The 72,089-nt window shown below is 37.7% G+C and overlaps 1 protein-coding gene across 1 annotated transcript; it reads left to right on the forward strand.

The window, feature by feature from the left end:
* Positions 1 to 8,833: 8,833 nt before the first annotated feature.
* LOC103285403 (PZP alpha-2-macroglobulin like) lies at positions 8,834 to 57,927 on the forward strand. Its single transcript, XM_008140825.3, has 36 exons — positions 8,834 to 8,942; positions 13,962 to 14,145; positions 15,505 to 15,664; positions 15,801 to 15,853; positions 17,431 to 17,451; positions 17,723 to 17,891; positions 18,337 to 18,421; positions 21,745 to 21,856; positions 22,169 to 22,283; positions 22,660 to 22,769; positions 23,625 to 23,786; positions 24,855 to 25,082; positions 25,555 to 25,618; positions 28,543 to 28,685; positions 29,229 to 29,378; positions 36,075 to 36,236; positions 36,572 to 36,689; positions 40,316 to 40,466; positions 41,144 to 41,372; positions 42,472 to 42,598; positions 42,943 to 43,064; positions 43,549 to 43,600; positions 44,724 to 44,807; positions 45,506 to 45,682; positions 45,982 to 46,069; positions 48,077 to 48,233; positions 48,585 to 48,659; positions 49,074 to 49,254; positions 50,836 to 51,059; positions 52,767 to 52,985; positions 53,158 to 53,285; positions 54,394 to 54,484; positions 55,189 to 55,257; positions 56,010 to 56,112; positions 57,186 to 57,227; positions 57,811 to 57,927. The coding sequence occupies exons 1-36, from the start codon at positions 8,857 to 8,859 to the stop codon at positions 57,831 to 57,833; spliced, it is 4,464 nt and encodes a 1,487-aa protein (XP_008139047.2). The 5' UTR covers positions 8,834 to 8,856; the 3' UTR covers positions 57,834 to 57,927.
* The last annotated feature ends 14,162 nt before the right edge of the window (positions 57,928 to 72,089 follow it).

Consider the following 72,089-nt stretch of genomic DNA (forward strand, 5'->3'; position numbering starts at 1 on the left):
AATATCAACAGTACAATGATTGAAATTTCTTTTGAGAGCCAGATTTTTTAAACTTGAACTTCTTCTAATGCCACTTCTTCAAAATAGACCAGCCCAGGCCGTGGTATTTTGTAGAAGAGCCACACTCAAGGGGCCAAAGAGCCACATGTGGCTCGCAAGCCACAGTTTGCCAACCATGGGTCTAGTCTTTCATAGACTCCTTGTTTCTCTGTTTTCATGTTTTCTTTGTACTAATAAGCTCATTATTTATTTCAAATAATACTTTGAAATCCATTTATCAAGTTAATCATCCCCATTGTCATATTGGGTACTTAGTACAGCATTGAATGTGAATGAATTTGTAATGATTATTCATATCAGTAATTTACAGCATTTAGCCATCCCTACTTAGCCACATTTTATCTTTATTTACTCAATTCACATGAAGTGAATTATAATTCTGACTTAATTTCTGAATATGAACCAAACCACAAAAAATTAAAGATTAACTTTATGGACATACATAATAAGATAAGTTAAGAGCATAAAATAATGTATACATCGAAAAAGTATAAAGAGATGGACAAAAATTAAATCACAAGATAATGAAAGAACAAAACAATATTTCTTATTTGTTGATAGGAACCATTGAAAAATTTTAGCAAGAGAATATTTCAGATTCGCATTATGAGTTTATTTTCTAGGCAGTGATGGGAAAAAGAAAGCAAGTTTCTGCTGACCTCCAGATACACAGCCCATTTGCGCAGAACTGCACTCTCTTCTTCAGGCTACATCCAATTTTTTAGCACAAATATCTCTCTTCCAACATACCGTATTTTCCGGCGTATAAGACAACTGGGCGTATAAGATTTCCTGGGTTAAAAAGTCGTTTTATACGCTGGAAAATACGGTATATTTGAATATATTGATGGGATTAGATATATTGGACTACCGTATTTTCCGGCATACAAAACGACTTTTTAACCCAGGAAAATCTTATACGCCCCGTCGTCTTATATGCTGGAAAGTATGGTACACAATTCCACATTCTTAAAAATTGCTTAATTTCCTCTAATTTATAGACTCAAATCTCTTTAAAAACCAAATCTGTGTCTTTTTTTTTTTTTTTTGTCTTTTTCTAAAATATATTTTTATTGATTTCAGAGAGGGAGAGATAAAAACATCAATGATGAGAGAAAATCATTGATTGGCTGTCTCCTGCACAGACCCCAGAGGGGATCAAGCCCGCAACCTGGGCATGTGCCCTGATAGGGAATTAAACCATGACCTCCTGGTTCACAGGTTGACATTCAACCACTGAGCAACACTGGCTAGGCCCAAACCTGTGTCTTTTTTATTATTATTATCTTTATTGTTGAGATTATTATAGATGTCCCTCTTTTTTCCCACCATTGTTCCCCTCCACCCTGTTCCACCCTGCCCCAGGCCTTCGCCACCCTATTGTCTGTGTCCATAGATAATGCATATATGCATATAAGATCTTTATTTAATCTCTTCCCGCTCTCCTAACCCCCTTCTCTCTGAGAATCTTCAGTCTGTTCCATTTCCATGCCTCTGATTCTATTTTATTCACCAGTTTATTCTGTTCATTAGATTTCTTATTCATTTATTTTAATTTTTAGATTTGATTGTTATAGATACGTATTTATTGCCATTTTATTGTTCATAATTTTGACCTTCTTCTTCTTCTTTTTCCTATTCTTTTTTTTAATATATTTTATTTATTTTAGAGAGGAAGGGAGAGGGAAAGAGAGATAGAAACATCAATGATGAGAATCATTGATTGGCTGCCTCCTGCACACCCACTACTGGGGATCAAGCCCGCAACCCAGGCATGTGCCCTTGGCTGAAATCAAACCTGGGACCCTTCATTCCCCAGGCCAACACTCTATCCATTGAGCCAAACCAGCTAGGGCATTTTTCCTCTTCCTAAAGAATATCCTTCAAAAGTTCATATAATACTGGTTTGGTGGTGATGAACTCCTTTAGCTTTTTCTTGTCTGTGAAGCTCTTTATCTGACCTTCAATTTTAAAAGATAGCTTTGCTGGGTAGAGTAATCTTGGTTGTAGGCCCTTACTATTCATCACTGAATATTTTTTTTTTTGCCACTTCCTTCTGGCGTATATAGTTTCTGTTGAGAAATCAGCTGACAGTCATATGGGCATTCCCTTTTAGGTAACTAACTGTTTTTCTCTTGCTGCTTTTAAGATTCTCTCTTTGTCTTTTGCCCTTGGCATTTTCATTATGATGTGTCTTGGTGTAGTCCTCGGGCAGCCTCCACAGAGTTGATCTCTCTCCAATTAAAAAAAGGGGTTCACGTGGGTGCTGGACCAGCCCATTCCATACCTCCGCACTTATCAGTCTCAGTGTGCTTTCTTCTTTACTTCTCTAGTTGTAGGACTTCCATTCAGCCAGCTTTCTGGTGGTTCTGGATGTTGGTTGTTCTGTATTTTAGTTGTAATTTTGATGTGGTTGTAGGAGGCGGAGAGTCCCTTTGCCTCCATCTTCAAATCGTGTCTCCAAACCTGTGTCTTAATCATGTCTGCAGCCTGCTCATTCACATAGTGCTGGGAATGTGGTAGGCACTCAGTAAAACAAAGGAGTTGATTAAATGGATTAGTGCCTAAGTCAGCATATTCCCATAGGTACAGTAGATAGAGGATAAATGGAGTAATACAAAGGTATTAGCATACACTAGTACAGAAAATGAGCTACTAGGAAGAACATGTTCATTGAAATCTGACTTATTGCTTAATGTTTCACAAATACTGTATGGAAAAGATTTGCATAATTTTGCAAAGTCAGATAAATAAGGGGAAAATGAATTTTGGTTATTAATAAGATTTTAAGCAAAACATATTTAAAAGTACATTTTACACATTAATTGAGCTCTAAGAGGAAAATCATTGCCTCTAACTAGCTGTCAGCAGTTATCAAAAGGGTAAAACAGCCCAGCCAGCGTGGCTCAGTAGTTGAACATCAGATTTCCCAGAGAGGGCCCTGCCCATACCTTGATTTCTGACTTGTGGCTTCAGAACTATGAACCAGGAGATCACAGCTTGAATCCCAGTCAGGGTACATGCCTGGGTTGCGGGCTCAGTCCCCAGTAGGGGACATGCAGGAAGCAGCCGATCAATGATTCTCGCTCATCATTGATGTTTCTATTTATCTCTTCCTCTCCCTTCCTCTCTGAAATCAATAAAAATATATTTTTAAAATAAAAGAGTAAAACAAATTATCTCTGTTATGGGTTGAATTGTGTTCCACCAAAAGATATGTTGAAGTCCTAACCCTGGTACTTGTGGAATGTGACCTTATTTGGAAATAAGGTCTCTGCAGATGCACTTAAGATGTAAGTTAAGATGAGGTCATACTGAAGTAGGATAGGTCCTTTATCCAATATTATTGTTGTCCCATATAAGAGAAAAAGACATTCAAAGGCAGGCACATGCAAAAGAAAAACAGAGTCAGACACACAGGAAGAATGCCCTGTGGTGATGAAGGCAGAGACAGGAGCTCCAAGAATTGCTGGTAACAAAAGAAGCCAAGTTAAAGGCATAGAACTGATTTCCCCGAGCATAGCCCTGCCAATACCTTGATTTCTGACCTGTGGCCTCCAGAACTATAAAAAAAATATATTTTCCCTTGTTTTAAGCCACCCAGTTTGTTATGATAACTACTATAATATCCAATTAAAATAATATATTTTCATTCATTGGCCCAATTTACTTAGTTCATTCTTCTTTGCCTTTTAAATCAGAACAAATAAATGAGAAGGTCCCAAGTGACTGGGCGAAGGAAGGAGAAAGCAATGAAATTTTTTTCACTGTTTTATTCAACAATGAAAATGTCTTGTCTTATAACTAAAAACAAACAAACAAATATCATCTGAGGTATGGGTCCGTTTTTCACTTCTAACCCTCAGCCATCCTTATAGCTTTTCTCAAAAAAACAAATGAAATTCTTCTCGTTGTTCAAGTTCCCTAGGAAGAGTTTTCTTGTTCATTTCTCCTGTGGTTATAAGAAAAATGGAATAATTCATAATAAAAATTTAAAAATCCATGAGTCATTACTGTTGTTGGACTTCAATGCATGTTTGGGTGAAAAGGTTGATTTGTAGATTTTAATCCATTATGAACACGCCCTCAAGAAATGTGTGATTAGTCTTTAACCTTTTGTACTCGGATGTGGAGTGTGATTCGACACAGTTAGCATCGGTAGCAGCTCATATGTCGAATTGTATTGAATGTATCAATAATTTGAAATATAAAAAAATCCAAATAAATAAGTTTGTATGAAAAGAAACTCCAGTTTTTTATTCTACTGCCACGCTTTGTAAAATATGGGGTATTTAAAAAATTAAATCCCGAGTAGAATAAAGGAATCAAGAAAAAAGCAAGCGAGTGCAAAGGGTTAATATAAAGCAGAAGTATTATTGAAGACCATTCTTCTTAGGCATTTTAAAAATATAAGGGAATGTGAGAATATCTTTATGATTTTTATTTAATATTCTCAGTTATTTTTCTTTTAGAATTTAGGAAACAGGATTAACAAAATGACATTAAAATTAAGAATATTCAAGGCACCAAAGGCAAAAGTTCTTCAAGGATTCAAGTTATTGTTGAACAAAGTTTTGCCTGAGAAAATCTGTGCCAATGTAACGTGTACTTAATCTGATAAAAATGAAACTTGTCAAGTCCAGTAAATGACCGTTGATACTCAAAGTCTGTTAATACAAAAACCATGCAAAATACTTTCATCATCATTACACTTGAGTAACACTTGGCTGCAAATTATCTCTTCACTGGAACTGAGTAGCTGAAGGTAAAAATAAATTTCCTCTTCGTACCAGGCATTTTAAAAAAATGGAACACAAAAGGAAATGTCTTTGTCAAATATTTTGAGTAAAAGATCCCTTTTTTATGATTTTGATAGAAAGAGGAAGGGAGAAAGGGGGGAGGAAGAGAGAAAGAAAGAGAGATAGAGGTCATTTTGTTGCTCCACTTATTTATGCATTCATTGGTTGCTTCCTGTATGTGCCTTGATCAGAGATCAAACCCACAACCTTGGCATATCAGGACAACATTCTAACCAACAGAGCTATCCAGCCAGGGCTAACGATCACTTTTTCTATAAAATATTGTGTAGCTCATAGTAGGACTGAAAGATGGATAGTATTAACTGTGCTAGGTTCATATATGTGTGAAAATTTATATTGCCAGGCAAACTTAAAATGAACACACGTCAAAGATTTTTAATTTGACCTATTAATTAATAAAATAACCACTTCAAAGAGCATCCAAAAAAAAACTGTTAGGATAAAAATGATGGGTTAAGTGTAAAATTAAATAACATAAAATATGCCATAACATTTTTGGGGTTATCTGTTCCACTGGACAGAAATTATTTTTATTTGCATATGTTCCTGACAAAAATCAAAAGTAATGTCACTTAGTCTGGAAACTTTCATTTGAAGTAAATAATGAAATGAACTAAGTCTATTCTCAGACACTCCTTAAGTGGCCCTTGCCCCAAAGTTGTATTAATTAAAAGAATGTGCTCCGATTCTTTTGCCTCTTTTCTAAGTTTCTGATAATTTTTCTGACAGTCTTCTCTCAGAAAACTTATATACCCAAGAAAATTGAAAACATATTCACAAAAGTCTTCTCTCCAAAGATTATTCTTTATTTTTTTAAAACAGAAGATGGTAGTCTAATTAGGTTTGGACTAATTATTTCCATAGGTGCATAGGAAGGTTAATTAGCTATTTAGCTCCTTGAGTTTGTTTGCAAATCTTGAAACTTCAGTATTGAGCAACTATTAAGACCACATAACTCACTTCTGTCCAGAAGATTTTATATGGGATATTTGTTTACACTAAAAACCTTACAACTTATTTCATCTTTTCTTTCAAAAATGGAAAAATTCATCTTAAAATTCATTTGGAGTTGCAAGGAACCAAGAATGGCCAAAACAATATTGAAAAAGCAGGACAAAGGAAGAAGATTCACACTTCTTTATTTCAAAACTTCCTACAAAACTACAGCAATAGAGACAGTATGGCACTGGCAAAAGAGTAAACATATAGATCAATAGAATAAAATTGGGGGTCCATTGGTAAAACTTTTACTTTATCAAAATTTAAAAAGTTTGTGCATCAAAGAAAACTATCAATAGAGAAAAACAAGTCACATAAGGAAGGAATATTTGCAAACCATATATCTAATACATATCTCGCACCCAGAACATATAAAAAGCTCTTACAACTCAACAATAAGAAAACAAACAACTGAATTAAAATATGGTGAAGGAATTGAACAGAAACTTCTCTAAAGAAGATATACGAATGACTAATAAGCTTATAAAAATATGCTCAATATCATTAATGAAGGAAATGCAAACTCAAAACCACAATGAGACACCACTTCATACCTACTAAAATTAACATAATAAAACAAACAAAATAGCAGAGAATGGCAAGTGTTGGCAAAAGTGTGGAAAAAAATAGAAGCCCTAAATATCACAGGTGGCAATGTAAAAAATCTGCAGCTTCTGGGGAAAACCATTTAGCAGGTCCTCAAAATTTTATACAAGAGTTCCCATGTGAGTCTGGCTGGCATGGATCAATGGTTGAGCATTGACCTATTAACCAGGAGGTCAAGGTTCAATTTCCAGTCAGGGCACATGCCCAGGTTGCAGGCTCAATCCCCAATGTGGGCTAATTAATGATTCTTTCTCATCACTGATGTTTTGGCCTCCCTTTCCCTTCCTCTCTGAAATCAGTAATAAAAATCTATTTTAAAAAAGCGTTCCCATGTGACTGGGCAATTCCACTTCTATTTCTGTACCCAAGAAAATTGAAAATGTATTCACACAAAAAGTTTAATGCAACTGTTCATAGCAGAATTATTCATTATAGCAAAAATGTGAAAACAACCCAAATGTTTTATCAATTGATGAATAAACAAAATATGGCACATTCATACTATGAAATAATTGTCACCTATATAAAGAAATATTGATACATGCAACAACATAGGTGAACCTTGAAGATATAATGCTAAGTGAAAAAAAACAGACACAAATAATTAGATAGTGATGGTGGTTATATAACACTGTGAAAAATACTAAAAATAACCTAGCTGTACACTTTAAAATGGTGACTTTTATGTAGTATTAATTACATTTAAATAAAAAATTGCCAGCTATGGAAAAAGTTGTATTGTGTGGTGTATGTTTTTCAGATTCAACTAGAGGCCCAGTGCACGAATTTGTGCACAGGTGGATTCCGGCTGGCTCCGCCCCAATCGGGGTGGATTGGGGCTGGCTCTGTCGGAAGGAGATGGTGGGAGGTTGGCTTGCTTGCCCACCCCGATCAGGTCTGATCAGGACCAGGCCAGCTGGGGGAAGGGGCCGTGGGCAATTGTCTGGCAGGCCACACCCCTGATTGGGGTTGTGGGGGCTAATTGGGGATGGAGCTGGCCATAGGGAGGGGCTGTGGGTGGTGGGCTGGCCAGCCCCACCCCTAAATGGGGTAAAGGGTGCTGATCGGGGGCCAGTGGCCTGGGGTAGGGGCCATGGATGGTTGGCTGGCAGGCTCTGCCCCTGATCGGATGAGGTAGCCGATCTGGGGTGGGGCCAGGTGGGGAGAGAAGATGCAGGAGGGAGATTGGCGGGCCAGCCTTGCCCCCTATTGGGGTGGGGGGACAATCAGGGGCTGAGCCAGCCAAGGTGAGGGGCTGCAGGCTGATCAGGGTGGTGGGGGCCCATCGGGTGCATGGCCAGCTGGGGAGAGGGGCTGCAGGAGGTTGGCCACCCAGCTCCTCCCCTTACTGAGGTGGGGGGGTGCAATCAGGGATGGGGCAGCTGGGGGGAGGAGCTGTGGATTTATCATGGTGGGGCAGGCTGATGGGGTACAGGGCTGGCCCAGGGGAAGGGTGGGGGTGTTTGGCTATAGGACTGCTCTTGATGAGGGGAGAGTCCAATCAGGGACAGGCAGGCAGGCAGGGGGAGGGGCTGCGAGGTTGGCTATCCGGCCCCACCCCCTGATCAGGCCAGTTCACTGGCAACAGTGGGCATCATAGAGTCTGGTCATTATGGTCGTTATGGCCGTTACAGTCCGTGGCTTTTTATATAGAGAGACTAGCGTTCCCGTTGCAGGAAAAATCCTGCAATAGGATTTCCTGCTGCACTCTACCCCGCCTCCGTTCCTCTCTTGTCACCCGCCTCGCCTTCTCCTCCAGCCCGCCCGCATTTCCCTTGGCCCCCAGCCCTGACTTCGCTCCTCCCTTCTCCTTCCCCCCGCCCCCCCTAGCCTGCTTGCAGCTCTTGGCTTCTTTCGACACTGTCTTGATATGCAAATTAGCCACCATCTTTGTTGGGGTAATTTGCATACTCGTCCTGATTGGTTGGTGGGTGTGGTTTGGCTGGTGGGCGTGGCTTAGGTGTAGCAAACGTGCGGTCAATTTGCATATTTGTCTATTATTAGATTAGATGTTAAAAATAAAGGGAAAAAAACACTTCCTGCAGACCTATTGTATCACCATCCTAATTTTTTTCTTTCACTGTTCTATTTCGCACTATGAAAAGAAAAAAGAAAAAAAAAAAGAACCAGGCATTTAAAAAAAAAATAACTACTCTTTTTTTATCCCTTGGAAAACAAATAATCAGCCTTGAGAGTAATGAGGCAATCACTGAGAGCAACCACCCTTTCAGGGAATCTGTGTCCAACTCAGATCTATTTGGAATCTTCTGAGCGGGCCTTGCAAAATAGCAACCATATAAAGCCTGGTAAATTTGACCAGGCTGAAGGCAGGGAGTTAGGCACAATACATCCCTGCAATTTTCCCCTCAGCATGGGGAAAGACAGACTTCCTCATTCAGGTTTCACACTACTTCTCCTTGTCCTGTTTTCTACCAATGCCTCAAACTCTGCAGAACCGTAAGTCTCACTCAAAGTCTTTTCCTCAAGTCTGCTCTTTTAGTCTCTCCTTTATATCTTTGCTTTGTCTTTCCTATTAAACGCTACCTTTCCATTCCTTAAAATATCCTCTAATCATAAGAGACTAATCATAAATGGTCAATATAATTTTCCTTTGATTTATTCTGTACTCTTAAAATAATAGTCTTCTACACAATGTCATCACTAGGAGGCATGTTTTCATTATAAACTGAAACCTGAGACTCTACCTTCACAGACTCGTTCTTTTGGATAGAAAGCGTTAACTATAAAAATATTTAAAGTGTATAGTGGGTTGCAATTTAGCTCACATTGTAGATCACATGCATAGAAGAGAAAATATAGTTTCTTTATTTTTCAATAATTTATTGATTCTTCATCAAGAACCCTCAGTAAATGGTCAATGCATGGGGGAAGTAATTTTAACTGTCTTCAGTTATAAAGTTGGTGAAATCCAAAAACTGTAAGACTTCTCTTCCACATCTCAGTTCCTCTCCAAGGCAGTGTCCAGAAGAATGTGATGGCTATTACTTACTGGTGGAGAAGAAGAGTCAGGGCCCTTGGCCTCTGAGTTCTTTGTCTTCTTGGCCAATATCAATGGTTTATCCTTACCTGCTAACATGCATCATTTGAGTCTTTAGCCATGTAGTTTCTCTCAGTTTGGTCCCTTTATCAAGAAGTCCCAGAAGTTCTCTCTAGCTGACTCTGATTCACTTAGCTCTTTCTTATCACTTAGAACTCCCAACTTTTGACATCATTCTGCCTCCTGTTCTATGTCTGTTGTTCCAACACAGCCTGAGCTGCAGAAATAACCCATTTGAGACCTCTGGCCTCACTGGCCTCAATGGCCTCAACCAGCTGCCTTTACATTCCTTCTAGAGAACTATGAAATCCTTGGGTTCAATAACAACATATAGGCAACAGAAGGATCCTGGAAAGTTCAACTTCTAACCCTCCCTTGCCTACCCACACTGTACTATAGATAACTCTGATGTAGCTACATCCCAGATTGATACAGAGCAGTCTCCAGAGCACAAAATGGGGAGAGAGATGAAGGGATCTTCTGCCCTGAGTGTTACTTTTATCCACTTAACACAGTTGGTCCTCTCCAGGCCATAGTACAGAAGCAAAAAATCAAAACTCTGACAAACTCAAGTTCCTACCTTCTTCAGGCTTCTTCAATGCACAATTTCCCAGTAACCAGTAGGGGTGATTTACAACTGTGGATGGTACTGTCTTGCATTGCATTATTGCATTCCACTCACAGAGCTTTTGGAAATATGTGAGGGCTGTTCAGTTTTCTGAGTACAGGCTGAATAGAAGAAGCAAGTGACATTTATTGGGGTTGAAATGTTAAGCAATCTGTGTTTTTAGTCCAATGCAACAGAGAACTATTCTGCCCGTTGAAACCATTACTTTACATCTTTCCCACCATTTAACAAAGAACAAGCCTCATGGCCTAGTTGTCATAACAGAAGAGGTATTTTCTCCTCACTATGTAGCAAACTTCACCTTAACCCTCCATCATTAGCCCTACATGTGATAAATAAGAGCTATTGCCTAGAGAGATAGAGTTTACAGAGAAAAATGAAAAAGAGAAAGTTAAAAGAACAAATGGACATGGACAACAGTGTGGTGATGGTGGGGGCAGGGAGGTAGAGGTGGAAGAGGGTATGGCAGGGGGGATTTAAAAAAGAGGTCACCAGTTTAATATGTGCAAAATTTAATCACCCCTACCAAGGCAAATATTTAAAATGCAAACATGCATGATTAAGTAATACATTACAACGTTTTATTTGCTCAGTACAACGAAATCTCAGGGAATTACTCAACCTTGATGGGTTCCAATTTCAATATTTGTCGAAGGAATGCTAACCAAACCTTTGTGAAATAGTTGCTTGAAATATCAAATATGTATGGAACTAATTTTTTAAATTGTGATCTCAATTTGGGTAAGAATAAAAGTAGTATATGGAATAAAATTATAATAGACTGATAATGTCTTTCCTATTAATATCAAAAAAACTAGGGAGAAAAGTGGATGGGGTAAAAAATTATAATTTTTATAGAGCCTATAATTAATATTGTACTGCATACTAAAAATTGCTAAGAGGGTAGATCTTATGTTGTGTTCCCTTACAATAATAATAACAATAATGATAATAATAATTGAAGAGGAAGGAAACTTTTGGAAATGATGTACATGTTTATAGCAAAGATTGTTCCGGTGACTTCACAGTTATATTCTTAACTACATACTAATGAAATAGTACATACTAAATATGTTCAGCTTTTTGTGTGTCAATCATACCTCAATAAAGTATTTTTACAATATAGAGAGAAAGTAAAGCCTTTGGAAATGATGGATTAAAGTAGGTATAACTTTAGTCTTCAAGTCTTTTCTGTAAGCAGTCCAGAGAATAATATTACAATTCAATCTGGGGAGAAGGAGGAGATAAGCAATAGACCAATATATGGGTCACTCAGATAAAATTTATCTTCTGCTTCCTCACCATAGTTTGGAGTTACTAACAAATGATAAATTTGACTAGAAGTTTGGGGCAAATAATAAAATTTTCAGAGAAATATTTCAATCTGATCAGCCTAGAAAAAGCATGTCAAACTCGTGGCCCTCGGGCCACATGCAGCCCACAGTGAATATTTTTGTGGACCAGCCAATATAACAGTATATAAGAAACATTTTAATAAAAATTTCATAACTTAATTTTTACAATATCCTGTTATACATACTGTTTTATAACGAACTGTAACATTCACTAATGACTGATTACTATAATCGTGTTGCATTCATTTCCCTTATGCACCTTACACACAGGCGCACCATTTCCACTAATACTAACAGCAAATATTTTAGCAGCCGCTTGCCATGTCATTAGTCTTATACTGACTTGTTTGGTGTGGGCAACAGGAACTATTTCGCTTTCAGAGAAGAAGAAAAATGGGTTTATTTGCATTATGCTTATTAATTTGTGTAGTTATTCAGTGTCTGATAAGTTAATGTTCAAGAAAAAATATTAATTTTTATTAAAATGTTCTATTATTTTATGTTCATGATTACTCATTTATTTCAGCCCTTTGTATCCAGCATGTCTCTATCGAGATAAACCTATGTTACTATGAAAATTGAAACTCTTGGGTTTTTTGGCCCACATAAACTTAAACCTTGTGTATTTGGCCCATGTTAGCCTTTGAGTTTGACATGCTTGGCCTAGACCAGTGGTCAGCAAACTGCGGCTCGTGAGCCACATGCAACTCTTTGGCCCCTTGAGTTTTTAGCAAAGGCCAGCTTAGGAGTACCCTAATTAAGTTAATAACAATGTACCCACCTATGTAGTTTAAGTTTAAAAAATTTGGCTCTCAAAAGAAATTTCAATCGTTGTACTGTTGGTATTTGGCTCTGTTGACTAATGAGTTTGCCGACCACTGGCCTAGACGTTTGCCCCTAATTTGTTCTTCTTGAGTTGGATAGAAAGAGCTCGAGACACAATTAAGAATAGGAGAAAGATGTGTACAAATGGGCACTGCCACTGCCTGCTCCCATATGGTTGTTTTTACTGCTACTGATGCAGTAAGCCTGGTGGAAGGCTATTACATCTTTTTTTTTTAAGGCTATTATATCTTTAAAAGAGCAAATGTTCAGTAGATCAGAGACATCCAAATGCAAGGAAGGGATTAGATAGGAGGTACCATCTGAATGACCCTGGGTAGTTTACTTAACTGCTTTGAGCTTCTCTGCATTAAAACAAAACATTAGCACTTATGCAATATATAATTTGATGTTTTAATGATTTTAGAGTGGCTCTAAAGATTTGTGGCACATAATTTTGCCAAGAAAAATTTTAAAACATATACAGAAAGCCTGCTTCTTCAGAGCAGACCACATGGAGACTTCATTTGACTTCCAGCTTCAACAACTAATCTGTCTGTATTATTATCTATTCCTACTCTCCCACCTATTGACTTTGTAAAGTAATAAAATTGTGTTTCCTATGTCAAATGCCCCTGGTATTATATATATATATATATATATATATATATATATATATATATATATATATATCTTTATTGATTTCAGAGAGGAAGGGAGAGGGGTAGAGAGAGAGATAGAAACATCAATGATGAGAGAAAATCGTTGATCGGCTGCCTCCTGCACGCCCCCTACTGGGGATCAAGCCCACAACCTGGGCATGTGCCCTTGGTCAGAATCGAACCGGGGACCCTTCAGTCCACAGGCCGACGCTCTATCCACTGAGCCAAACTGGCTAGGGTGCCCCTGGTATTTTTTTAAGGATAAGTGCTCATGTTGGTGGTAGAAGGGAAAGGGCAATAAAACAATATAAAAATAATTCTGTTTTTCTTAATTGCAATGGTACTCTATAAATAAATGACTTAAACTTACAAGCATGGAATCATTAAAATTTTGAGGATTTACATTTTTATGTATTATTTTATATAATAGATACATGTTCCCTGAAGTTCTTTCAGTTGAATTTGTGTAAATCCAGTCATAGTATTCATGCACAAGTGATGTTTACTTAGACAAATTTTAATGTAAACTGTTTTATAAAGTGAGTAATCACCCACAATTTATTATATATGTGTATTTTTATGAGTATATATTCAAGAATTTATATATTAAGGCTCATTAAAACAAAAAATGCCTATAAAATTGAAATATCTTCAAAGTCAACTTCCGAGGCACTACTGGTGAGTATTATTCTTTTCTTTTCATTTTCTTTTTTAATTAATAATTTTTTTATTGATTATGGTATCACATAATTGTCCTTATCCCCCATTCCCACTCCAAGCCCCTCCCCATGTACACCCCCTCCCCCTGTCATTCTTATGCTAATAAGATGGAGGAGACAGTATAGAACTGATTATAGCAATAAGTACATATTGTTATGGAAAACACAATGATGGTTGAAAATACTTGCTATCCTCTGATTTTTCTTTGATTTAGCCTTCTTCCCTTCCCAGACAGTATATGGTGCTGGTCCCCTCCCTGCTCCACACTGGGACCCCCGAGAAAGGCTGCCTCCTTCTGAGCCACCTGAATGAGACAGTGACTGTAAGTGCTTCCTTGGAGTCTCCCAGGGAGAACAGGAGACTCTTCACTGACCTCGTGGCAGAGAAGGACTTATTCCGCTGTGTCTCCTTCACTGTGAGTACTTAGCTGCCCATTCCTGTTTGATACATTATATCTCCATGGTTCAATCCCAAAGAATGACTTTAGAATGTCAGTGAGGATTTCAGAAAGAATCAAGGCAATGAGTTTTTAGCTATTGAGGAAAAAAGCATGAATTTTTTCACCAGAGTAGGGAGAAATATTTTTCTACTTGCCAAAGTTCAATGTACTTCCTAAAAAAATCTATACTGATAAAAGGGTAATATGCTCATTAGACCGGGTCAACCGGCCATCTTCCGGACGTCTGACTTCCTTCCAGACAAAGCCATGGTGGTGGGAGCGGGGGAAGAGACAGTTAGGGGTGAGATCAGGCTGGCAGGGGGTTAGGGATGATCAAGCCAGCAGGAGAGGGTAGTTGGGGGTGACCAGGCTAGCAGGGAGGGCAGTTGGGGGCATTAGGCAGGCAGGCAGGTGGATGGTTAGGATCCAGTGGTCCTGGATTGTGAGAGGGATCCCAGATTGGAGAGGGTGCAGGCTGGGCTGAGGGACACCCCCTGTGCACGAATTTCATGCACCGGGCCTCTAGTAAAAAATAAATGGATTAGCCACAGAAATTGTATGATTTGAGGTTTTTTTAGCTTTGTTATATAACCATCTATTTCAGACCAGAGTTAGACAATGCCTAGAAACAGATTGTACAAATACCGCATAACAGGACAGCATGCAGAATTTTTCTCTCATGGTGGGATGTTACATGTCTTTGTCCTTAGAATGTGTAAATGGTTCAAAGTACTCCAAGCAAATACCCAGTACCTCTGTGAGGATGCTCAACTTGGGATACTTAGCTCCTATAGTCTCCCATACTCTTTCAGAGATGCTTCTCTCCATTCCTTCAGAAAACATATACTCTGTTAAAAAGAGTACAATTTAACAAATAGAGTTCCAGATGAGCTATATGGGAATTTGGGTTCCATGGATGGTTGTTCTTACTGATATTGCTCCCCTATATCTTATACTAGAGGCCCAGTGCATGAGATTCATGTGCAGGTAGGGTCCTTAGCAGCTGCCAGCTGCTGGCTACTGGCCGGGGCCTCCCTTCCCCCGGCTGTCTGCTGCCCCCACTGGCCAGAGGGAAGTCAACGTCTGCCATGTTCCGCACTACCCCCGGTGGTCAGCGCACGTCTAACTCCTGGTCAGTCAAACTCCCACCTGTGGGGACAATTTGCATATTAGCCTTTTATTACATAGGATTAGTATCTTCACTCTTATACCTGGAGAAATGTTCATACTTACCCAGCCCTTTGTGAGGCTGAATGAGAGACAGAAAATAGTAATGGTTGAAGGAGTCAAAGGGAGAAGACTGTGCTGTTCCTCAGTGGTATCTTTGTTCTTTAGCTCCCAAGAATCTCATCCTCTTCGGAGGCGGCTTTCTTCACTGTCCACGTAAAGGGACCAACACAAGACTTCAGGAAGAGGAGAAAAGTGCTGGTAAAGAATGAGCAAAGCCTGGTCTTTGTCCAGACAGACAAACCCACCTATAAACCAGGACAGACAGGTTTGTAGGCAAATTCCACCTCCTCAGCAGGTTTCCCGCCAAAGTCACCATTATCTTGATCTCTTAGTCTCCTGTGTTATTATCTAAATTACCTGCTTTATCATGTCTGAGACTTACCATAGAATTTCTTTTTCAGTAAAATTCCGCATTGTCTCCGTGGATGAAAATTTTCACCCCCTAAATGAACTGGTAAGTACCTCACTATCTCTAGTTTGGGTGGGTGGTGGGTGGTGGGATGAGAGCACTCATCCAAGGTGGGGTGGGAAGGTCCAGGAAAAGTGAAATGAAAGCTATTCCTTTAGGAATCTAGATTCCAGCTTTACTACAAATCTAGACTCTTATATAAGGCATAATTGAGGAATAAGAGATAAGGAAGCTCTTTCTCCTATAACAATAATAAATCAGTCTGGAAATAGTCAGCTACATTCTTTGCTCTCAAAACACTACGTTAAGTATAATGAACAAGTACAATAAAAAGTTAGGTATTATCCATACCCATACTCTGAAGGAGTTCATGATTAATTAAAGCATCAAAGAGTTTCACTTCTTCTGGATATATGTACATAGAATCTATATATATAAAAGGCTAATATGTTAAGTGTCCTTCCTTCCGACCAGTCACTATGACATGCACTGACCATCAGGGGGCAGATGCTCAACACAGGAACTGCGAGCTGCAGTGACTTGGCAGTAGTGGTTCTTGGGTGATGCACCTCAAAACCAGAGAGGAGGGAGCCCAATTCCACTTTCGGCCATGGGTTATGTTGTTGCTGGGGCACTGTCAGCCCCGAATCTGGTTTACTGTACACTTGCATTTGCATTCCAAACCCTTTACAACAGCAACTTTGCAGAGTGACCTCTTGCGACTCCGAGACTCCTCAGGGGATGTCAGAGAGCTGGTTTTGGCCCGATCCCCGCAGGCCAGGCCAAGGGACCCCACCTTCTGGAGGTTCCCCACTCACTCCACAGACACCTTTTGAGCCATGACACCACCCTATGTGCGGCTGGCTGGTGAGGGACCATGGGAGGTTGGCTCCAGGGTGTGTCCAGCCTGTCTCGCCCAGTCCCGCCCCACGGCCACCTTCTAATTAATTTCCTTTCAATGTGCATGAATCTGTGCACCAGGTCACTAGTAAAATATATAATTTTATTATATATGATAACATTTTATAATTTTTATACATACATCATATACTATCCATTATATACAGTCTTCATTTATGTTCATTGTGTGTCCCTTCCTTCAACTAGCTTTCAATATGAAGGAAAAGAAACAAGGATATTTTTAAAAGGTAGATATTAGATAATCTTGAAATTAGAAGAAATATTCTTGGTTTATTTTAACCAAATAATTCTGGGCATTTTCTTCCTATTAAGTCTAAATCATAATGACATATAACTTTATTAACATCCATTTTTAATTTATGTAAGTAATAGTAAAGTCATAATCTTCACTTAGGAGGATTTTAGTGCCTAAATTATATTGGTGAATAATATCAATAACTTAATAAGTATTAACAAGTATCATTCAACAATAATATTTTTCAAAGAAATGACAACATGATGATTTTTGTAGAAATATGTTATTATGCTTTTCTTAAAACTATTTACTGGTTTCCCTAAGCAATTTCACTTCTCTTATGTTTCTGGTTAAATTTTGATATATCTTACAAATATTATTTTTTCTTGGTAAGCTTAATCATAAATCTGAAATCATAGCCTTGGTGAAATTCTAATCACATCTCTTCTTTCATTTTTTCATATAGATTCCACTGGTATACCTTGAGGTAAGCATCAGAAAGAATATCTTGTAAGGAAGTCAGTGCATTTAAGGAAGAGGAAATTCTGATACTATTCCAGACAGATGAACTGCTGTTAAAAAAAAAAACTTTCAGATCTAAATTTTCCTATTCTCAAATGTCAGGTTTATTGTGGTTCACTTTTCTTCTGTGATTGCCTTTCCTGAAGGTAATGCTAATTGCTACCCTGAAAGTCATGTGTTTTGTCACGGGCTATCATGACTAAATAATTATTCCCATGCTCCTTTCTTACCTCTAGAACCCAAAAAGGAATCGAATTGGACAATGGCAGAATCTCAAGTTAGAGAGTGGCCTCAAACAGTTAGCCTTTCCCCTCTCATCAGAGCCGATTCAGGGCTCCTACAAGGTGGTGGTAGAGAAGGAATCAGGCGGAAATATTCAGCACCCCTTCACCGTGGAGGAATTTGGTATGGATTATGAAAAATGAAGGGATCATAACTTTCTGGTCCACAGTGTGAACTCAGTTAGATCCTTTGATTTTCCCATAGGTATGTTAAACTTGGAGTAGAATCAGCTATATCTTTTTCTAAGGCCATCATTATTCTGTGAATTATGAACATTATTCTTGTTTATAAGAGCTTGGTGATTTACAGTAGCCAAATTACACTTTGTCAAGTATCAAAATTCTTATTTCAGTGGAACCATCATATTTGTTAACATCACTGAGATGTTGTGGTCACAAAGTCAGATTTTTGCATGAATTAGTAAACCTAATCATCTTCAAGTTGAAAGATGTAAATGTGAACGTAACTTTTCAGGTTATTTTTGTGGAAAAAATTATAAACATTAAAATATTTGTATTTCCATTAATTATTTACCAGCTTCCCTCTTTCTATTTATCTCTGTCAACAGTGGTTCCCAAGTTTGAGGTCAGAGTTCAAGTCCCAAAGATAATCAGTATCCTGGATGAAAAAGTGAACATATCAGTATGTGGAATGTGAGTTAAATTGTTTTTGTCTGAAATTTCATATTTTGCCTCAATTTTGAGTGATTATTTAGCTAATACACAATTATAAATTAATTTTCCTTGGCACTTTTAAAAATTTATCTCAGTGACCTCTCTTTATTTTTATTCTTAAATATTTCAAATGCACCAAAAGAATGTAGACACAATCATGATTTAATAAGTAACATATTTCCATGTTTGCTGCTTTTTTTTTCCTTTAACATTTCAGGATAAATTATAAAAATCATGACATTTTCACCCAGCTACAACAGTATAGACCTCTAAAAATTAGTGACATTTTTCTATGCAATCATGATGCCATTGTCACACTTAATAAAATAAAAAGTAATTATTCAATACTAATTTTGAGTTTACACTCAAGTATCCTTGATTTTCCTAAAAATATCTCAGATTTTCCTAAAAATGTCTTTATACATTGCTTTTGGTTATTATGACTCATGTGTACTTTTTATTTTTTTTACCAACTCTCTACCATGAAATTTTTTTTAATTTTTCTTTTATTGTCTAAAGTTTTACATGTCTCCTTTTTCCCCCCAATTGATCTCTCCCCCAGTCATTTCCACCCCTGGGAAGCCCTCACTGCCCCAGTGTCTGTGACCATTGGTTATGCTAATATGCATACAACAAGTCCTTTAGTTGCTCTCTAACCACCTCCTTCCCCTACCATTTGTCTCTGAATCTATTTTTGTTCATCAAATTATGTTGATCATTATATCCCACATATGAGTGAGATAATGTGATATTTATCTTTCTCCAACTGGCTTATTTGACTTAGCATAATGCTCTCCAGTTCCATCCATGCTGTTGCAAATAGTAAAAGTTCCTTCTTTTTTATGGTGGCATAGTATTCCATTGTGTAGATGTACCACAGTTTTTTAATCCACTCATCTGCTGATGGGCAATTAGGCTGTTTCCAAATCTTAGCTATGGTGAATTGTGCTGCTATGAACATAGGGGTGCATATATCCTTTCTGATTGGTGTTTTTGGTTTCTTGGAATATAGTCCTAGAAGTGGGATTAATGGGTCAAATGGGAGTTCCATTTTTAACTTTTTCAGAAAACTCCATACTGTCTTCCACAGTGGCTGCACCAGTCTGCATTTCCACCAGCAGTGCACGAGGGTTCCTTTTTCTCCACATCCTTGCCAGCACTTGTCATTTGTTGATTTGTTGATGATAGCCATTCTGACAGGTGTGAGATGGTATCTCATTGTCGTTTTGATTTGCATCTCTCAGATTATTAGTGACTTTGAGCATGTTTTCATATGTCTCTGGGTCTTCTGTATGTCCTTTCTCAAAAAGTGTCTATTTAGATCCTTTGCCCAGTTTTTTATTGGATCGTTTATCTTCCTTTTGTTAAGTTGTATGAGTTCTCTGTAAATTTTGGAGATTAAGCCCTTATTAGCAATAACATTGGCAAATATGTTCTCCCATGCAGTGGGCTTTCTTGTTGTTTGTTGATGGTTTCTTTTTCTGTGCAGAAGCTTTTTATTTTGATGTAGTCCCATTTGTTTATATTCTCTTTTGTCTCCATTGCCCTAGGAGCTGTATCTGTAAAGATATTGATCTGACATATGTCTGCAATTTTGCTGCCTATGGAGTCTTGTAGGATTTTTATGATTTCCTGTCTTATATACAAGTTGTATAGCCATTTTGAGTTTGTTTTTGTGTATAGTGTAAGTGGGTGATCTAGTTTCATTTTTTTGCATGTATCTGACCAAATTTCCCAGCACCATTTATTAAAAATACTGTTTTGACTCCATTGTATGCTCTTGCCTCCTATGTCAAATATTAATTGAGCATAATGGCTTGGGTAAATTTTTGGGTTCTCTGTTCTATTCCATTGGTCTATATGTCTGTTCTTGTGTCAGTACCAGGCAGTTTTGAGAACCGTGGCTTGGTAATATAGCTCTATATCTGGTATTGTGATCCCTCCAACTTTGTTCTTCTTTCTCAGGATTGCTGTGGCTATTCAGGGTCATTTTTTATTCCAGATGAGTTTTTGGAGAGTTTGTTCTTTGAAATATGCCGTTGGTGTTTTAATCGGGATTGCATTGAATCTGTAGATTGCTTTGGGTAGTGTGGACATTTTAATGATGTTAATTCTACCAATCCATGAACACGGTATATTCTTTCATTTGTTTATGTCTTCCACTATCTCTTTTTTCAATGTCCTGTAGTTTTCCGAGTACAGGTCTTTTACGTCCTTAATTAAGTTTACTCCTAGGTATCTTAATTTTTTGGTGCAATACCATGAAAATTTTTTATTGGATATAAGAGTTGGCAGAATAGTAAAATATAACTGCTTGTGCCTGTCACCTATTATAAACACTATAAAATTTTGCCAATTTTGTTTCATTGATTCCTCCTCCCACAGTTTTTTTTTCCTAATATTTTTTAAACAAGCCATAGGAAATCTATAAATAGCTCAAACTTTTAAATATCTAGACCCTCCTTTTGTCCCATGGTGTTAGCTTATGGAAACAACAGGTCAATTGGCCTATAAATGTTCCACTTGTTGCATTTGCCTTATTGCCCCTTCATGGTACATTAATTAATTTACTCTCTCCTTTGGCCAGTTTTAAGAAAATATTTTGAGTGTTTTGCATAGATCTTCTTGGTGCAGTAAAGAAACAAATTTTTAAACACTGAAATAATCTCTCTCCATTTATAATTTTTTGAGGAATTTTCATACTATTTTTCATAGTGGTTGCTCTGATTATATTGTTTACTTGAAGTTTTATTGCAGGAATTTGCAAATAGAAAAGCAAAACTAATGACCCCCCAAAAAAACCTTATCAATTATTCCATTTGTATTTAAAATATAGAGAAATAACTAAGTATAGATTGCACACATAAAAAATGTTATATGCCCCTTGATTGATTTTTTTAGGATCTCTCTCTCATCTATCTATCTATCTATCTATCTATCTATCTATCTATCTATCTATCTCTGTGTGTATTGTGTTTACTTATTACTTATTTTATTCTATTCATCACAGAATTTTTTATTTGTTATAAAGAGCAAGATTTGATTTTATGACACAATAAAAAGAATAATAAAAAGGAAAAAATAAAAATACCCCAAGGCAATTTGGCTGTGCATTGAAGTAAAGTTTCAAATGCCTTACTGGGTAACATCTTCATAGAGATGTTTTTCCAGACATGTTTCTACTTGATTGATATGAGTCTAAAATAATAAAGTTATTATTAGAAAATAATTACTCTGTGCTGGGCCGGTAGTGAAAATGTAGATACCTTTCTTCAGTTCCTGATTTATTTCTTATGTGACAGATACACCTATGGGAAACCTGTGCCAGGACTTGCAACTGTGCGCATGTGCCGAAAATTATTTCATTCTTTTAATTGTCCAAAGCAAGAGTTCTGTGAGGAATTCAGTGACCAGGTTAGTATACAGCGTTCTCTCTCTGTACTACCGTTGTTGACACCCATTGAGCTACCCCATTTTACTAACGGGCGTCAGAATAAGCTGATCCTCAAATACTCACCACCAAAGATGACATTTCTATTAATAGTCCACAAAATTCTCATTTTGATGACCAATCATAAAGATTACAAATCAAATACGAATATTAAATTCCTAAAGGTTGATTAACATGTTTAACCCAAAAAAATTCTTGATACCAGAAAAAAAATAGTAGATTTAGTGACTATCGGTCTGAATCTGCGTGACATTTATCAATTTTTGTATTCTCAGCTCAACAGCAATGGCTGCATCACCCAACAAGTAAACACAAACTTGTTCCAGCTTAAAAATGCGGGTTATGAAATGGAACTTAAAGTGGAAGCCAAGATCAGAGAAGAGGGAACAGGTTTGAGTATTAACTTAATTTGGGAGATAAAGCAATAAATATTGATTTGTTCCCCCTAACAAAATAAAAGTCATAGCTAAATGTAGGAAATGAATTTTTTAATACATTTTTATTGATTTCAGAGACAAAGGGAGAGGGAGAGAGTGATAGAAACATCAATGATGATAGAGAATCATTGATCGGCTGCCTCCTGCACGCCCTCTACTGGGTGTCGAATCTGCAACCTGGGCATGTGCCCTTGACTGAAATCGAACCCGAGATCTTTCAGTTCACAGGCCGACGCTCTGTCCACTGAGCCAAACCAGCTAGGGTGGAAATAAATTTTAGAACCAAAGTAACTTCCAAGGATACTTACTCTTTTCTACATATTTTTCAGACCTAGAGTTCACTGGAAGTGGGACCAGTAAAATCACAAACATTGCAACCAACCTCAAGTTTGTGAAAGTGGATTCGCACTTTCGACGAGGAATACCCTTCTTTGGTCAGGTAGAGTGTTTTGCAATTTAGAGGTAAATGAAGTGTCCAGTTGTTCCCAGGTCAAGGACATACTGATGTAGTCCAAACCTAATTAGTATTAGCAAATAATTAATATGACCCAAGTCATTGAACAAAACCAAAGTAGATACTTTCCTTTGTAATATCACTGATAAAATACATGAACATACACTACAGTATTAAAAGAATAAAAGGTACTGTTTCTTTTTTGAACATTACTAATAAAGATATTTAATGTAATATAAGTTATTATGTCAAGCCCCTTATCTCACCCATTTTATAATAAATAAATATATTCCTGCCATTATCCAGCCAGCATCAGAATTTTAAGAGAGTTTCTCACAAATGACTCTCAATTTATGGCTGTCAATATCTTTCTTTATATTTCTTGTTCTGTTTAAAATAAGTGAATAAGTTATTTTAACTTTAAATATTGGAATTATAATAGTGTGCAATTTATGACTATTATTATTGTATTATTTTCATAGTTTGGGTATATAATTTAAGATAATACAATAAATAAATAATATTGATTTTATTTATATTTACAATTAATTTTAGAAGTTTTATACTTACTGGATTTTTCTTTAAAAAAAACAACCCACACATTCTTGTGCAGCTTTGTTTCAAAAAATGAGAATTAAGTGAGGATCCAAATTATAAAAAGGAGATGGAAAGACATGAGGATCCAAATGGAAAGAAACAGTTTTGTAATCAATATGAAAGAATTTTTTCTTATTCTTTGGGTTTTGTTTTTAAGTCATGGGAGCAAAGCAGTCTGTTCCCATGAGTTCTACCTTCTCTCAGTATTCTCCACATAACTTAACAATTACTTTTCTTCTTTAGGTGCTCCTGGTAGATGGAAAAAATGTTCCCGTTCCCAATAAACTCGTTTTCATCTCCGCAATGGAAGCCAATTATCTTTTCAATGCAACTACCAATGAGCAGGGTCTTGCACAGTTTTCAATCGATACTACCAATATATTGGCTAACAACCTTTTTCTTACAGTAAGTATGAAAGAAAAAGAAACCTGAGAACAAAGAGAACCTTAGTAAAACAGTCATTTATTCAGAAGTGAAGAAGGACACAGGCTGTATTTAAGAGAGAGAAATAAGAAGCTGTGCAACTTGGGGATAAGCTTGGGTATATAAATATGTCATTGGAAATAGTAAAAACATTAGAAAAGATATTGTAGAAAGTCCCTGAGAATTATTTTTACGGAGGGGAAAAAGGAGGGGGGATGGAAGACATCTATAATATTGTCAACAATAAAATAAAAAATTTTAATTGTTCTTTAAATTTAATGTATTATCTAAATATCTTATTGGATTTGTTTCCTGAACAATATCAGTTCTTCAATTGGAGATTCGTATAATTTGTTTCATGTTGTTTTTCCATGTCTACTTAGATATTTTTTAAATGATCAGAACCCCCCACACATACACACACACATTTATATATTGCCTAATGAAGAGGATTTTTAAAAAATCTATAAAGGCCTGGCTTGGTAGCTCAGTTGATTAGAGCATCATTCTGATACACCAAGGTTGTGGGTTTGATCTCCAGTCAGGGCACATACAAGAATCAGTCAATGAATGCATAAAAAAAGTGAAACAACAAATTGATCTCTCTCTCCCTCTCTGTCCCTCTCAATAATCATAAGAGGCATAGATGCTAATTTGCTGAAGATTATTTATTTTGAGACCCCTGGGTAATAGATTTTGTTAATATATATAATGTGATTTTAATTAAACCAACTTAAAAAAGACTCCTATTAAAGATTTCTAGCATTTTAACTGGACCATTGTTGTTCCTCTGGCTCTGAGCTGCAAGAAGAGTCAAATGAGTAATGAGTTGGCAGAATCAGGGCAAAGGAGATAAATCTATAGGTTATTTTCTTTTCATCTGTGCAAATTAAGAGATTGACAATATGTTTAGTGGGCGGTCAGCAAGAACAAGAGAAATGCAGAATATGTTTTAGAGTAGAAGACACAAAATTATAACTTCCTTTTGGTGGGAGGCTGAAGTGAAGAACTTCAAGGCAATATTGATTCTTTGTGCTTCTGTTTTATCAGGCCTACCATGAGAAAATGGACAGGTGTTTTAGCTTTGCATGGCTGCAAGAAGAACACCGGACTGCTCAGCACGTTGCAAGACATGTTTTCTCCTTAAGTGGAAGTTTCATTGACCTGGAGCCTGTGGTTGGTACCCTGCCCTGTGACCAAACACAGACTATCAGGGCACACTATATACTCAAGGTGCCGGCCACTGGGGAACTGAAGGAGCTCATTTTCTATTACCTGGTAAGAATAAAGCCTCAGATATATTTGGAGTTTATCAGTAGACAGAAGTGGTGAATGGGGCCAGGAATGTAAAAAAGTATTTGTGCACTACTATCTTGCTTTCTTATCCAGGTTCCGTTGATTCTTGATTTTCAGGAGGTTGATTCTCTGTAGCAGAGACTCAACAATCCAAAGTCGGTTATGTGGCCCAGTCGGTGTGGCTCAGTGGTTGAGCATTGACCTATGAACCAGGAGGTCACGGTTCAATTCCCAGTCAGGGCACATGCTGGGGTTGCAGGCTCAATCCCCAATGGGGGACATGCAGGAGGCAGCTGATTAATGATTCTCTCTCATCATTGATGTTTCTATCTCTCTCTCCCTCTCCCTTCCTCTCTGGAATCAATTTTTTTTAATAGGTTATGTGGAGAATAAGGTGTTGAAAACAGTGTCAGGCTCAAGAAAAGTTCTTTTCTCTGCTGATTTTTCATTTCAGATCATGGCTAAGGGAGGCATCGTCAGATCAGGAACACATGCTCTGCCTGTAGAGCCAGGAGACAGTGAGTATCTTCCAATCAGTCTCCCCATTTCCTTGCCAACACATCCACCCTTACTCTGTGACAGTTCACAAATGGGGAAATCATTCCCATTACCCCTTTACACTAAGATAAGGGACAAAAGTCCTAGCAGGTTTGGCTCAGTGGATAGAGTGTCGGCCTGCAGACCTAAGTGTCCTGGGTTCGATTTCGGTCAAGGGCACATACCTCAGTTGCAGGATCCCTCCCAGCCCAGGCTCTGGTTGGGATATGTGCAGGAAGCAACCAATCGATGTGTTTCTCTCACATTGATATTTCTCTCTGTCTTTCCCTCTCTCTAAAAACCAATGGAAAAATATCCTCGGGTAAGGATTAAAAAATAAATTGGGGGGCGAGGGAGAAAGTAAAGATCCTCCTTATAACTCTTTGGCATTTTTTGATTCAACAACAGTCAACAGAGAAATTTGCTTACCTGCTATGTGTGAGGCACTCTGTTAAGGCACACTTTTTTTTTTTCACATTAGTCTTTTCTGTCTGACATTAAAATAAAAACTTTTTAAAAATCTAAGCTTCCTTCTATTTTTAACCCTAACAACAAATGTACATTGATCATCTTTAATGTTAGTATTGTAAAGAAGAAGAGAGTTAAATATCATGGAGGGGAGGGTTTTTATTTTTTGTGCAGTCTCTGAGCTAAGCTCTTTATAAGGATGCATATTGTGCTGCAGACATGAAATTGAGTACTTCACACATGAACTTGAGTGCACTTCACGAATAAGTTAGGAGAAAAGAAACCAGTATTATTTTCTATTCTAATTAAATCTATATCGAGGTTTAAATCACTGAAAAGAGAACCCATGAACATTCTCTTTTTTTTTTAATATATTTTATTAATTTTTTTTTTTTACAGAGAGGAAGGGAGAGGGATAGAGAGTTAGAAACATCAATGAGAGAGAAACATCCATCAGCTGCCTCCTGCACACACCCTACTGGGGATGTGCCCGCAACCAAGGTACATGTCCTTGACCGGAATCGAGCCTGGGACCCTTCAGACCGCAGGCCAACGCTCTGTCCGCTGAGCCAAACCGGTTAGGGCCCCATGAACATTCTTGTAATTAATCTAAACAAAGGCAAGTATTTCACCAAATTCCACGCAACCCCGGTGCTAAACTTAACAGTGCTTAGGATTTGTTCCAAGTCTATGATTTTTCTTTACTTTTATGGTTTCTTTCCCTACCAGGCTGTTTTTAATATCAAAACAATATTCAAGAAGATTTAATTTAAAATAAGCTATTAATCAGCACTTTCAATAATTGTTTGAAATAAACATTAAAGAATGCTGCAGTTTTGAATATCATTTTCTGCAATATTTACGTAGAGATCAATACAGTGATCTGGACCCTATTGCTTGCACGGTTCCCCTTCAATCCATCTTGTTACCTGTTTTTCTACTTTCTTCTAATAACGCAGCATGTAACACACTTATAGAAATAAGTGTGTCTAAAAACACTACTTATCTAATTTTCTCTGACATTTTAATTTGTGCATAACTCATAAAAGAAATAATCTCTGACTAGTAATATAAAGAAGACTCCATTAATTATTTACTTAATGAACACATCACACACAAAAAATGTATTGAAAGTAACTGAGGCAAGTGATTGAAAGGAATTTCTCTATATAAGTAATTAAATCACATTTATTTGGAATAAAACTGTTTTAATCACACATCATCATTACGTTATTAATTGCCAATTTGTTCTCCACTAAAGAGTTGCTGAAAACTCTTCACTGTGTTAGATTAAAAAAACAACTTGTTTCACAATTTGTCTAACTCAACCTTTTGAAGTACTTAAGTTTAGCTTGCTAATATAATTCTTTTTTTATATGCTCTTTTGCATAGTGTTTTAATATCAGGATACAAATGATTAATTTCAGAACTATTTCAAAGTCTGTTTGAAATTCAGAATTCAGGTTTTTAATAACAAAGCCTTCCCAATTTTCATTACTAAGAGGTCACTTTCCTCCCAAAGCTTTCTTCCTCTGCCAAAACATTACTAAGAGGTTGTTTTCCCTCCAAAATTTCCTCTGCCAAAAAAAACAACTGTACCATAACTTCTCTTTCCATTTTATAATATTTCAGTCTATTCTTACCTTGTACGGTTAGCTCAACACAACAAATACAAGGGTTGACATTTCCCTCATTTTAGAGGGGAGCTTACTCTTTTTAGAATTATAAGCTGACACTTGGTCTCTCCCCTGATACAAAAACATAAATGCCACAGTACTGCCTTTCTGATCCCCAAGAAGTCGGGAAAGGGGAAATTGGGGAGTTGTTAAATAGGTATAGAGTTTCAGATTTGCAAGATGAAAAAGACCTGGAGATCTGTTTCATAGCAATGTGAATATACTTAGCACCACTAAAGCATTCTTAAGAAATGGTTAAAACGGTAAATGTTTTTATCTTCTCGTCACAACAACAACAACAAAAAAGGCATTTATTTGAAAAAAATTTAAACTCTATGATTTTATCTTACAAATTACAGCTCTATCTTTAAATGGAAAATCATCTCTTGTCTGAAATCTAAAAGAAATGATTGCTATTCGTCACAAAATAAATGTCTTATTCTTAATTTTTAAATGAGTCCATCAGGCTTTAATTAAATATGTATATATCAGGAGAATACTTTTGAGCTATTCAGACTTAAGTTCATTTTGGCATAAATAAGATATTTATGGTAAAGATAAGCGCGAATGTAAGGAACTTGAACTTATTCTACAATGGAAGTTGTGAAGGGAGACATTAGCCTATTAATTTTTACCCCTTCACTAGAATGGCTCTACAGAGGTTAAGCCACTGAACGCACAGGCACAGTTCTCAGTTGGATAAGACCTAGTAACAGCGTCCTGACCTATGACCATTTTGTCTCATTCCCTCCGTGCCCCAGTGAAAGGCAGTTTTTCCTTAGCCTTCCCTGTGAAGTCAGACATTGCTCCCACTGCACGGTTGTTCATCTTTACCATTTTCCCAAATGGAGAAGTTATTGGAGATTCACAGAGTTTTGAGATTGAAAACTGTCTGGCCAACAAGGTGAGTGTCTTTAACAACAAAAATCACAAGAACACAAATAAATGGTATCATAGGTACCGCCTATTTTACCACAGAGATGGGGGGAAACAATGAATCCAGAAAAGTAAAATGAGTTGTCCAAAAGTTTCCAGGCAGCTAGCACAATCATTTTGCAATTCCACAAAATTGCTTCCACATAAAATATAATTTAACTTTGTCTCCACGGTGCCCAATTCCACTGATTCAATTGTGAGAGGTAAGTAAGATGCTGTGACTCAAAAGCTTCAAAAACTTGAAGAACAGATAGAAAAACTTGATTATGAATCGGAGGTAATGATGTGCCTCTAACAGTCAAGCAAGGCATCTGTCCCTAATGACCCCCCGTTGTCTCCTTAGGGCAACACAGCCTCTCACCAGCAAAGGCAAGAGGAGAAAAGAGGTTCTCCCCGACTGATGCTTCCGAGCATGGTCATTAAAACTGAATGTCAGGGTGGCCCAGAGATGTGGTCTCTGCAGGAGGACACAAACAGAAGGGCGGGATGACTGTTCCTTCTTGTCTCGCAGGTGGATTTGAGCTTCAGCCCAGAACTGAGTCTTCCAGCCTCGCACGCCCACCTGCGAGTCACAGCTTCTCCTCAGTCGCTCTGTGCCCTCCGAGCAGTGGACCGAAGCGTGCACCTCCTGAGGCCTGAGGCAGAGCTCTCCCCGTCCTCGGTGAGTCCCCTCAGCCTCAGGGGTTAGAAAGGGCCGCGTGAGGCGCTCAGAGCAAGGAGAAGGCCCTGTGGAGAGTAAAATGCAGGAATATAATAAAAATATTTACCATTTGTCTAGTATTTTATAGTTTCTCAAGCTCTCACACATTTTCTCATTTACTCTTTCCAGCATCCCAGAGAGTAAGTAACAGCCCTATTTTATGATGTAAAAACTAAGGTCTGTAGCCCTTGCCGGTATGGCTCCGTGGATAGAGCATCAGCCCACAGACTGAAGGATCCAGGTTCAATTCCTGTCAAGGGCACATGCCCAGGTTGCAGGCTCAGTCCCCAGTAGGAGGCCTGCAGGAAGCTGCCAATCAATGATTCTCTCTCACTGACGTTTCTATTTCTCTCTCCCTCCCTCTTCCTCTCTGAAATCAACAAAAATATGTACTTTTAAAAAAGTATTAAAAAAAAAAAAAAAAGCACTTAGGTTGGTAACAGTTGAGAGACTTGTTCCAGCTTACCCGGAAGTGACATAGCTGAGACATCATTCTGAAACTGCCTACAAACCGCCGTCTCCTTCTTTTTTTTTATTTTATTTTATTTATTTATTTATTTATTTATTTAAATGAATCTTTATTGTTCAGATTACAATTGTTTCTCCTTTTTCCCCACATATCTCCCCACCACCCAGTTCCTACCCCCCCTCTGCCCTTACCTCCCCCCCCCACGCGCTGTCCTTATCCATAGGTGTATGATTTTTGTCCAGTCTCTTCCCATACTCCCCACACAGACACCCCTTTCCCCCTGAGAATTATCAATCCACTCCCATTCTATGCCTGATTCTATTAAGTTCACCAGTTTATTCTGTTCCTCAGATTTTTAATTCACTTGACTTTTAGATTCACTTGTTGATAGATATGTATTTGTTGTTCATAATTTTTATCTTTCTTCTTCTTTTTCCTCTTTTTAAAGAATACCTTTCAGCATTTCATATAATGCTGGTTTGGTGGTGATGAACTCCTTTAGCTTTTTCTTATCTGTGAAGCTCTTTATCTGCCCTTCAATTCTGGATGATAACTTTGCTGGGTAGAGTAGTCTTGGTTGTAGGTTCTTGCTATTCATCACTTTGAATATTTCTTGCCACTCCCGTCTGGCCTGCATGGTTTCTGTTGAGAAATTAGCTGATAATCGTATGGGAGCTCCCTTGTAGGTAACTAACTGTTTTTCTCTTGCTGCTTGTAAGATTCTCTCTTTGTCTTTTGCTCTTGGCATTTTAATTATGATGTGTCTTGGTGTGGTCCTCTTTGGATTCCTTTTGTTGGGGGTTCTGTGTGCTTCCTGGACTTGTAAGTCTATTTCTTTCATCAGGCGGGGGAAGTTTTCGTTCATTATTTCTTCAAATAGGTTTTCAGCATCTTGCTCTCTCTCTTCTTCTGGTACCCCCATAATTCTGATGTTGGTTCGCTTGTAGTTGTCCCAGAGGCTTCTTACACTATCTTCAACTTTCTGAATTCTCTTCTCTTCATGCTTCTCTGGAAGAGTGTCCTTGGCCTCTTTGTATTCCAAATCTTTGAGTTGATTCTTGCAATCCTCTAGTCTGCTTTTGGGTCTCTGTATAATATTTTTTATCTCAGTCAGTGTATGTTTAATTTCTAGTTGGTCCTCATTGAATTTATCGCTTTGGTTTGTGATCTGTTTCCTTGCCTTCTCATATTCTCTGCTTCCCTAAGTTGGTAGGGTAGTTTTGTGTACTAGGTGTCCTATTGGTTCAACAGGTCAGCCTCCCAGTTACTTGAGGTGGACACTCTTGGTGTACCCTTGTGTACTGTGTGTCCCCCAGCAGGAGCTACAGCAAGGGCTAGTTTTCTCCTCCTTTGCTTGGGCGGTTTTGGAGCAGTCTGACTGGAGCTGCAGTTGGTTAAGCTGCTCCAGAACAGGCCATTTATATGCAAAAGCTGCTGTGTGGAGCCTGGGCGGGTTTGTAGAATGTGCGGGGCGGGGCCTCAGGGCGGGGCCTTAGGGCTGGGTGGGGTCTCAGGACGTCACTAGGCTGGGGCGTGGCCAACGGCGATGGCTGCCGTCAGCTGTCTCTGCCTTTCCACGTTTCCAAGTCCCTGCGCCCCGCGCTCCAGCGCAGTAAACAATGATTGCTGGGCGCACCACTGCAAAAAAGTCACTCTCACTTTCCGACCCGATGGCCGAGAGTCCAGCCTCTCCCCGTAGGTGTCTGGGTCCCCCGAGTGTCCCCAGAAACTGGATTTCAGAGTGATCGGGAGCGCTCCCTGCGGGTTGAAGAAAAGCCGCGCACCCAGCCGCCCGCCGCCGGCCTGATTCGCGTGCCTCCGTACCTCAGCTTTTCAGCGATTGTGCTTCTTTCTCTTCTTAGTTGTCAGTCTTCCACTCAGCCAGCTTTCCCGTGGTTCTGGGTGGTAGACGTTTTTGTCTTTTAGTTGTATTTTTGAAATTGTTGTGTGAGGCAGCAGATTAGTTGTTTAACTATGCCGCCATCTTGAGGAAGTTTTTCCGCCGTCTCCTTCTTGACATAACTTCCATTCTTATAAGGAATCAAACCTGAACCTGTTAACTCATGCTTTACAATAATCTTACTGAAAGCTACATTTTGTTAAGATGTAATACTTATATAGGTCATGCTAAAAAAAAGAAAATAAATTAATAAGTTGTTTAAGTTAAATCATTGTGGGCCAAAAAAAAACAAATTAAATCATTTTTGGTTAGTGGAGTAATTAATTTTATAAAATTAATACAAGCATGTCATGAAACTTTTGATGGATCTAACAATGTATGTCTCTAGAGTACTTGGGGGTCTGTAAAAGTGGTAATAAATGATTCACAAATTATTTTCAATTAAAAAAAAAGAACATGACCTTATCACACCTTTGTCAGTAATGATGATTCACAGACTAAAATTTTAAGTCTGTCCTTTTTTCTAGAGTCATATAATTCATGGTGGTAATATTTGGAGTGTCATGCTGATTTATTGCTGTTATCGTCAGCAGCACACGGTGAACTGAGTCTGTTGTAGGAGCTAGGGAAATACCAGTCAACATAACACAATCCTTATCTTATGGAGCAGTGACTTGAGAGTGACTATAATAAAAGGTTTACATGGCTCAGAAAAATAAAAGGTGAAATGCTGGTTAATAATTGGCATTAGGAGGAAATATTTTCAGACGTAGGGTTTTTTAAGAGAAATCTACCAGCAAAAAGGAAAAATTCAGAGACTACTTTCCCAACCTATATATGGAACTACATTACTCATATTTTGAATTTTTCACTATAAGTCAATTAAATGATATGTTATTGGATTTATCATTGTCAAAAAGTTATCGCTGGCAAATTTTATAGCTTTCAGTGCCTCAGGCATCAATATTTAAAAGGATCAATTAACTTGCTGTTTAGAAAGTATTGTTAAGTATCAATGTTGGAAGATAAATCAGTAGTATTACAGTTTCGTTGGGGTTTTATTCTAGTTTCTACTTCTCAAACTTCAGTTGTGTGTATTAAATTTTAAAATTGTGAGATAGCCATGTCAAGGATCATGATCCTGTTTTTAATCAACAAAATTAACATTCTTCAGAATGAAAAGTATAGTCAAAATTCTTCTCAACCTTAATTAGAATTTTATTAATAGGTCAAAATATCTCCTTAGAAATAAATAAATAAATAATAATAAACATCTCATAGCATAATAATTATTACACAGAAGATAATGACTATATTTCTCTATTTGAGTTAGAAGAGGGCATTAAGAAGTTAATCTGAACAAGGGAATATTTTCTTTGGCTACTTTTTCTGGAGATGTGCCTTGTTTATTTTACATCCCCTATTTATGGTAGTCTATTCTAAGCTCTTTTTTTTTCCAGTTTGTATTGAAGGAATTTCGTCTGCTCCTCAATATTTTATGTCTACCCTCTTCTGTTTAATCATATAATTTTTAAAAAATATTTTTTATTGATTTCAGAGAAGGGAGAGGGAAAGAGAGATAGAAACATCAATGATGAGAGAGAATCATTGATTGGCTGCCTCCTGCATGCCCCCTACTGAGGATCAAGCCCACAACCCGGGCATGCGCCCTTGACCAGAATCAAAACTGGGACCCTTCAGTCCACAGGCCGATGCTCTATCCACTAAGCCAAACTGGCGAGGGTTAGTCATATAAATTTAACAATTGTTCCAGTTGCATAACAAAGCTTTGAGTGTCATGGAGGTAGGAAAGAATTATGAACAAAATGGAAGGTTTGTGTTCTTCGAGTTATAAAAATCTTTAAGCTCACTTGCTTTGAAAATGGCCTGGAAAACATTGGTTGAGCTCATATAGAGAGTACATGCTCATTTGTATACTTACCTGGCTCTTCTACTCAAGATCAAAGATTAATATGTTAGTTAACTCCTAATGCATAACAATTGTCCCCAAAACTTAGTGGCTTAAAACATTTATTATCACTTTATATGGATTAGGAATCCAGAGTGACTTAACTCAGTGGCACTAGCTTGTGAGCTCATAAAATTGCAGTCAGCATGTTGGAAGAGCTTTAGTTATCTGAAGACTTGATTGAGGTTGGAAAATCGACTACCAAGATGTGTTTCTCCTCCAGTTCACAGGAAGCTTCAGTTCCTTACCACACAGTCTTCTCCATAGAACTGCCTGAATGTCCTCATAACTTGACAGTTTGATTTCCTTCAAACAAGTGACTCAAAAGAGAGAAGCTAAAGCTGCAATATCTTTTATGACCTAGCTCTGGAACTCATACACCATCATTTCCACAAAACTTATTAGTTATAGATGTCAGCCCTACTCATTATGGGAGGAACCACACAAAAGCATGAATATCAGAAGGCAGAAATTATGGGGGGGCAATTTGGGAGGCTCTCTTCACAGTCTACCCTCAGTCTCCCTGTGATTCATGATCTTCCCGCCATGTAAAATATACTCACTTTTCTCCCTAAAATTCTCATTCCAAAATAGCAACAGGTTACAGACTGAACCACATCATTTAACTTGGTTCTAGGTGCATATGATACTCCTTAGGTATAGTTCCTCAAGTACAGTTTCTCTAGCTATAACAACCTTTAACTAAAATGTACAAAGTTATTTACCCCCCACACCCAACATACAATGGTGAAAAGTGGCATATGGACACTCCTGAGGTTTGTTTGTTTTTTCTTTTCCTATTTTTTAAATTAAATGTAGTGGGATAACATTAGCTAATAACATTAAATAAATTTCATAGTACCTTTATACTATGACATCTGTATACTCTATTTTGTGCTCACTACCCAAAGTCTAGTCTCCTTTTGTCACCTTGTGATTGACCCCTTTACCCTCTTCCTCCTCTTCCCACCTTCCTTCCCTCTGGTAACCATCATTCTGTTATCTGTATCTATGAATCTTGGATTTTTCTGTTTGTTTGCATGTTTGTTTTGTTTGCTCATTTGTTGCTATTTGTTTTATATCTAAAACTAGAGGCCTGGTGCACAAAATTCGTGCATAGGTAGGGTCCCTAGGCCTGGTCAGCGATCAAGGCCAATCTGTGGGATGACTGGCGGGGCAATTGGGGGCCCCCAATGGCACCCACCTTGGCTGGTCTAGGGCCTGCGGGCTGGGAGCAGCTCCTGCATTGAGTGTCTGCCCCCTGGTGGTCAGTGCACATCACAGTGACTGGTCGTTCCACTGGACCTTCCACCATTTGGTCAATTTGCATAATAGGCTTTTATTATATAGGATATGAGTGAAATCATATAGTTCTTGTTCTTTTTCACCCGATTCATTTCATTACTATAGTATAATACTCTCAAGCTCTATCCATGTTGTCACAAATGGCAACATTTCATGTTTTTTATAGCTGAGTAGAATTCCGTGGTATATATGTACCACATCTTCTTTCAAAGGACACTGTCATCAATCATATGTCAAAGGGCACACCTGTTTTTTAAAAGTGGGGAGGGGGGAGCAGGAGGCACACAGGAGTTACTGGTCCATAGCAATTCTGAGATCCAGCCAAGCAAATGTTGGAAGTTATTTGGTATGACTCAGTCTTACTCTAGACCAAGAATAAATATCCAGGCCTCTTAGTTCCATCCTGTAGGTTCTGGGTTCTCTTTTTGGTCACCCTTCTTGTTCCTAAAAGTGACCTGTGTTTACAATTGTGTAGACAGTGTTCTATTGACTATAGATGATATGTAGTCATTGATGTACCTATGTGGTTCTATCCAAGAACAAAGCTCAATAGAAATAGAAGTTTATAGATGTAAATAATTCTTACCTAAATTTCTCAGAGCATTGACTATTCATCCAACACAGAAGCAAGTTAGATCTCCTTCCCATATTTGGTCTAGTTTTATTTCTAAACTTTACAGTAAAGTTTTTATTAATCCTTGATAATTTAAGATTCTATTATTCCATTGAACTATTTTCCCAAGTAGAATTTACATTTTTAGAACAAAAAAAACACTGTTAAGGAGGTGGAAGAGGGTACAGATAAGGATAAATAGTGATGGAGAAAATAAAGTAAAATTCTTTAAAAAAAAAAAAAAACACTGTTCAAAACACACAAAATTTTTAACCTCTCTAAGGTACCGATAGCATGAAGATATTTAGGAAAGGGATAATTATCATACTTTTCTCAGTTTACTGTATATTTCAAAACAAGAGCAAGTATGAGTTCTGTCTTTAATTTCTCCACTGTTACAGGTATATAATCTGCTACCTGTAAAGGACCTCACTTATTTCCCTGAAAATTTGGACCAGGAAGAGGAAGAACAAGAAAACTGTCTTAATACTCCTCATATTAGTGGAAGACACTTCTATATTCCCTCAGTATATGATGAAGAAGATATGTATGGCTTCTTAAAGGTAAATTCCTTACTACTTACTAAGGTACTAGCTTATGAAAGTTTGAATGTTAGTAAAACTATATATATATATATATATATACACACACACATATATATATATTTGAAGAAATTGTTTAACCTGACATTTCATTGAGATATTTTTAGTTATATTTAGTTATTTGAAAAAGATGCTCAATTATACAATTCTAAAAAATCATAAAGTACTGTAATTTTACCATTCTATATTTCTTGAGTGTGTGTGTGTCCATGGAATTAATATAACATTAAGGGCATTGTAATTAATAAGTTAATTCTAAGGAAAAAGTATTTTATGCAGTCTAATCATTTTTACAGGGTATGGGATTAAAGGTGCTCACCAACTCTAAAATCCAAAAACAGAGGTTATGTTCAATGAGTCACACACCTGTACTACACCACGCTGAACCTCTAGGAATGCCCGGATTATATGGAGGTAAAAAAAAAAAAAAAAAAAAAAAAAAAACCAAGTTGCTTTTGATTTCATGTCACATCCAGCAATATTACTTTGTAAAAAATGAAAAAGGTAAAATGAGATACATAATGTAGCCTTATTTCATTTATACATAGAGAAACAACAATTCTGATAAGATGCTTCTTGCTGAGATCATTTAGCTGGTAAATGACATGGCCTGAACTGACTGGAGTTGTTTGTTTGTTTAGATGAGTCAGATACTTTAGGGTGCAGAATCATATAAAATTCAAGATTCTAATGTGTATAAAAGAGGGAAAACAAAATTTATAATGGAAAAAGAGAATAATTCTAATTGTAGAATCAGAAAATACACTCATAGATATGCTATATATGAAAGACTAGAAAGGAAGAGAAAGGCCTCACTGGTGTAAAAAACAAGTGTAAACATTGCAGAGATATCTCATAATCCAGGGCCAGAAAACACCAGAATAAAACATCAAATAAAGCAGCCCTTTTCTAGGACCTTCAATTTCCCCTTAAAAGTTCTGTCCAACCCCCAGGTACACTTGCAGTCCAACCCTTTTTCATCTCTCTCTCAAGGTATTCTGGCTAGTCCTTTCTCCAAAAGATCCCTTGATGTCTGTCTATTAATAAAGATTAACATCTTTTGAGTTTGGGATTATAAATCTGAAGTTCTGTGCGTGAAGTGAACCTGTAAGGCCTTTTCTCTAAGCCTCTAAGCCTCAAATACTTCATTATATAAATTGAAGTAATATGACTAAAGGCACTCTAGGGCATTTCAAAATCCCAATAAAATAAATATTATCTACCAAAACAAATTAAGAATATTGACTGTTTAAAATTTGTTTTCTGTGTTCCTTGACATTGAGCCTATCACACTGAATCATGTGGTATTAATATCTATCTATAAACCAGCCCTGTCATAAAGAAAACAATGCTGTCAGCTCACTTTTAAAGGACCATGTTTTTCTCCAAATATAACCTTCAAAAATAGCACCAATTCCAAAAAGTTTCTTAGCAATGGGAACTAAGGTAACTAAGATGCTTTATAAATGAGGGAGATTAAGGAAAAAGAAAATAAACATGAAAATTACACAGAAAGAAGTTTGAGCTTAAACCATAAAAGTTTGAGGGAGAAGGAAATTTTCTGGAAGTTGATAAGAAAAGAACTTCAGGCACATGATATAACAGAGAAAAAAAAATAACTTCTAGCCCTAGCCAGTTTGGTTCAGTGGATAGAGCACCTGAACTGAAGGGTTCCAGGTTCCATTCCCAGTCAAGGGCACATACCTCGGTTGCCGGTTCGATCCCCAGCCCTGGTCAGGGCATGTGCAAGGAGGCAACCAATCAATGTTTCTCTCTCTTTCCCCTCCCTTCCACTCTCTCTAAAAATCAATGGAGTAAAGCATCGAACAGACCGTCGAATTACAGCAGGAAGGCTGGGGAGTGTTGGGGAGGTGGGGAAAGAGATCAACCAAAGGACTTGTATGCATGCATATAAGCACAACCAATGGACACAAGACTGGGGGGTGGGGGGTGCGATGAGGGCATGCAACGGGGAGGGAGGGAGGGGATACTGGGGGAAAGTCAATGAGGGGGAAGGATATATATGTACTACTATGTGTAATACTTTAAACAATAAAATAAAATAATAATAAAATGAAAGCCAAAAAAAAAAAGAAAAGAAAAAAATCAATGGAAAAATATCCTCAGATGAGGATTAACAAAACAAAACAAAAAACTTCTAAAATGTGATGAATATACAAAGGAGATTGAAATAAGTAGATATAAATTACTCAGGTATGTGAAGCAATGGAAGAGCTAAGAAAACTGGAATATTTTGTGAAAGTTATTGAAAATAATTTGAAGAACATAAATCCATTCATTCCCATGACTGTTTGGGATGTCACCGAGCAACTTCAGTGTTTGATGTCAGGGAACAGTAAATATGGGGAAAATAACTTTAATACTGTCTCTAGGGTCTCGGGGGGAGAGAGAGAGAGAGAGAGAGAGAGAGAGAGAGAGAGAGAGAGAGAGAGAGAGAGAGAATATGAGGCAGAAGGTTAATCCAAACAGGGTAGTAAAATCATGTTGGACAATGATAGAAATGATTAGTGCCTGAAACGGTAAGAACTAAGTTATAAATATGAAAGTTATTATTCATGTGTTCAGTAAATTTTGATTGAATACTTGCTAACCTACTTTGTGGACATATAACAAATATTGAGAAGAGAAATCTTCAATTATATAGAAGTTACATTTTAATGGGCATAAAGGGAGTATAAACAAAATGAGCAAGTAATTACATAGTTTATTAGAAGGTAATAAATTCTAAGGGAAAAATTAAATAGGGTAACCAGTGAATGTCTTACCAAGAGAGTAAATTTTTAGCAAAGATTTAAAGAAAGAGAGCCAATTAAATGCCTATTTAGAAGAGTGTTGCATTCATAAAAAGCAACTCCAGTAAAACAGCTGTGGAGCGTTTATTATGTTTCAAGAGAGAGGTGAAAGGTAGATAGATTAAATGATAGATAGGTGATACATAGATAGATAGATAGATGATAGATAGATAGATAGATAGATAGATAGATAGATAGATAGATAGATAGAATAAATGAAGATAGATGATAGATAGATTTCCTTAATTCTTATAGCAATCTTTTAAGGTAAGGATGTATTTTTATCACCATTTTCTCCTTTTTTGTTTTTCTGTCTTTATTGAGATATCAATAACATATAACATTGTGTAAGTTTAAGGTGTACAATGTGCTGATTTGATATGTTTTTTGTGAAACAATTACCACTGATGCATTAGCTAACACTCCATCACCTCACATATTACCATTTCTTTTTTGTGGTTATCATGATTTTTGAAATGGAAAAACTGAACCCAGAAAAGTTAAGTAGCTCAGCCAATAAGTAAATGGGGGAATGTGAATCGAATCAGATACTTTGACTTCAGAGTTGGGTTTTTTAACTATTACACTATTTTGCCTCTCAAAGGCTCTAAGGTGAGAACTTCTCTACCCTTTCCTGTTTGTAATATTCTCTGTCTCGACCATAGAGATATTCCAAATGGAAATATCTCTCTTTTGGCATCTTGAATTCTTCATTTCTTCTTTCCATAAAATAAATAGAATAAAATGTAATAATATAGCCTTGTTATCAAGAGAGCAATAAATTTACAAGCTTCAATATAGTAAGCAGATATCCTTATTGATATTTTTAAATTCTATTCACTCCAGTGGTAATTCAAACAGTTTCCAATATAGCCACCACTCATGTTATCTAAAGAGAGTTTTACCTTTTCTGCTCAGTTTTTCTAAGGAGGAAACAGTACTCTCAGACCTTGAAAACCTGCCATTTCCCCCTACAATCCATAAAATCATCTGCAACTGATCTTGTACTTCCAGCCTCCATTCACATACATGGACTTTCTACCTGTAAAAAGCATTCCTTTCTGCTCAAAGAATGTGGACTCAACAAGTTATCTCCAAAGTTCTACAACTCTCAGGAGACAATCCGAGCAGGAAAATGGAAAATTTGTTCTCCGAAGCCTTACACATGCACCATGAAATAAATGAATGCTTTTTCCTTAACTAGATTATTATTTTCTCTTATTTTAGCGGGTATAGCAGGTCTAGCGAGTCCTTATATGCATCCAATTGGTGCAGCTGCTGCAATACCTGTAAATAGTATGCCAAGTCCAGAGCCAGTCTCTGAAACGGTGCGGAGTTATTTCCCTGAGACCTGGATCTGGGAGCTGGCCGTGGTGGAGTAAGTAACATCTCTCTCCTCTTTTTGCTCTGGGTGAAGCAATGTGACCCCTCCAGCATTTTCAACTTGAAGATAACCTTTCTGAAAAGTTCTAAATAATTGTCTTAACCTCTTACCCTTTCATGCAAGACCTAAGAAAAACACTTTTATTGTATGGGCTTCCTAGTATAATTGTCTCTCGGCACAACAAGTCTAAAATAATTATTCCGAAGACTGCCAGAAAATAGACATGGAAGCTAAAAATATTCAAATTCTATACTCCCTAATGCCATCCAAGGAGTCTTGCATAAACAAGATTGGATCAAGCACATAAAGAAATCAGGCTACATAAGTGTGATGGTTTATTTGTTGAATCATGAATCTTAAATATGCTTTATGGGACTGGACCATAGTGAGGATAGCTTATGAACCAAACTGAATCATATTCACATATTTCTACTTAAAATACATGCATGTGTGATGTGGCCAAAGACAGATAAGGGAAAGAGATATCATTTAGTCCCTTTTATTTTCCCACCTCAGTCCCCAGTACATAATCTAGTGTCCACATGTGTACTCGTACATGAACCCTTTAATGGATTTCATTCTTGACAGACCCTTTACACATATTGATTCTCACTTGAAAAAAGACATTTTGCCTGCTTACTCTCTGTTCTTCCTATTGCCATCCTCGCCAGCTCATCAGGCATGGCTGAAGTAGGAGTAACAGTCCCTGATACCATCACTGAGTGGAAGGCGGGGGCCTTCTGCCTGTCCAATGACACTGGAATTGGCCTCTCTCTTCCCACCACTCTCCGAGCCTTCCAGCCCTTCTTTGTGGAACTCACAATGCCCTACTCTGTGGTCCGTGGAGAGGCCTTCACACTCAAGGCAACTGTCCTAAACTACCTTCCCAATTGCATCCGGGTAAGAAAAATGAGGGTGAATTGAAAGGATAGATAGAACTTTGGTTATTCAGCTCCTGATTTGTTCCCAAGACTATGGATAATTCTTGGAATTATTTGCTAGCACTGCAGCTAAATAGTGCTAAGCAAGATGGGACATGATCAGAAAGATTACACAATGACATATGAGCTACAGGTACTAAAACCACAGATCTCCAATCCATATATCCTTTATTTTTTTTTCCTGAATCTTGCCAAACCCTGACACAAGATAGGCTCTTTTGTGGAAAAATTATTGGTGCTGACACAAAATTTAGTTTTCTTAATTTTGTTCGTGTTGTTCTTCAAGCCTTCATCTCTAAACTCCCACAATATGTACTTTTAATTTTTCTTGTAGCGTTTATCTCTTTGTAAATTATGTCATAGTTTAGCGTAGAGATTATCCCCTTTATAATACAATATCCTCTAGATCAGGATCCTCTCCTTCAAAATTTGCTATGTCTTATATAGAATAGAAATGTAATATATGTTAGAGGAAGTGGAGAGAGGGAGGAAGGAAGAAAATCTACACAGGAATAGGAACCAACAGGTACTGCTCCCAGAGGCAATATCTGCGTATGTCAGTATAAACTGAGTGGCCAGATTATTATGATCTCTGAATGCATAATAATCTGGCCACTCAGTGTATATCCTATATAATAAAAGGCTAATATGTAAATTGTCCCCTCAACCAGGTGTTTGACCAGCAGGCAGGCCGGCCAACAGCCCATGTCCTCTCCCCCTGGCCAGGCTGGCCAGACCCCACCCATGCATGAATTCATGCACCGGGTCTCTAATATAAATATATCTACACACACTGAGTAGCCAGATTATTATGTGTTCAGAGATCATAATAATCTAGCCACTCAGTGTATAATCTAAATGCCAGCTCCTCCAAATAAATAATCAGTCTTGATTTGTGTCGCTGCCATTTTCATGCTTCTCGAAGTACATGTGAAAATCATAGTCTTTTTCCAAATTCCAATTGAGTACAGCACCTCACATGTGGCCCCAATTCCATGACTCAGTTTCTCTCCATATTCTGATAATATTTATCTCTATGCCCCACTTGTGGGTGGTAGGTCAGTGTGCAACTGCAAGCCTCTACAGCCTTCCTGGCAGCCCAAAATGAAAAGGGGAAAGAATCCTACTGCATCTGTGTAAATGAGAGACAAACCTTGTCTTGGGCAATAACTCCTAAAACTCTGGGTGAGTGACATTCCCCCTCCCCAAATGTTTGCCAATCAACAGTGGATCTCTGAATACTGCTTATATCATATTCTTTATTTTTTTCTTTTTTTTTTTCTTTTTGCTATCCACAATGGCACCCTACTGCTATTTCCACAATACCTGGGCCTCACAATCACTATACTTGGGCATTGGTTTATCGGTGTACATTAGCCTTGGGTTTTTTGTTTTGTTTTGTTTTCACCTTTCTTTCCTCTTGCAGCCTTTTGAGATGATTGCAGAGCATGGAGTCATTTTCAGCAATTAGGGATGGCTTGGACTACTGTCAATATGAATACTCATTTTTTCTACATTCTTTGTTTTAGGGAATATGAACTTCTCGGTGAGTGCCCAGGCAGTGCAGTCCCTAGAGCTCTGTGGAAATAAGGTTGCTGAGGTCCCTGAGATTGGGAGAAAAGACACGGTCATCAAAACCCTATTGGTGGAAGTAAGTTAGTCTGTATTACTTTGACATATTTTTCTGAGCCCCTAACAATAAAAAACAGTCTGGAGATTCTTGACATAACCAAGAATAATTAATATCATACAGAATTCATCTTATAAGACTAATGGAATTTCCTATCCTTAAAGCATATAAGAAACTTTGCTGTGTAAACTTGTTAACTTATTGCATATAGTTGTTTTTTTTAAACACTAGGAGCCTCTTACTTTTCTGAACTCTACCTGTCCTATAAGATTCATATATTTCTCTCACCTATTACATTTGACTCTCTGCCCTTAGTATCCCTCATTTTCTCCTCAGCCAATATCCCTTGTTGTTCAATGTTTTACACATTTGCATTAATTTGATAACAAGTAGGATGTTAAACATCATTTAGTGTAAACACCACCCTTCAAAGTAATCAATCTATGGTGTCCTTTAGTCACCTCAATGCTTATCCCTCTTTTCCATTTTTTTTCTTTCACCCAAGCCTGAAGGTATTGAGCAAGAAAAGACTTTCAATTCTATGGCCTGTTCTTCAGGTAAGAGTCCATCTTCATAATCATTGTCAGAACAATGCCTCACGAGGGTATATATTTCAAGTTACAATGCATATTCTTACATATTATTTCCCATAATTTTCAGAATGTTCCATTCAATTTGGCATAATACTAAGTATTTTTATACATATTTTACAAATAGGAACTCTGAGCCCAAGAGAGCAGGTTAATGAGGCTTGTGGGTACGGACAAGACTACTATTAGGGCTTGCTTGGTTCACTTTCAGCCTTTGTCTCCATAGCCAGTGGCTGCTCATTAATGAGGCAGGATGCAAATCTTAGAGTGCCACAGAACTAGGTAGAAAGAAAGCAGAGTCATGACAAGTCTGAATCACAGTTAATACTCTCTAAAATAGTTGATAATAAAGCATATGGCACTTTCTGCTCATCTTACTAAAAACTTATTTTCCATAGGAAAAAAAGAACTTCACTTTACATCAGGATTTTACCATATCATTAAAAAACAGCTGTGGCTTGTAAATTATACTGGCACATTAGTACTAGATCTATGTTCATAGTATAAAAAACACTGTTCTTGACAATTAAGAAGGGCCAATTTAAGGCATACCATTAGAGACCAACAAAATCAGAGAATTATACAATTAATTCAGAAAACTCTAGATCCTCGTCAGCTCCTAGCCTTCTTTAAGAGAGCTACTGTGCACACAGCAACACAAAAGATGGTAAAACGAGAGGGGAAAGGGTCTCAGGAAGTTGTGTAGTGCCAAGAAAAGCTGGAGTATTAAAGGTAATCTCATCATAAGTCAAAATTCTTATTCCTTGAAACACAGGGTTCCTCAAGGAGACATAATAATGCTATTGCCTAATGTGATGATAACAATAATAATAGCGGTTCACATGCATTGAGATTTACGATGTTACCAAGGCTGTTCTAATTCACATGTTTTATATGTATTATTTCACTGAGTCATCACATGAGCAAGTTAAACTAGGAAGAGGTTAAGTAATTTGTTCAAGATCCATAGCTAGTAAGGGGCAGGGCCAGTATCATGGAGGCAGTATGGCTCTAAAACCCCACTACTAACCACTAGATTAAACTACTCTAACAGATGCCATCCTTTCATATAGATTGTTTGTTTCCAAAGGTACTGAAATATCTGAGCAATTATCCCTGAAGCTCCCACCAAATGTAGTCAAAGAATCTGCCAGAGCCTCTTTCTCAGTTTTGGGTGAGTTATCTTGCATCTAGAGAACTTGTGACAAAAGAACTGCCACCACACATTTTATCTATATACTAGAGGCCCGGTGCACCAAATTTGTGCATGGGGGGAGAGGGGCAGGGTGTCCCTCAGCCCAGCCTGCACCCTCTCCAATCTGGGACCCCTCAAGGGATGTCCGACTGACCGTTTAGGCCCGATCCCAGTAGGCAGTCGGACATCCCTCTCACAATCCAGGACTGCTGGCTTCCAACTTCTCGCCTTCCAGCCTGATCGCCCCCTAACAACTCCCCTGCCAGCCTGATTGATGCCTAACTTCTCCCCTGCCAGCCTGATTGCCCCTAACTGCCCTCCCCTGCAGGCCTGGTCACCCCTAACTGCCCTCCCCTGGGTCCCCCCCAACTGCCCTCCCCTGCTGGCCAGCTTGTGGTGGCCATCTTGTGTCCACATGGGGGCAGCCATCTTGTGTGTTGCAGTGACAGTCAATTTACATATTACTCTTTTATTAGATAGGATTTGTGTTCTAAATATCAACTTATTTATAGTGTCTATTTATATAAGATCCTGGAAGGCTCACTTTTTCTAAATATAAATGTTCCCTTGTCCAAATGATAAAGTATCTGACTTTCAATATGAAAATCATTTGTCTTTAATAATGTTGGCTACATATGAACTTAAATAACTCTGACATTTACTCTCACATTCCCCAGGTGACATACTAGGTTCTGCTATGCAAAACACACAGAATCTCCTCCAGATGCCCTATGGCTGTGGAGAACAAAACATGGTCCTTTTTGCTCCTAACATCTATGTCTTGAACTATCTGAATGAAACCCAGCAGTTGACTTCAGAGATCAAGTCTAAGGCCATTACCTATCTCGTCAGTGGTAAGTGAGAAAAAGAAAAGTTTACTGTGTTACTCTACTAGTAACGAATGTTTTCCCCACTACACTGACATTATATCACCAGTGATCAAGATAATATGGTTATTTTTGTAGAAATGAAAAGTTTCCCACCATCTGACACAATGTTGCATTTTGACATATGGATGATAGCCATAAAACTATGACAGATCCTATACATGAGGCCATTAAATATCAGGGGAGTCTGGATACCATCAGCCTGCATCTAGAGATATCCTGCCTTTCTATAATACTTCTTGAGTTAGTTGAATCTTTTATTCCAGGTTACCAGAGGCAGCTGAACTACAAACATCAAGATGGTTCCTATAGCACCTTTGGGGATCAGTATGGCAAGAATGAGGGCAACACTTGGTAAGAAAAGAAAATCATTCTGAGTTTCAACTATGAGTTCAAAGCATGTCCATACAGGGTGGGACAAAAAGTAGTTTACAGTTGTTCATATGGACAGTAACACAATAATCTATATAATAAAGAGCCAGGGTCATAACAACCATCACAACCGAAAGTTCGACCAGACCAGAAGTCAGTGCTGGGTTGCCGTGGTGACCCAGCACTGACTAGGGCCACTGCCGGTGCCCTTACCCAACACTGACTGCCTTCGGGGGCTGCAGATCAGGCCCAAAGGGAGGCCTGCAGAGAGAGAGGCAGGGTCTGATCCGTAGCCTCTGTGGCAGCCGTTGATCAGAACTTGTCTCTCTTTCTCTCCCAGCCTGGCCAACAGCCGTGCCTCCATTTCTCTCCAGGCATCCACCAGAGCTGCTGATCAGCCCTGCCTTTCTAATCAGGCCCCATTGATAGGCCCAGAGACACTGACTGGCATAGAAACTGACCAATCAGAATCAAATCTGGGTGAATGTAAGGGGCCAATGGCTGCCTAGGAGGTGGAGCTTTTGACGCTGACTGGCATAGAAACTGACTAATCAGAACCAAGTTGACTGGCAGGGAAGGGCAGTTAAGGGTGATCAGGCAGGCAGAGGCAGTTAGGGGTAATCAGGCCAGCAGGGGAGAGCAGTTAGGGGTGAGATCAGGCCAGCAGGGGAGGGCAAGTGGGGGCAACCAGGCTGGCAGAGGCAGTTGAGGGCTCAATCAGGCCAGCAGGGGAGGACAGTTAGGGGTGATCAGGCAGGCAGGTAGAGGCAGTCAGGGGCAATTAGGCAGGCAGGTATAGGAGTTAGGGGCAATCAGGCAGGCAGGCAGGTAAGTGGTTAGGAGCCAGTGGTCCCAGATTGTGAGAGAGGTGTCCAACTGCCACCGGTCAGACATCCCCCACGGGGTCCCTAATTGCTGAGGGACCAACCCTCTGTGCACAAATTTCATGCACCGGGCCTCTAGTTAATAAATAATACAAGAATAAACTGTGTTTTGCATACTCAGTACTGTAAACCTCATTTTGCCCCACTCTGTCTATTCACCTATTTAATTCTTACAATAATCCTGTGAAATGGGAGCTATTAGCTTCATTTTATAGGGGAAATAATGCTCATTGTGGATGAATAAATGTCTCTAGTATAAACAACTAATAAATGGCAAAACTGAGAACATTTGAAGTTGATTATTTTTATATCAACACACCAAGCCTCTCTCATGTTGCTAAGGAACCATTATAAACTTCTTATTTGCCCTCATAAATTGTTGAACAGTGCTGAGATGCTAGAAACAGGCTAGAAAAATGGCAGCCATTACTCACAGTGCATACTTTACCACCTTCTACTAGATAATCCCCTGTATCTATCTATCTATCTATTTATCAATCCATCTATTTTTCTATTTATCCATCTATTCATATATCCACCTATCCATCAATTCATCTATTCATTTGTCCATATATCATTCATTCAACTAATCATCTATCTATCTATCTATCTATCTATCTGAATTAAATATGACCGTACAAGAAAACAAGAGGAAGTCAATGACCTGAAAAGTAGTGGAGAGGAAGGATGATGTAGAGAAAAACGTTTACTAAAACAGAACAGTAAAAGAAGACAGCCCAATAGAATATTAGTTGCAGAAGACAAAGTAATAAATCAATGGAAACAAATAACTCCAGAAAGTCCAGAATGTGAGAGCAAATATCTTAACCACCCCAAGAAAACTAGGAGAAACCTAAATCTCTAAAGTGATGCTTTTGGAAGCAAAAATCCTTGATAATGCATTTAACAACATGCCACAGCAAAACAACAAAAATAGAAAGAAGCTAACAGGTTAACAGAAAACGTTTCCAAATTCTCAGTAATAGCTCTTTGATTCTCATGGGAGTGAACTGGGGAGAGTGGGAGTCTATATGTGCAAAACAGAGCATTAAGGTGCTGTATGAAAATAAATGGTCTTAGAACCCCGCTCTTCTTCACCCTTCAGGCTCACAGCCTTTGTACTGCAGACCTTTGCCCAGGCTAAAAGCTACATCTTCGTTGATGAAGCACATATTACCCAAGCCCTGGTCTGGCTCTCCCAGAGACAGAAGGAGAATGGCTGTTTCATAAATTCTGGGTCACTGTTCAACAATGCCATTAAGGTGAAGTACTGTGAGTACTTATGCTGAATCTCATGATACATCAATATTAACATTGTTCCAAGCATGATAGGAGAAAGAAAGCACAGGAAAATTGCAAAGATGAAGTCCTAGGTAATATGAGAGGGCATCAAGGAAGGCGTTATAAACCTGAAAATTATAAAGAAAAAGGAAATGGCACTTTGCAGGAGGGTGTTACTTTGCTTGATAGAGAAGTTACTGAAGACAATTTGCATTAAAGACCAGAAAATATACTAAAATTTAGAAGTACAATTAATCAAAATTCTCTCTCTCTCTCTCTCTCTCTCTCTCTCTCTCTCTCTCTCTCTCTCTCTCTCTCTCTCTCATTTACAGGGAGGAGTAGAAGACGAAGTGACCCTCTCTGTCTACATCACTATTGCTATTCTGGAGAGTGGTCTTCCAGTCACTGTAAGACTCACCTCGGTCCCACTTCCTACTATGCAAACTACAGTCCTGATCTCTGGAACACCACTGTACTAAAAGCCAAGTCCAGCTCTCATTTTGCTCAGTGATGAGGCATTTCTCAGCTAGATGAGCTCTTTGGTCAATTCCATTAAAGGGAATTTATACTTGCCCAATAATGCCCTTGGACTATGTACCAAAACTAATCCTAAAAACACATGTTCTCTGGCTTTATTTTTTGAGACCTAAATATAAAGTTAAGAAATTTAAAATGTTTCTCAGCTTAAATATAGTGGATATTGGCTGTCTACTTGGCTGGCTGAAAACCATGAATGACATCTGTCAAGCAATATCCAACTCAGAACTTGTTCTATCCTCTACTTACCCTAGTTTGACACCAGCACCTCTTTGTCTTCCCAGAACTCTGTTGTTCAAATGGCCCTACCCTGCCTGGAGTCTGCCTGGAATACAGCAAAGGAGGGGCCCCGTGGAAGCCATAGCTACACCAAGGCATTGTTGGCCTATGCTTTTGCCCTAGCGGGAAACCAAAATAGGAGGGGAGAAATACTGAACTCTCTGGATGAGGAAGCTGTGAAAGAAGGTGAGAGCAAATGGTTTAAAAAAAAAATTCCCCTTCCACTTACACAAATTCTATAAGGAGGAATATATTCCTGCTGAAAGCAGCAAGCTTTGTCTGTAATTCTTTAGCCAAGTTGTGAGGTCAAAACACCTTTTATAAAAATATATTCTCTGGGATTGCATGTGTTATACCATACATAATGTTGCAGGTAAATTATGGAATTTTATCCTTACCTGCTGAAAGAAATATATTAAACAAATATATATTTTTATAGGATAAGTGCCTACATACTTGGATGAAAAATGGTACGACAAAAAGCCATACTAAAGAAAGTGCAATAATAACATTTTCAAAGTGTTTTTATCTCTTTTTGCCAGATTATTACAAAAGTCCTCTGAGCTCAATATGTAGGTTTTATTTTTTTCAATTACAGTTTATATTCAATATTATTTTATATTAGTTTAGGTGTACTGCATAGTAATTAAAGAATCATGTACTTTACAAAGTGGTCCCCTTGATATTTCAAGCATTCATCTGGTACCGTACATAGTTATTACAATATTGACTATATTCCTTATACTGTACTGTACTTCCCCAGGACAATTTTGTGACTAATAATTTGTAGTTCTTAATCCCTTCACTTTTTTCAGCATCTCCCCACCACCCAACTTCCCGCTCATCTGGCAAACATCAGTCAGTTCTCTGTATCTATGAGTCTGTTTCAATTTTGTTTGTTCATTTACTTTGTTCTTTAGATTCCACATATAAGTAAAATCACACAATATTTGTCTTTCTCTGACTATTTCACTTAGCATAATACTGTCTAGGTCCATCCATGCTGCCACAAATGGTAAAATTGCATTCTTTTTGTGGCTGAGTAATATTCCATTATGTACAAATGTATACCACAGCTTTTTTATCCTCTTGTTTATTGATGGGCATTTGGGTTGCTTTCATATCTTGGCTACTGTAAATAACACTGCAATAAACATAGGGGTGCATATATTGTTTTGAATTAGAGTTTTGGGTTTCTTTGGGTACATACTCTCCATACTGTTTTTTAAAGCAGCTGCATCAATCTTCTCTCCCATCAAAAATGCATGCATGTTCGCTTTTCTCCACATCCTTGCCAACATTTCTTTACTGATTTATTGATGACAGCCATTCTAACAGGTATGAGTTGATATCTCATTGTGGTTTTAATTTGCATTTCTCTGATGCTTAGTGATGTTGAGCATCTTTTCATATGTTTATTGGCCATCTGTATGTTCTCTTTGGAGGAGTGTAATAGGTAGGCTTTATATCCAATTCATACTCCAATTCCCAGGAAATATCACAAACAGCAAGAAAACTCTCTCTGTCTCATTTCTCTTTCAACTTTAAAAAATATATATATTTAAGAGATTAGCAAGTGTGCGCTATGCCTCTTCCTTCAACAACATTCTCAGTCTTAGGCCCAGAGGACTAAACTCGAGTTCAGCATGGAAATGACAGAGAGGTCCTTACTTCTTGTCTATATTATTTTCAACTCCATATGATATGAATATATATTCACTTATTATCTTCCAATAGTTATAATTCTATCTTTTTCTCACCCTTAAGACAACACCATCCACTGGGAACGACCTCAAAAAGCGAGGGCACCAGAAGCGTATTTTTACCAACCCCAGGCTCCCTCTGCTGAGGTGGAGATGACGTCCTATGTGCTCCTGGCTTACCTCACTGCCCAGCCTGCCCCAAGCTCAGAGGACCTGACTTCTGCATCACACATTGTGAAGTGGATCATAAAGCAACAGAATTCCCATGGGGGCTTCTCCTCCACCCAGGTTTGTGGTTCCCAGATGGTCTTCTCCTCCAGGTTCACTGGACAGTTGGCCAATTTGAACACAGAACAGTTACAAAGAAAAGAGAAGGTGAATCATTAAATCTTGGAAGAATTATTTAGAGATGTTTTAAAACAGTGGAGAAATAAGGAAAAGGACACAAGTCATTCCCCAAAACAATCTTCACTAAGCCCTGCATTATCCCATCCATTTGGCTACTTAACCATAAGCGCCATTCCTCTCTAAAGCTATATTATATCATTAGCACACATCGGTTGATAGCCACACTTTAGAACAGGGTTTCTGAATAGCAAAACTGTTGACATTTTGTTCCAGTAATTATTATTGTGAGGGGCTGTCCTGGACATTGAAAGATGTTTAACAGCCTCCTGGGCTCTCCTCATTAGGTGCCAGTAGCTTTCTACTCACAGTTAAGACAAGGCAAAATCAACCCGGGTTGAGAATCAGTGTTAATCCTGCAAAAAAATTCTCTAAGATGAACCAGAACGTTGTGTGATTAAAAGGAAAGTGACCACATAGAGCTCATTTTGATCTTCATAGAATGAATGAGAAGTCCTATTTAACCACTCCAAGGAACTCAGACTTTCCACTCCTTTCTAACTTCCCTGAGACCTTTCTTCTTACACCCGCCCCCTTAAAATTGATTTTTTTTTTAATCTAAAGCTCCTACATTATTTTTTTCATACCATATTTTTGGAAATGTTCTATGGAGTGCAAAAATGATTGTGTTAACCATCCAGATATTCTGGATTTCCCCTCTTACACGTTTTTCAGTATTTTGGATGTACATAATGAAACTTTTGTTTTTTAGGGATATCTATAATAATAAAAGCATAATATACTAATTAGACCAGATGTCCCTCCAGATGTCCTTCCATCCAGACAAAGATGCAGAGAGTGGGGGCCGAGGCAGAGGCGGCAGAGGTGGCAGAGGCCTCCGGCCACAGCTGTGGCAGCGGGCGGGGGGCCAGGGCCAAGGCCCTTGCAAGAATTTCGTGCATTGATCCTCTAGTTATATATATAAAACTATATATATAACTCCTGGGCACAGACAATCGGATAGTGAAGGCCTGGGGCAGGGGGCAGGGGGCAGGGGGCGGGTGCAAGCTAGAAGGGGTCAATGGGGGGAAAAGGGGACATATGTAATACTTTCAACAATAAAGATTAAAAAATAAAAATAAAATTCAATAAGGCAGTGACTTGTAGGGGGAGACTATATAAAGGGGAAAAGGAACTTAGGAAAGTGCAACTTGTCTTATACCACACTTGTTATTCTCAGCAAATTTCTGTCATTCTTCTATCTAAATTACTGTCTAGTAAATGATAGTCACTTTTTTGTCTTAACTTTTTAATTTTAAACCTATTCTTTGAAAGATATAAAAAAGAGAAGTATTGATGAGAAAGAGCAAGGCACAACTTCTGGGCATAGAAATAGTCCTTTAGGACAATACCAACACAAATGAAATTATATTGTGAATCTAATTTGCATTAATAGTCTTTTATTTCATTTGGAGGAGCTATAGTATGACTTTGATTGTGCTTTAAAGGCAGAAAAAGCAATTAGCAGGTGTATACTTTAGGGGAGAAAAACCATCACTCCCTTGCGGTAGCTAACACAGACTTTTGAGGAAAATCCCCGCCATCAAAAACTTACTCTTTGGGTGTGGTTTCTCCCCTCATCTCTTCCAGGACACAGTGATAGCTCTCCATGCCCTGTCTAAATATGGAGCAGCCACTTTCACCAGGACTCAGAAAACTGCACAAGTGACCATTCGTGATTCACAAACCTTTTCCACAAAATTCCAAGTAGATAGCAACAACCTCCTGTTACTGCAGCAGGTCTCATTGCCAGAGCTGCCTGGGGAATACACCATAACAGTGACTGGGCAAAGATGCGTGTATCTCCAGGTGAGACTCTAGAATTATATTGGGAAAAGTCAACTTGAAACTCTCCTACTGAAAAGGAAGCTCTGCTCTTTGCTTCCTGGACAAGGAAAGGGCAAATCTGGAGAAGTTAAATGATGAAAAAGTGAGGCTTCCCAGGAAAAGAAAAACTGACGGTGTCCTTGGTGTTCCACAGACATCCATGAAATATAATATCCTTCCAGAAAAGGAGGATTCCCCATTTGCTTTGGAGGTACAAACTCTGCCCCAAACTTGTGATGGACCCAAAGCCCATACCAGCTTCCAGATCTCAGTGGATGTCAGGTAAGACCTTCTGACTGAGTCATCTAATCCTGAGTCTAAAAGCTACTTGGAACCATCAATAATCAATATATTTGGAAGCTATGCTAGTAGATAAATGAAATTTAAAATTAATATATATACTAATGAAGTTAATCTTCTATCATTATGAAATTATCTTTTCTCTAGTAAATGTTTTGTCTTAAAGTTTTAATAATGCTTTAAAAGCATTTGAAAGCAAAGTCAAATTGTAAATATATTTAATAAAAATGTGAATTTTTTAGTGTTCTAATCAATTCCTAGTTATCTTTTACACTCATTTTTATTTAACTCATTGCAAAAAAATATTTTTTTCAAATATATTTACTTTAAGTTGAAGTAAATCATTCTTACCTCTTCGGAATAATTATATTCTATCTTATTTTTTCTAATAAAATGAATAAGTAATAAATGCTAATATTAAATACAAATGGATAGGGCTTTGATATTGGTATGGTCTCATTTAAAGATACATACCACCCTTTTGTATGGAATCTATAAAATATAGAGGTTGCCTTATCATAAGCCATCAAAAACTTTGCAGGAGTCCTAAGAAAACATAGCACAAATTATATTGCTTTGTATCTAATACTAATAACATTAATATTATAAAACAATTGATATTTCAGACAACCAACCCAATTATTAAACATAAATTTAATCTAAGTATAAAGCATTGGAATCTATCTGTCCTTACATTTTGTAGCCACTCTTTGGAGACATGCTACATTTTAAGTTATCTAAAAATATAAAAGTAAGATATACTAAATAACAAATGAGTAGTATAGGTAGAATGTCCAAAACCTGGAGATGTGTTAAAAAAAAAAAAAGCAGATTACCAAGCTCCATTCCCAAAGATTCTGTTTTGATAGTATGGGACTAAGCCTTGAACATCTAGTAAGCTGTAAATCTGATGTATATACATAGTTCTAAACATTGATATCGTTCATGTCCAGGAAACACAGATTTCTGTAGGTCATAATCTTAGGGGAAACTTCATAAAGATGGACAGGTTTCTGGTGGGTCTTGAAGGAAGAAATCTCGCTTTCTTTCACATAATAAATTCTAACTCCTGTTTTCTTTGACACTACAGTTACAGAGGGAGCCGCCCTGTCTCCAATATGGTGATTGTTGATGTGAAAATGGTATCTGGTTTTATTCCCTTGAAACCAACAGTAAAAATGGTAGGTGTATTTTAAGCCTAGTAGATCCCATACAAAAGGGTGGTATATATCTTTAAATGAGACCATACCAATATCAAAGCCCTATCCTTATCATCCTGCCTCAAAAACTGTTTTGCCCCGAACCCATGAAATTAAATTCAGTAACTATTTATTTGGCTCTAAACTAAGAGACCTGTGTGATACCAGAGGACTACAAGGGGTGATCTTATCCTTAGGCCACTCATGGTCCAGTTAGGAACTGAAAGTACATGGGCATGAAACAATAAAATGACAAGCAAGAAAAACAGACTATGCCTAACTACCAAATTGACTAATATGCACAGACAAAATTCGGCAATGATAAAACTAATGTGAGCTTGAATCGGCAAAAATGCCAGAGTCTAATATGTTACTTGAATATTGAAAGATAATGAAAATCCTGACCTGGAAATAGCTGGCTTCCTTCTCTAGACAGAAATTCAAGTGATTTTTTTCAGTCAAGACATGACAATGTTGAAGCCTGTTTGCAAATGTGATTCCTTCCCCTCACCCAGCTTTTGTATAGCTAATGCACCTTGACTATTTAATCATGAAGATGAGTCATAGGCCTTCCAGCCTTCACATTATTTAAAGAATTAAACATTTGTCCCTTTCTACAATCTTCTCTAGGTCTCAGTGTTCTCATATCTATTGTCTAACTTTTTGAGTTCTCTAATTTTCTTCAGCTTGAAAAATCTAGCCACGTGAGCAGGACAGAAGTGAACAATAACCATGTCATCATTTATGTGGAACAGGTGAGAGCTCTGGCATTTGAGCTGAGACTATATACATCGGTTGACTTTCTAAGTGGGTCTCGTCAATAGAAGATAAGTAATATGAGAAAAGCAATAATTAGTAGCACCCTTCCAGAAAGTTAAGAATAACTTTCTAAAAAGAATAAAAGGAAAATTTCCTTTTAAATCCATAGAACGTCTGCTCTCTTTTTAATTATGTTACAATTGGAATATGAGTATTTCTATGATTTCCAATAGAAAAAATCAACAGAATAAATGTTTATCATGCATGTTATTTTAAAGACCTACCAAAAAGAATAAATATACCGCTGTGGTTGATTAATAATAGTGTTAATATTCTAATAAATATATCACTATATATAATAAAATGTAGATCTCATGAGTATCTTCAAAGTCAACTGCAAAACAAAGGGAATGTTTTATCTAACCACACAAAAAATAGTTTTGTATTATAATTACAGGTGGTACAAGTCTCTGCATCTTAAAACACATTCACAGACTCAGTTAATTTCTTGCAGAGGACTACAAGAGCATATGGGTTGTCTCTATTGTTTAGGAGAATATCTGGGGGATTTTGTTCATTGTAAAGAGTTCCCAAAGTTGCCTTCTAAACCCATCTTGACATCCACAAATGTTTGCTTACCTAAAAGACCCAGGTGAAGAAGAGTCAGAGAACAATAAAGAATATGTTTTACTCAACAAAGAGAGAAGAGGATTTCTAACCTCTTTATTACTCCCACTTTTCTTTTTAGGTGACAGCTCAGACACTAAGCTTTTCTTTCACGGTTCTGCAAGACATCCCAGTAAGAGACCTAAAGCCAGCGATTGTTAAAGTCTATGATTACTATGAGACACGTAAGTGAAAGAAAACTGAGACAATTAAATAGACTCAACCTAAAACCAAGAAATAGATTACAATTGATCCTGGTTTTAGACCATTCAATCAATATTATATCTATTTGTTCCTTTCCTCCTAGCTATATACTGTAGAAACCACCTACAAACAAATTTATCAATTAATATTTCTTGAGTCAGAAACTTAAGAATTTACAAAGAAAGATAATATTTGGTGACTTCTCTTAAATAGTTTAGGGACATAAAGAACATAGTACACATGGAAAGATAATGTAACCAGAAAAGACAGTTAATGATAAATGAGTGTTACCGAGCTAAGGGATAAGAAATTGGAGAAGTGAAAACAGCACAGATGGCTAGTACTTAAGATGGACAAACAGGAAAAAAAGACAAACAGAGGAAGAAAGATGTGAGGTGGATCCTAATATATGAGTACATCTTCTAAAGTAAATAGAAGTATAGCCCTAGCGGGTTTTGCTCAGTGGGTAGAGCATTGGCCTGTGGACTGAAGGGTCCTGGGTTCGGTTCCCACCAAGGGCACACACGTACCTTGGTTGCCAGCTCTTCCCCTTCAGGGCGCATTCAGGAGGCAACCAATTGTTGATGTGTTTCTCTCACATCTATATTTCTCTCTGTCTTTCCCTCTCTCTTCCACTTTCTCTAAAAAATAATAATAATAAAGTAAATAGAAGTAGGAAGCATTTTAGGCTAGAGCAATAATCTTAGAAAAGGGGTTCAGGAAGCAAGCTGGACAAAGTGAGTAGAAGCAGAGAGTTCATGGAAGAAAGAGCTACAAGAAAAAGAGAGAGCAACAATGGTCATCTTCCTAAGAATTTAAAATTTGAATAGCTACTATCTAAACAGGCTTCAATCCCCCTCCTCCACTCCAGAGCGGGGGCGGGGAGGGGGAGAGTATAAATATGTTAGCTATCCTGCTCAACTCTGGTCTATTTGAATGGAGCTTTAACAATCATGATATGATATACTTTTCACCAAAAGTAAAGTAAATAGACTCAATATGGCTTCTTGTTCATAGTTGTTTTTTGTTTCTCCTTTCATCTAATATTTTTTAGATGAGTTCGCTATTGCTGAGTACACTGCCCCCTGCAGCATAGGTAAGAAATCATATGCCATGATCAACATCATACTCCATTAACTTTGCTCCCTAAATGTTCTAAATTTAAAATTCTTTACAAGTCTGTTCCTAGATCTGAGACAATATATGTGGCACATTCTCACACAAAGAGAATACTGGAGAATAGTACTTACCCTGTAGGTGGGCTCCCCGATTTAAGATATTCATTCCAATATTAGAAAAGTCAATAAGTTTTATTTATGCTTGTTTGTAGGATAGCCAGGAATAATAGACAACATTTCACATCACAGCTAATTGGTTTCCTTCATTTCAAGGGCCAACTATTATGATTCTCCTGCTTAATCTAACCCAACACATTTTTATAAATGAAGTTTTATTGGAACTGATCCACACTCATATCTATTTTCTATGGCTGCTATTATGAGTTAAGTAGTTATGACGTAAACCATTTGGCCTGCAAAGCCCAAAATATTTAGCATCTAGCATTTCACAGAGAAAGTTTGCTGGCCCCAACTTTAGCTCACACTCACTATTCAGACTCAACTAAGGGAATATTCCTTAATAAACCCTACAACTCTTTTTATGTTTCTTTTCTCACCTAGATGCAGAGCAAGAAAATGTTTGAGGACCATATTTAGACTACATCTTTTGCTGGGTTCCCTATCCTGTACTTGTATTTAGAAGGAATCGGGTTATCTCTGTAAAACAGATGTCAAAAAGGCTTGTTGAATAAATACATATTTCTAATCAAGTTATTTGTTCCATCATTTATTCATCAAACATGTTTACATAATGAGTTATATTGTTTTAAATAATGTGAATAGTACAGATTTGAAATATATCTGCTTATATTGCAACTGTGAATTTCACATATAAAATCAACTAAACAATAACTGAAAATAATTTATGTTCTGAGAAACCTTAGGAAAAAAATCATTCACTGATCTAGAAAGCTGGGGAGAAAAGTATCGATGAGTAACTAGGAAGGGATAAGTATTTCTTGAGAGGAAACAAGAAATATTTGTCTTTGTCACTAAGCTAAGACAACAAAAATGGACTCCACAAGAGACTAAAATAATTAAAGTTAAAGAATGTGTTGGAGATAGGCAGTACTGTGCAGAGGTTGGAGATAGGCAGTACTGTGCAAAGTCTAGACACTGGAGCCAGACTGTCTAGATTCAAATCCTGACTCCATCCTTACCTCACAAGCTGAATGACTAGGGCAGTTACTCAGACTTTCTGCTTCAGCTTTTTCACAAAGAAATGGGGAAAATAACAGACTGTACCTTAAAGTATCATTGATGATAAACTATCCTAATGAAAGGAGAGAAAGAAAATAGCTGAATCAAGCAATGGCTCCTAAACCTTCAGCTCAGATAAGGTGTATATCGTGTCCATTTATAATTCTGTTGGCTAAAGCAAGTCACGGGACCAAACCTGACTTCAATTGTGGAATGGGGGCAGGGTGACTCTTCCCACAAAGAAGCAAACATAGCAATGTAAAGAAACATATAGCTCTCTTACAGGAACGACAGTAAATAATTAAGAAAAAATAATACAAAACCACACAGAGGTGAAATATAGATATAAATCTATCCAGTTGTCCCCGAAGCTTGCATTAAGCAGTTTATCTTTGGCACACTAATTTGAAAGGACACATTTATCACCCACTGCAGCATATACTATATTCACACATGTTTTGGTGGGCATTTCTGTAATTTCTAGTCTGTTTCTTTGGTCTCTCTGTGTATTTATGTGCCAGGACTACACTTTCAATAATCAAGACTTTATGGTGTGTTTTACTATCTTATAGAACTAATTCCCACTTACTGCATATATGTCCTTATTTAATTTTCTACCTGAATCAGCTTCTCTATTTAACACAAAACTTGAATATCTTACTGGAATCTTATCAAATGTGTTCGTTAACATAGGGAGAATTGTCAGCTTTTTAAGGTTGACCTCCCTATCCAAAAACAGGGTGTGTTTTGTGTTTTATTTTTAACTAGCGGCCCAGTGCATGAAATTTGTGCATGGGTGGGGGTTCCCTCAGCCCAGCCAGCACCCTCTCCAATCAGGGACCCCTAGGGGAATGTCTGACCACAATCTGGGACCACTGGCTCCTAACTACTCACCTACCTGCCTTCCTGATCACCCTAACTGCCTCTGCCTGCCTGCCTGATCACCCCTAACTGCCCTCCCCTACCAGCCTGGTTGCCCCCAACTGCCCTCCCCTGCCAGCCTGATCTCACCCCAACTGCCCTCCCCTGCCAACCTGATCGCCCCTAATGGCCTCTGCCTTGGACCCCACCACCATGGCTTTGTCCAGAAGGAACTCAGATGTCCAGAAGATGGCCGGTCAACCTGGTCTAATTAGCGTATTACCCTTTTAGTAGTATAGATAGATTATACAGGATAGGATTGCTTAAATGGGTGAGGGGGGAGCCTTTTTCATCAGGAGGAGATGCTCTTAGCAGACAAAAATACATAATCCCTATATCTGGACTGACAGCCAGCCATATGCACTATACTGCCAAACCAGTTATTAAAAAATTAAACCGCTTTCTTACACCTTACACCAAATAGCTGTTGCCCTTAAAACCTCTCCTCCACTCCTACCTTAGGTTCTGCCTTCATAGTTCACCCAGATTAGGTTCTGATTTGTTGGTTTCTATGCCAGTCAGTGTCAAAATCTCCACCTCCTAGGCAGCCATTGGCTCATCACAGTTCACTCAGATTTGGTTCTGATTGGTTGGTTTCTATGATAGTCAGCATCTGCGAGCCTATCAATGGGCCTGATCAGAGAGGCAGAGCTGATCAGCAGCCCCAGTGGAGGCCTGAGAGAAAGAGAGGTGTGGCTGCTGGCCAAGCCCCAAGAGAAAGAGAGAGGCAAGGGCTGATCAACAGCTGCCATGGAGGCTATGGATCAGACCCTGCTTCTCTCTCCTGAGCCTCTCTTTTGGCCTGATTTGCAGCCCCCTCAGCAGTCAGTGCTGGGTAGAGCCTTCAGTCATTTTGGATGTTATGACCCTGGGTTTTTATATATTAGGATTTTAATTTTTTTCAAGTCTTCTTGTGTGTGCTTCAGTGCTATTTTAAAGTTCTTTTCTCATATAGAATATACACATTTCTTGTACTCCTTTTTAGGCAGTTCATTGTATTCTTGTTGAAAATGTATATGTGGTTTATTATATAAACAGCTAATTATTTATGAAAATACTTATTATGGACTTCGGTTTTATTAAGACATAACTTATATACAATAAAGTGCACAAATATGGAGGGCCCAGCTTGATAAATTTTCATTTATGATTAAACCTTAGAAAACATTTTCAGAATCCCAGAAAGACTCTCACATCTCCACTCTCAGTCAAAACTCATCTCAACATCCAGGGTAATGAATATATTCTGACTTTTATAGCCATAAATTATTTTTTCCCATCTATAAGCTTCATACAAATAGAATCATCCAGAATGTATGATTGCCACAAAAGCATGGATTTGGGCCTGGCTGGTGTGGCTCAGTGGTTGAGGTCACTGATTAGATTCCCAGTCAGGGCACGTGCTTAGGTTGTGAGCTTGATCCCCAGTAGGGGGCATGCAGGAGGCAGCTGATGGATGTTTCTCTCTCATCCATATTTCTATCTCTCTATCCCTCTCCCTTCCTCTGACTCTAAAATCAATAAACATTAAAAAAAAAAAAATGTCCTTGCCATACTAGCAGTAAGCAGATGTGCATCACTGCAGATTGCCCAGGACCAAACCAGAGAGAGTCGGACCTGCATTACCACTATTTGTCCACCATCCAGAACTGAAATATCATTGCTATTATGTACACATAAACAACTGTTGGACATAGAAATCAAGACTCAAAAGAACTGTTGGCCCAGAAAGAAACTCACTATAGACTGATTCATTTGCCTCTCAGCATAACCATTATTGCTTGTCTGATTTTCGGTTCCTATAAGTGTATTCCTAGTATCACATGAGCTCACTCATCTAGGGGGAATAATGAACAACATAGACTGAAGAACAAGAAGAGCATTGGTCAGACTGTCAGACCTCAGAGGGAAGGTAGGGGAGGGTGGGGACAAGGGAGATAGATCAACCAAAGGACTTGTGTGCTTGCATATGAGCCTAACCAGTGATCACGGACAATAGGGGGATGGGAGCATGCATGTGGGGGGGTTTGGGATGGGAATGGGGGGGGAGTTGATGACAAATATGTGATACCTTAATCAATAAAGTAATTTAAAAAAATTAAATTAAATTAAATTTAAAAATGGCATAGATTTGGGCCTAGGCCAAAACCGAACTTTAAAAACTTTAGAAGAGCCAGAAGAAAACATAAGAGATAGCCTATATAATAAAGAGATAATATGCTAATTAGACCAGATGGCGGAACGATCTTCCAAGACGACCTTCTGGAATGACCTTCCAGAACAACCAGTGGGCAGGGAATGGGGCTGCGGGGGCCAAGCCCCTTGCACAAATTTCATGCATCAGGCCTCTAGTATTGTATATAAGCTATTGTTTTTACCCAACGATGAGTCTTTATATTGTGTCAATTGATGAAACAAAACATAGAAGGTAATCTGAAAAAATTTTTAGTAATAAAATTAATTTTATCAAAATAAAGGAGAGGCTGAAACAATACAGGGTATGCTTATTTATATACTTAATGCTGGCGAAATGGCCAGGTTTGATCACAGAAGCTTTGAGGATAGCCATTAATTGAGCTATAAAGCCTATTTGTGAGTTTTGATGGCTTCGAGTAGTGGGACACAGGGACTCTTAAAAAGAGGGGAGAATCCTTTATAAGTAGAGATAAAGCAGTTTCAGTTGTTTTGTAATATCTGAATGAGTACACGACTCATATTATATATCTGAGACATATAACTTTTGTGTTTAATTAATGGAATACAATCTAATCATGACATGAACACAGGCAGGGTGAAAAGGGTGAGCAAGCACAGACAGGGATGACACATCCCCGGTTCCCTGAGGCCGGCAGTGTGAGAAACCTCTCTCCTTCACTTTCTTGTAGACCAGAATCAAATGACACAGTGTTTCACCATAAAAAATAAAAAAAAACTTGGAAAAAAATCATTAAATATGATCCAAAAACAATCTGAATTCGAATGTGAGAAAGAATTTGGTAAGAAACAAGAGGTTGCTCAATCATAGGCATTAAATGGAAAAACAAGAGGAGAGACAGGAGGCTAGGTCAGCCAGAAGTCTAAGAAATGCTCTCCCTCTCCAAGCCACTTTTTAATTTCACCTTCATGTTTTCCAAAGAGAAAAGAATAAACTGTGTACTAGCTTCTTCCCTCAAATAATGCATACTTCTCACTATACATTTTGATCCCTATCTCGTGAGATTAAGTGTTGCTGGCCCATTTTTCACATAAGAAATTGGAACAACAGGAAACAGAGATTAACATTTTATCAGTATCTCACTGCTTCCAGAAAAACAGTTCTCTCTTAATGCTAGTGCTTTTTAGAGAATCCTGGGATTAAAATTCCAGATTTCTAGGACCATCATTTTACTTGCACAAGCAGAAAGAATACACGCAGGGTGTGGTAATGACTATCAAAGAAGAAATTAGGGAAGGGGATGATTGTATCCACCTTGCATCAGAAAATTATGACCTGGGAGCCTTTAGTACCAGAAGTTTCTGCCTGTTTTTAATCAACAATGTGAGGTTATGGAGATATGTATGTGAGAATGGGAATTCCCAAAACGATAACAAGCTTCCACCTCCGTTTATCTTTTTCTTTCTCTTTCTTTCAAAACAGAAAAAGAAAAGTTGCTTCACTATACTTTAACTAAACCTAAACATACTCCCTTTTCTTTTCCCCAAATAAGTGACAGATTTGTTTTCCAAGCTTTCTTCCTTGACTAACGTGGAAGGATAATGGACTGAAACATTAACTGGTGTTTTGTTTTTACTGATGAAAAGGATTTGGAAAGAATGCGATCCATGCTGATTCTGATCCTCTGGTATTTTTCCTTTCCTCTTTCAAAAGCGTAGCCAGGCCCTTGTGTTATTTTGCCTTAAGAATGTTCAAGGTTAGCAGCAGAAGTTGCTTAAAAATAACTTTGTGAGAGCCTGGCTCCTTGAGCAAATTACTCTAGGTTCTCCTAAAGAAGAATGAAAAGAAATCCTTTGCAGGAAAGTGAGCATAGAAGCCTAGTTGGCAGGGGGAATCCCAAACCAGGAGGTGTGCGGAGGTTTGTGGGGCCCAGGATAGTGGCACCTGGGGTCCCCTCCATCCTTGCACCCAGGGGAAAAGACAGGACCTCTGAGTTAAGTAGTTGGGTAAGCCAGACTCTGGGTCACAGAGCTCGCAGTGAAGGCAAATATTCCTGTGTCCAAATACTGGTACAGCATAGAAGCAGCCAGGCAAACCAGACGTCACGAGTTGGAGAGTGGCATGGTCGTATCAGGAGTAATCCGTTTTACCAACCCCAGTGTGAGGAAAGCTCTAATAAAAACTAGGATTCATTCTCATCAGGGCATTTGGAAAGATGGATGCAATATCACTTCCTTTTCTGGATACCTGCTTACTCTGTCTTCCACATTGTCACCAAGATGAAGCACAAAATTGGCCATGTCACTTCTCTACTTTAGAATCTTTAAGTAAAGGCTTTTTGCTTAGCCCCCAGATCCTTACATTCTGGCCCTTGCCTCCCTGTCTGTTCCCACCTTCTCCTTTTCTGCTCTTCACATCTGTTTTTGACTATGTACAGTGCATCAATGAGACCATGCCTTTTCACATATCTATGTACAGTGCATCAATGAGACCATGCCTTTTCACATATATATCCCTTCTTCCAACTCTATCATCTGAATAACTTCTCTTCCTTCTACTGGTAAATTCAAAGCCATGGGTATCATCCGCAGGAACTTCCTCCCCTGTCAGATGCAGGTGTCCCTTAACCCCTTCTCAACACTACATTTGAGTCTTTCAAGGCACTTGAATCACAGTGATGTCATTAGTTACTCATCTGTCGATCACTAGATTAAGTTTTCTCAGGGCTTTTTATCTTCATGAATGACAGAGCACCTCATACAAAGTAATTGTGTGAGTGATTGTGAAATGAGTTTATTGTTTACACAAAGTAGTAAACAGATCTGCACAATTTTGTGTTTTGGTTGTGAATTTATTGATGTTTTTGTGCAGTTAACGATGTTTTCCAGATAGTTTGAATAAAAATTTTCAGGACTCACCCAACTTTACAAGTCAGTTGGTTTTTACCCAACTTTACACGTCAGTTTGTTTTCCTTGAAATTTTTAATTTGTTTTTTATGGGTAGCAGTCACACGGCTCAAATACTAGAACATTGAAAAATAGACAATGAGCCCTGGATGGTTTGGCTCAGTGGATAGAGCTGTTGGCCCACAGACTGAAGAGTCCCAGGTTTGATTCCAGTCAAGGACACATGCCTGGCTTGTGGGGGCTCATCTCCGGTGGGGGGCGTGAAGGAGGCAGCTGATCAATGATTGTCTCTCATCATTGATGTTTCTATCTCTCTCTTCCTTCCTCTCTGAAATCAATAAAAATATATTTTAAAAAATAAAAAAGAAATTTAAAAAAAGAAAGATACACAATGAAAGTCATCTTCACACCTTTGTTCTTAATTTGCCCACTTTTTGCTGAGCACCCCCCAAATAGTGTTTTATGTAATTTTCCAAACTTTCCTTGTTGATTCCACAACAAATATTATTACTAATTCTTATTTTCACCTTAACATAAAGGTAACATAAACATACTTTTTATTTTCACATAGGATACCTTAGACATGCTTCCACATCAGTGCATATATATTCTTTTTTTTTTTTCACAGCTTCATAGCATTACATTGTGTGGATGCCCCATAATTTATTAACCCAGTTCCCTGTTTTTGTAAATTTGAGTGTTTCCAGGCTATCCTACTACAAACAACTAAAATGAATGACCTGGAACATAATGTTTTCACAAGAGTGTTAATATGGCCATAGACTGAATTCCTAACTATGTAATTGCTGTGTCAAATGGTTTGTGTAATTGTGTGTGGGTAATTAGGGTTTTGATAGGTAGATTTTGTTTATATTGGCAAATATTAAGTGAGCTGTCTTACTGAATTCTCCTATTTTACAAAGTGATTTCTTGGTTGATTCTCTTATATTTTCAAGGTATAAAATTATCTCATTTTCAAATAATGATCATTTTACCTTTTCCTTTTATACTGACTATCTCTATTTTATTTTATTTGTATTGGCTAAAGCCTGTAGAATAAACTTGAAGAGTAGTGAAGATAAACTTCTTATCCTATTTCTGATTTACTGTAAATAATGTTTTCTTAGTAAGCATGGCACTAGCTTATAGGGTAAGAATATGTACATGTAAAACACATAGTTATGAAACTATTGCTTACTCTTTGTTACTCTTTTACTGGGTATTTTTATGAATAATAGATGTTTAATTTTGTCAAGTACCTTCCTACATCTATGAAAATGAAATTAATTCAGTCATGGTGTAAAATCGGTAATTTTTAATTTTCTTTATTTTTTTATTATTATTTCATCTTCAACTGAGGATATTTTTCCATTGATTTTTAGAGAGAGTGGGAGAGAGAAAGACAGAGAGAAATATTGATGTGAGAGAAACACATCGATTGGTTGCCCCTTACACACGCAACAACCACGGCCTGACTGGGGAGGAGCCTGCAACCTAGGTACGTGCCCTTGATGGGAATAGAACCCGGGACCCTTCGGTCCACAGGCTGACACTCTATCCCCTGAGCCAAACTGGCTAGGGCTAAAATTAGTAATTCTTTAATGTGCTGCTGGATTATGTTTACTAACTTTTCATTTAAGATTTTTTCAGTATTTACAAGTGAAATTAGTTGCTTTGTGTTACCTTTGCCAGGTCTGAATGTCGATGCTATATTCAGTTTGTAAAAAGAATTTTGAGTTCCTTGTTTCTCTGCACTCAAAAACACTATTGATATTATTGTAATTGGCATTGCGCTTTGCTGTGAGAAATTGCTCCACCAGGGCCATCCTGACTGCAGTGTTTATTCAAGTCATGTCCAGGCCCCAAATGTCAATGTTCTGTGTATATCAAGATTTTACATCTTCATGAGTTTACAAAGAAAGAACCTCATGTATTTGGGGGAAGAGTTATTCATCTTGAACTCAGTGCAGGCTCAATAAATGTTGTAAATGGGTAAGTGGAAGGAAAGAAAAAGAATCAATTAAATGAATTACTGGTAGTATAGACGAAGAGGTAGCCATTTTATAACATGATATTGGCAAGAAATCATGATATCTTTATGAAAAATAATTAGAGAAATGTGAGCCACATATTTGTTAGTGAGTTCATTGCTTAATTTACAATCAAATTACTATACCTAGAAGTTTAATAAATATGTTTAACTTGGAAAATGTTCTCTAATAGAACAGAACACGTCAAGTCCTTAATATTTAGTCTTTTTCAGTTCTACATGTTCTGTCAAGTGACTAAACACACAAAAGGAATGCTTATCAGTTTTGCAAATAGCACAGTGCTGGGAACGACAACTCTGTGGACATTGGAATCATTTTGAAAAACTAAAGGTAGAAATCAGCACTTATTTGTCAACACACAGTATTCTTTTATACATTGATTTTAATCATTTTTTCTTTCAACATTTATTGAGCACCTACTATGAACAACTGGGTTCTATTCTAGGCATTAATATGTATATATATACTGTATGTATTGCAAATATACATAATATGTGATTACATGCTATATTCTGTCATATAATTGTGCAGACTTATTTATAATGTTATATAGTCATGTACACAATGAAATGTGCTATTAAAAATAAAAAGCAGGGTAAGGAGAGAGTATGACTTGAGAAGAGATGAAGTCAGAGGACTGAACTTTGAGACACAGCAATGTTTAAGTGTCAGGAAGATAGTCAGCAAAAGATTCTGAAAATAATTGACAGAAAATCAAAGAAGTGTGGTGTATTGAAACCAAAGTGAAGAAATTCCTTCAAGAAGGATTTCAAGAATAGAGTGAGCAAATATGTCAGTTAATTCTGAAAGACAGAATAAAAAGAGAGTCCTAGTTGGTTTGGCTCAGTGAATAGAGAGTCAGCCTTCTGATTGAAGGGTCCCCGGTTTGATTCTGGTCAAGGGCACATGCCCTGTTGTGGGCTCAATCCCCAGTGGGGGGCATGCAGGAGGAAGCAGATCAATGATTCTCATCATTGATGTTTCTATCTCTTTCTACTCTCCCTTCCTCTCTGAAATAAATAAAAATATTTTTTAAAGAGAACTGTTTATGTCCAATGGTGGCATAAACAGGTAACTCTTCCCCCAAATATATGAGGTTCTTTCTTTGTAAACTCATGAAGATTTAAAATCTTGATATACACAGAACATTGACATTTGGGGCCTGGACATGACTTGAATAAACACTGCAGTCAGGATGGCCCTGGTGGAGCAATTTCTCACAGCAAAGCACAATGCCAATTACAATAATATCAATAGTGTTTTTGAGTGCAGAGAAACAAGGAACTCAAAATTCTTGTGGGAGTAGGTTTATAAAGGAATAAAAAAAAAAGTGATAGCAGTAAGTTTGGACAAATATTGTGACAAAGGGAGCAAAAATATTAGGTGGTAGGTTGAGGAAAATGTATAGATAAGGATTTTGCTTTTTTCACAGATGGAATATATATTTATATGAGAATAATGATATTAACAGGAAAAATTTCATGGTGCAATAGAATGAAGTAAGTAATTTTAGTAATGAAGTTTTGAGTGTGCAAAAAATGAATAAGGTCCAGTACAAAACTGAAATCATGGTTTGGATTTAGATGCACAGACAGCCCATCCAGAATAACTCAAGAGAAGACAGAGTACTCAGGTACTGATGCAAAGGAGCTGGTAGTTTTTGTATTGGGGGAAGATGATCAGAACTTTGACTTCCGATTTCTTCAATTCTCACAGTGAAATAAGCAATGTCATTGACTGAGAGAATACATGAAGGAAGTCATTTGGAATATTGAAAAGATAATAAAAGGTGGGCGAGCAGGAGAATGACGTTACTTGAGCAAAACAGTAGTACTGCAAGGAGGCACTGTGTTTGTACCAAAGTTCACAGTCATGAACTTAAATCTGTCAGCATGCTCACATGTTTTTCACCAGCCATATTCTTTAGTTTTGATGCAAGTGAATATGAGCTCCCCGATGGCAGAGATACATGTTTTTTGTTAACCACAAAATACTGCCCAGTGCAAAGTATTCATTAAAATAGATGTGGACTGACTAAATAATACCCATCTTCTCCACTTGACTGCTTGCTTGTCACAATATCTCTAGCACCCAATGCAGAGCCTGGTTCATAGCAGGCCATTAAATATGGACTAAATAAATGAATGACTCAGTTAATCAATCTCTTTTTCCCCTTAACTTCTGAACTTTATATCCAACTCCCTACAGAAGAGCTTCACTGGTTACCTCCAGAGGGCTCAAATTCAACATATCTAATACTACCTCCTACCTTTTCTACATAGCAAGGTCATACATGCATTTGCCCTAATGAGGGACCTAGAGTTATCCTCTATGTATCATCTCTAAAATGGAAAAGTACATAACTATTTCATAAATTTTTTAAAACATTAAGTAAAATAATCAAAACATACAGTACCTAGAAAGATTAGCTATTACCAGCTTTCAGTGTTCCTAAGATACACCTCTTTTCACATCTTTTTAATCAGGATGTGTTTGACCAGCAGTGATGTATCATAATTTAATTAGATGAGGGTTTTCTTTTAAATAGCATATTAGATAATGGTGTCCTTTATACCAATGGTGTCTTAGATGTGATAAAATGCAGTAATATAACTTCTCTCTCTTTTATGCCCACTGATATTAAAGTAATTAAGTCCTGCCCATTATACTGCAAATCCACATTTTTCTCCCTCTCCCCACTGTTGCAGCCTTTCTTTAGGCCTTCATTTCTCTCACCTGATCATTGAAATTGGTTCCTGAATGGTCTCCTTGCCTCCTCCACTGCCTTTTTCCAATATTGTGCCATATTCCTACCAGAGTGATCATGTTTCTCCCACGCCTAACTTACCTCATTGTCTCTATAACTGACTAAAGAATAAAATCCAAATTCTTCCTTGTAGCACACCAGGTTCTAAATCTCTCTCTTCTAGTCTTATCCCTAAGCCCCAGCCAAGCCGAACTCCTTCTGCACTTGCAGATCACGCAACACCCCAGGTTGTTTCACAACCCCATATCTTTGGTCACTCCCAGCTATCTCTTTAGAATATATTTTGCAGATGTCTGTGTATCAGCTAAGAATCCTTCTGGCAATAAATAACAGAAAAGCAGCTAACATTTACTTAAACAAATAAGGAAGGCATGCTTACGTTGACATTCCAAGGTTGATGCTATTGCCCAATAATGCTGGCAGACTAAGGCCCTTTCTATCTTTTGGACTTGCTTAGCATGCAGATGTTTCCTCCCGCTTGTTATTTCGTCATCTCTAGTTGACCATTAAAACTTCAAGCATTACATCCATTTCCCGTGCAGGAACAATGAAGAAGGACATTCAGTGGTGTGTCCACTCAAACTTCCTCTTTTTATTAAGAAAGCAAAAGTTTTCCATAAGCTCATCCAGAAGTTTTCAATTTATATGTTACTGGCCAGACTAGGTCAAATAGCCAGCCATGATGAATAGGGAGAGTAATGCTGTGTAGATAGTTAAGCCAGGATCAGCATCTGCCATAGTCTACTCAGCTAATATCTCCTTAATTATAATTTGGAAATTTAGAAAATTTGTACATATTTTTCTTTCAAAATTAAATAAGTATTTATTAAGCACCTAATACACATCAGGTACTATTCTAGGCACTGGGAATATAGCAGTGAACAAAATATTTTCCCTTGTGAAACTTTCATCTTAATAGTAACCTTTTGATGCAGTAATTCTGCTTCTAATAATTTACAGTACAAAATACTCATCAAAGATAAGGATGTGCATTGATGCAATAACTAGAATAACAAAAATATTATTTGAATATTGAAATGGCATTGATTAATTATAATACATATATAAGATAATTATTCAAAAAATACATCTCTCTTAATATAGATACTTATGCTGATGTGAAAATGTATCTCTAAAATAGTATATATATATATGTATATATATATTCATAAGTAAGGATCATATGGTAGTTTTAGTTTTACTTTTTTGAGGAATAACCATATTGCTTTTCATAGTGTTTGCTTTTTTTTTTAATATATATATTTTATTGATTTTTTACAGAGAGGAAGAGAGAGGGATAGAGAGCTAGAAACATCGATGAGAGAGAAACATCGACCAGCTGCCTCCTGCACACCCCATACTAGGGATGTGCCCGCAACCAAGGTACATGCCCCTGACCAGAATCGAACCTGGGACCCTTGAGTCCGCAAGCCAACGCTCTATCCACTGAACCAAACCGGTCTCGGCTAGTGTTTGCTTTTTTAACAATCCCACCAATAGTGTACAGGGTTCCAGTTTTTCCAGTTTTTTTATAGTAGCCATCCTAATGTGCATGAGGTGATATCTCATTGTGTGTGTGTGTGTGTGTGTGTGTGTGTGTGTGTGTGTGTGTGTGTGTGTGTTGTGTGTCTTATTCTGCTATTTATTTCCAGGTTATTACTTTATCTTTCAATTATAGTTTATATTCAATGTTTTAGGTACACAGCATAGCAGTTAGACAATCATGTACTTTAAAGAGTAACTCCCCCCCCCCAATATTTTAAGTACTCACCTGGCTCCACACATAGTTATTACAATATTATTGACTATATCCCCTATGCTGTAGTATACATCTCTGTGACTATTCTGTAACTACCAATTTGTACTTCTTAATACCTTCACTTTTTTCACCCAGTCCCTTAACCCCAATCTCCTCTGGCAACCACTAGTCTGTGTTCTATATCTATGAGTCTATTTTTATTTTGTTTATTTTGTTCTTTATATTCCATATGTAAATGAAATAATGTGGTATATGTCTTTCTCTGTCTGACTTATTTAACATAGCATAATACCCTCTAGGTCAGTGGTCGGCAAACTCTTAGTAAACAGAGCCAAATATCAACAATACAACGATTGAAATTTCTTTTGAGAGCCAAATTTTTAAAACTTAAACTTCTTCTAACACCACTTCTTCAAAATAGACTTGTGCAGGCCGTGGTATTTTGTGGAAGAGCCACACTCAAGAGGCCAAAGAGCCACATGTGGCTCATGAGCCACGATTTGCCGACTAGTGCTCTAGGTTCATTCATGCTATTGCAAAAGATAAGATTTCCTTCTTTTTTATGGCTGAGTAGTATTCCATTGTGTGTATTTACCATTTATCTATTGATGGTCACTTGGGTATCTTCCATATCTTGGCTGTTGTAAATAATGCTGCAATAAACATGGGTGGCATATATTGTTTTGAAATAGTACTTTGGATTTCTTTGATTATATACCCAGAAATGGAATCGCTGGGTCATAGGTAATTTAATTTTTAATTTTTTGAGAAAACTCCACACTATTTTCCATAGTGGTTGTACTAATTTATATTTCCACCTACAGAGTATTAGGGTTCCCTTTCCTCCACATTCCTGTCAGCACTTGTTTGTTGATTTATCATTGATAGCCATTCTGACAGGTGTGAGGTGATGTCTCATTGTGGTTTTGATTTGTATTTCTCTCGTGACTAGTGCTGTTGAATGTCTTTTAATATGCTTATTGGTCATTCGTATATCATCTTTGGAGAAATGTCTATTCATGTCCTTTGCTCATAAAAAACTCTAGTTACTTAATTTTTGTTATTGAGTTGTAGGAGTTC

Source organism: Eptesicus fuscus, chromosome 7 (assembly GCF_027574615.1).
Source record: "Eptesicus fuscus isolate TK198812 chromosome 7, DD_ASM_mEF_20220401, whole genome shotgun sequence".
Classification (NCBI taxonomy): domain Eukaryota; kingdom Metazoa; phylum Chordata; class Mammalia; order Chiroptera; family Vespertilionidae; genus Eptesicus; species Eptesicus fuscus.

Bases quoted from the DNA above. Each gene is read 5' to 3' on its own strand.
- LOC103285403 (XM_008140825.3), top strand. From the start codon at position 8,857: ATGGGGAAAGACAGACTTCCTCATTCAGGTTTCACACTACTTCTCCTT. The intron at 29,379-36,074 runs GTGAGTCCCCTC...CCACTGTTACAG, and splicing joins CAGAGCTCTCCCCGTCCTCG to GTATATAATCTGCTACCTGT. The intron at 52,986-53,157 runs GTGAGACTCTAG...GGTGTTCCACAG, and splicing joins AAAGATGCGTGTATCTCCAG to ACATCCATGAAATATAATAT.